Below are 71,597 nucleotides of genomic sequence, written 5' to 3'. Positions count from 1 at the left end.
CCAGCCCCCAGCTGGGGAAGCCTTTGTAAGGGAAGAGGATGGAGGATGTGGAGGAGGCATGGATTAGCTGAGTCTCCCAGAGAGCGGGAGAGCTTACGAAATGACAGTCTGGGGTCTTGGGAAAAGTGATACTGATGAGCACTTGAAGTTTTCCTAATAGAGTTCTTAGTGAAATGTGTAATCCACAGACCTAGCATGGAGTCTCTATTAAATTGCTTTCTCTGGCATCTGTATCGCTTGGAGGCCCAGAAGGAAACAGATGGAGCACTCACACTGGGGAACTCAGGGGAGCCCAATAAAGAGACTGCAAAGGCGTGGGCAGCGTGAGGAAACCGCAAGAGACAGTGCTCAGGGCTGGGAACAATGTGGGGAGAGCATTGTCACCCCACCATCTGGAGGGGACTGAAGGAAGCAGTGCTGAACCTGGGCAGTGGGGAGAGGACCACCATGGTAGAGAGGTGCAGCAGCTACCAGGAGAGAGCCATGGGAATAAATACCCCAACCCCTCTCTCTCTTCACCCTCCAATCACCTGCTGCTGAGACCCATTGGTTTATCCCAGTTTGAAGCCAGACATGACTATGTGGCTGGCAAGTCCAAAATTAAGGCAATTGGCAGGCTGAAAAATTGAGTAAGAGTTGAAGTTGCAGTCTTGAGTCCAAAGGCAGAAAACTCAGGCAGAGTTTCCATGCTACAATCTGGAGGCAGAATGTTTTTCTTTTCAGGAAACATCAATTTTTGCTCTGAAGATCTTCAACTGATTGGATGGGGCTCACCCAGATTATGGAGGGTAATCTGCTCTATTCAAAGTCAATTGACAGTGAATGTTAATCACATCTAAAAATTATGTTTACAGCAACATGTAGACAGGTGTTGGCCAAAATATCTGGACACTATAGTCTTGTCCAGCTGACACTTAAAATTAACCATCACTGAACTCCTTGTGGTGTAACAAGATGAAAGCAGAGTTAGGCTGAAGTTCAGTCAGGAACCTTACAGTTGAAAAATTACTCTCACAAATGTTCACTTCTCTAATCCTCAAAACCATACGGTGAAACAGGCATTATCATCCATAATTTTTGTTGTTGTTGTTTATTTACTGTTTTACCCAAACTGTATTTTATTTATTTTTTTTTCTTTAAATTCAATTAACATTATTATTGTATTATTAATATCAGAGGTAGAGGTCAGTGATTCATCAGTCTTATATAATACCCAGTACTCATTACATCATGTGCCCTCCTTAATGTCCATCACCCAGTTACCCCATTCCTCCAACCTCCTCCCCTCCACCAACCCTCAGTTTGTTTCCTATGATTAAGAGTCTCTTATGGTTTGTCTTCCTCTCTGATTTCATCTTGTTTTATTTTTCCCTCCCTTCCCCTATGCTCCTGTGTTTTGTTTCTTAAATGCCACATGAGTGAGATCATATGATAATTCTTTCTCTGATTGACTTATTTCACTTAGCATAATACCCTCTAGTTCCATCTGTGTCATTGCAAATGGCAAAATTTCATTTTTTTGATGGCTAAGTAGTATTCCATTGTATATATATACCACATCTTCTTTATCCATTCATCTGTCGATGGACATCTGGGCTCTTTCCATAGTTTAGCTATTGTGGACATTGCTGCTATAAACATTGGGGTGCAGGTGCCCCTTTGGATCATTGCATTTTTATCTTTGGGGTAAATACCCAGTAGTGCAATTGCTGGATCGTATGGTAGCTCTATTTTCAACTTTTTGAGGAACCTCCATACTGTTTTCCAGAGTGGCTGCACCAGTTTGCATTCCCACCAATGGTGTAAAAGGATTCTCCTTTCTCCTCATCCTCACCAACATCTGTTGTTTCCTGACTTGTTCATTTTAGCCATTCTGAGCAGTGTGATTTTGATTTGTATTTCCCTGATGCCGAGTGATGTAGGGCATTTTTTTCATGTGTCTGTTGGCCATTTGCATGTCTTCTTTGGAGAAATGTCTGTTCATGTCTTCTGCCCATTTCTTGATTGGATTATTTATTCTTTGGAGGTTGAGTTTGATAAGTTCTTTATAGATTTGAGATACTAGCCCTTTATCTGATAAGACATTTGCAAATATCTTCTCCCATCCTGTCGGTTGTCTTTTGGTTTTGTTGACTTTTCCTTTGCTGTGCAAAAGCTTTTTATCTTGATGAAGTCCCAATAGTTCATTTTTGCCTTTGTTTCCCTTATCATCCATAATTTACAGAAGTTGTAACTGAGGCTCAGAGAAGTTACTGCCAAAGGACAGCTGGAAAATTATAGAGGCAAGACTCAAACTCAGATTCCATGATTTCAATCCTAGACAGTTTCTAAGTGAGTAATACAGTATTTTAAAGTCCTATTATGAAATCATATATGAGGAGTTTACTTAAAAAGTATAAAATGGGGGAAAGAGTGAGAGTATGGATGAGACATGATTTGTCATGTACTGATCATTGTTGGGGCTGGGTGACAGGTAAATGGAAGCTCATTGTATTCTTCTCTACCCTTTTGAGTATGTTTGAGGATTTTCACAACGAAATCTCACACCTTTGTGAGCACTTTGCTGTCTTAAAAAGTAGAGCTATCCACTCAACTCTTATCATTTGTAGCTGTATGAATTCAATCCCTTTGGATCTAACTCTGCTTTTCCCTATTTCGCTTTTGAAGGGCATTCTCTGCCAAGTTACGAGGGAGGTTACAGCAGATGTCTTCGCTGTCAGGTTACACCGAGTATCTTCTGATGACACTGACCCTTTCATCATGTGGGCTGACATGCAGGTCATGCCATGGGATAATGGTCACAAGCACAGACTCTGCAGCCAGACTGTCTGGGTTTGATCCCTGCCTCTGCCACTCACCAGCTGTACCCACTTGGCAGACCACTTAACCTCTCTATCCCAGTTTCGCCATCCCCAAAATAGGACAGTGACAGTACCTTCCTCTTAGATTTATTACGAGGACTGAATGAGTTTACATCCCTAAAAGACTTAGACTCTATCTGCACACAGTTGGTGTCATGTAAGTGTATGTTGAATAGAATCTGTAAAATTCTCTTTTCGTGAAAGAATCAATTTTAGCTGCATGGGGTTTTCTAGTTGCTTTGTCTTCCAGGGCTGGAAGAGAAAGCAATAGGTAAATTACTGAGTCATTTAATAATTTTTGAGGCCCTGTTTCGTATCTATCACGATGATGATCCTAAAAATGAGAGTCTTTGAACAACAGAACACAGTTTAGTTGGGGAAGGCAGACCATTAACTAAATCAATAGTTCTTTTTTTTTTTAAGATTTTATTTATTTATTTATTAGAGAGCGAGCGAGAGAGAAACAGCATGAGACAGGAGAGGGTCAGAGGGAGAAGCAGGCTCCCCGCTGAGCCAGGAGCCCGATGTGGGACTTGATCCCAGGACCCCGGGATCATGACCTGAGCCGAAGGCAGTCGCTTAACCAACTGAGCCACCCAGGCGCCCTAAATCAATAGTTCTTAACATTCACTAAGATATAAACCTTTAGAGAATTGTAAGAAGGTTATGAATCATCTCCACAAAATGCTTATACACATAAGCTATTGAGTATAATTTAACCCTATACACCCGGTTAGGAACCCCTAAAATAAATAATTATAAATAGTATGATAAATACTATATAGAGATATGTTCCCTATTTACCTCCCTAGTCCAATTTCTCAACACGGTCCTCCCTTACTCTCCAGTTCTACTATACTGACATTCTATAATGAAACAGTTTCCAAAGTCTTGGTTGTACACCACAATTAGAACACAACAGATAAAAAAGCAAAAACCTTCCAGGTTCATACACACACACACACACACGCACACTCCACGATATGTATATTTATTTATAAATTGTATACATATATTATCACCATTAACTAATATATCAAGACAAGGAGAACCATAAATAGGGAAAGATTTGAGACTGACAACAGAGGATGCAAATACATATTTCAAAAAGCCTTGGTGATAATTTTGTATTCTTTTGACAGACTTCTTGTCAGATCTGATTAAATCATCGTTTTTATCTCATAACGTGGCTGACAAAGAACTTGTATGAGGCAGTGTCAGTTCAGAAGTAAATTCTTTTTTTTTTTTTTATTTGACAGAGAGAGACACAGCGAGAGAGGGAACACAAGCAGGGGGAGTGGGAGAGGGAGAAGCAGGCTTCCCTCCGAGCAGGGAGCCCGACGTGGGGCTCGATCCCAGGACCCTGGGATCATGACCTGAGCCGAAGGCAGACGCTTAAAGACTGAGCCACCCAGGCGCCCAGTAAATTCTTTTTAAAAAAAAAAATTTAATTCATGTATAGGGGCACCTGGGTGGCGCTGTTGGTTAAGCATCAGACTCTTGGTTTCAGCTCAGGTTGTGATCTCAGGGTCGTGGAACTGAGCCCTACATCAGGCTCTGCGCTCAGTGCAGAGTCTGCTTGAGATTCTCTCTCCCTCTCCCCCTGCCCCTCCCACTTGTCCTCTCTCTTTATCTCTCTCTCTCTCAAATAAATAAGTAAATCTTCAAAAAAATTTTAATTGAGGTATAATTGACAGATAACATTATATCAGTTTCAGGTGTACAACATAATGATCTGATATTTGTATACCTTGTAAAATGATCACCATAAGTCTAGTTATCATTTGTCATCATACAAAGTTAGCTTTTAGGACTTACTCTCTTCATAGGTTCCAAGTATCCTCAAGATTATTAACTGTAGTCACCATGCTGTACCTTACATCCCCATGACTTATTTTATAACTGGTAATTTGTGCCTCTTGACCTTCTTCATTGGTTTTATCCACTTTCCAACATGCCTCCCCTCTGGCAACCACCATTCTGTTCTTTGTATCTGTGATTTTGTTCTGTTTTATTTTGTTTGTTCATTTGTTTTGTTTTTTAGATTCCACATATAAGTGAAATCATATGGTATCTGTCTTTGACTTATTTCACTTAGCAGAATTCCTTTAAGATCCATCCACATTGTCACAAATGGCAAGATTTCACTCTTTTTTTTTTAGTATTTTATTTATTTATTCATGAGAGTCAGAGAGAGAGAGGCAGAGGCAGAGGCAGAGGCAGAGGGAGAAGCAGGCTCCCCACCTAGCAGGAAGCCCGATGTGGGACTCGATCCCGGGACCCTGGGATCATGACCTGAGTGGAAGGCAGACGTTTAACCATCTGAGCCACCCAGGTGCCCCAGATTTCATTCTTTTTTATGGCTGAGTAGTATTTCATTATATATAAACACCAGATCTTCTTTATGCATTCATCCACTGATGGACACTTAGGTTGTTTTTGTATTTTGGCTATTATAAGTAATGCTATGATGAACATAGGGGTACATATATCTTTGTAAATTATGTTTTTGTTTTCTTTGGATAAATACCCAGAAAATGAATTGCTGGATTATACAGTGTTCTATTTTTAATATTTTGAGGAACCCTCATACAGTTTTCCAAGTGGTTGTAGCAACTTACATTCCCACTAATGATGTACAAGGGTCCCCTTTTTTTTCACATCTTTATTGCTATTTCTTAGGGGTTTTTTGATAATAGCCTTTCTAACCAGTGACATCTCATTGTGGTTTTAATGTGCATTTCTCTGATGATGAGTAATTTTGAACATCACATATTTTCTTGTGCCTGTTGGCCATCTGTATGTTTTCTTTGGAAAAATATCTATTCAGATCCCCTGCCCATTTTTTAATTGGATTGTTTGTTTTTTGCTATTGTTTTATGAGTTGTATATTTTGGATATTGAATATATCATCAATATATCATTATTGTCTCCTGTCCAGTAAGTTGTCTTTTCATTTTGTTGATCGTTTCCTTTGCCATGCAGAAGCTTTTTAGTTTGACATAGTCCCACTTGTTTATTTTTGTTTTTGAAGTCAGATCCAAAAATTCATTGCCAAGATCAATGTCAAATAGCTTACTATTCATGTTTTCTTCTAGGAGATTTATGCCTTTAGGTCTTACATTCAAGTCTTTAATCTATTTTGAGTTAATTTTTGTGTATGGTATAAGAAAGTTAGTGGTCAGAAGAAAATTCTTGCTCACTTCTACTTACATACCTTCAATCTGTGGCTTCTTTGCAGAAACCTCTTTAAACCACACTTTATATTGCGTAGGTTTAGACTACGCATAAATCCATGAGAGCTGCACATTAGGGCATGGCCATTCTGCTTCCAGAATACACCATGTACTTCCCATAGCATGTGACCCTCTGACTCTAAGGGAGTTGCTGGTTTCAGCCTGTTTATTAGATAACAATAGAGCTTAATTTCTTATTCTGTTAAAAATCCAGCATAAGTAGGTGACCATTCTTTCTTCCTGCATCATCATGGATTATTTATGCACCCCTTTGGGAATAAGCACCCTACTTTGAAAACCTGTGCTTGAAAACATCAGGCCATCTAGCTACAGTCTTCCCAGAGCTGTGTTTGCTGCCTGGAACACTTTTGCTGCCCACTTACTCAGGGCCTAATTTCTATATGCCCTTCCAGGTTTCCAATTTATCACATCTTCTGGACACCTTCGTCTAACCCCCACTTAAATCAGGTTTGGTAATTCTATTTATTTCCCTAGCACTTCTTTTTTTTTTTTTTTAAGATCTTATTTATTTATTTATTTGACAGAGACACAACGAGAGAGGGAACACAAGCAGGGGGAGTGTGAGAGGGAGAAGCAGGCTTCCCGCTGAGCAGGGAGCCCGATGCGGGGCTCCATCCCAGGACCCTGGGATCACGACCTGAGCCGAAGGCAGACGCTTAACGACTGAGCCACCCAGGCGCCCCTCCCTAGCACTTCTTCATACTACAAATACCTATTGAGTTTCTGTTATTCTAGGTTTATTCAGGTGAGCAAAATGGACATGGCCTTGCATTTATGAAGCTTACAGTCTAGAGGATGTAGTAGTCATTAATTGGCTAATGATACAAATAAATATGAAATTATAATTGTGTTAAATGCTTTGAGAGAGAAGTACAAAATGTGAAAAAAGGATAAAGGAGGAGGATTTGATTTAGCCTGGGGAACTAATTGAGTTTAAATCTGAAGGAGTACTAGACAAAGGGGAGAGAGAGTTCTGCGGAGGGGAGTGGGCGAACAGCATATGCAAAGGCCCCATGGCAGAAAGGAGCATTTATTTTAATACTTACTATATATTTCACAGTTCCTTGTAAAATTATCTGTGTCCCTCCTTAGATGCTGAGCTCTGTGAGAATGGAGACTATGTCTGTCTTGTTCACTATTGTATCACCCTTGCATAACACAACACCCACCACGTAGTAGCTGCTCAAGAAATTTTTGTGGAATAAATAAACGCTCACATAGGAAAAGCCATACATCCAGACTGAGGATTCAGAAAAATTTCCTCAGAGGAGACAGCACTTGAGTTGAGATATAAAGGACAAGCAGGATTTCACTACAGGAAGAAACTGGAGGAAGTGAGGGAAAGAGCGGGAGATAATAGGAGTATTAGCAATAGCTATCACGCACTTGCAGAGACCCCCATCTGGCAGTGGCTCTAGCTTGGGGCAGGCAGGACAAAGGGTGGCCCAAAGGATGAGGCTGGAGGGGAAAGCAGGAGGGGACGGGAGGAGCCCTCCCCCTGGCCCCGGGACCTTTGAAGGATTTGGCCTGTTGGGAGGTGTTGTAATACAGTGTGGCATGAGGGCCTAAGCTAAGGCAGGTGCGGTGGGGATGAAGTGAAGTCGCACTTCCATGTGGGTGGGGAGTGGTGCCATAACTGGGAGCGGGGCACGGGGAGAGCAGCTGGGTGTGACGGGCGTGGGGGATGACAGCTGCAGAAGCAGTGAGGCCAAATTGGAGATACTTGTGCAGTATTCCCAGGAGTAAACTGTAGTGGTTAAGATTCCTGGGTCTGAAGTCACCTGTGTTCTCCGACTTAGGGTCAGAGTACTGTATAGGATATAACAATGGCTAAGACACCATCCCTGTCCTGGGTGGGTTCCAGTCTATTAGGGAATGTGCTATGCACATAATATTACACACACGGTAAGAAGTCTTAGGTAAGAGAGGAACAAGCTGGGAATTCAGAAGGGAGAGAGCGGGAGGTCACTTCTTGAAGGGCGAGAGGTGGTGGGAACCTGCTTAGAAACCACTACACTGGGTAAAAGTCACACGTTATCCATATTTTATGGTGGTGGCAGCAGGAAAATGTGGGTGTCTTTGTTGGCATTAATCTCTAAAAGCTAGTCCTTTAAAACCCAGATTGCACGGTGACTTTTAAAAATAGCTGTTAGTGTGCAGCCTTTTGGAAAGTCTAAATAAATTACATTCATTGGTTTCCCCTTGTCCACACATTAATCTTCTCAAAGGCTGCAGTGCATTAATCAGGCCTGCCTTCTCCTTCTAGAATTGCCTTTCCCAGGGAAGTTCTGCGTATCTGAGAGTGCCCCATCGATTCCGCACGCCTGCCTAGGTGCTGCTGGAAGTGAGCTCTGCTCCTGGTTCTCAGAAGCCCCTGTGGAGTCTTCCCCTTGCTCAGGGTCAAACCGGTATTTTCTGCCCCCAGACGTCAGAGGTCTCTGTGCTGACACATGACACACGGGCTGAGAGTTGCACAATGTCACCGCCCCTCCCCCAGCCCCTCAAAAAGTCCTGGGGGAGCCCCATCCCTACCCAGGGATTTATCTTGTTAAACAACTAAGTAATTCGTGGATATTTGGTTAGCTACCTCCAAACTACCTCCTTCTATAAATAATCTAGAAGTGGCCCAGCCAAAGCATCTGAGTCCCTGGGCTTCCATGTTTTTCTCCCTCTGCCCAGCCATTGGCCATCACCTTAGGAAGTGTGCCCTTGACTTTCAGGAGTTTGGGTAAAGTCAAGGAGCCTTCTATTAGAAGCTCTGGGGAAAAAGAAGGAGGAGGAGGAGGAGGAGGAAGAAGAAGGGAAGGGGAAGAGGAAGCAGAAGGAGAAGAAGAAAGAAGAAGAAGAAGAAGAAGAAGAAGAAGAAGAAGAAGAAGAAGAAGGAGAAGGAGAAGGAGAAGGAGAAGGAGAAGGAGAAGGAGAAGGAGAAGGAGAAGGAGAAGGAGAAGGAGAAGAAGAAGAAAAGAAGAAGAAGAAACTTTGGAGCTCCTAGCAGGGCTTTTGAATTATTTGTGTCCCTGTTGATTCCATCTTGCCCAGAATCTGCCACATTTCGTGGGCTTCCCAGATTTAGTTGATTGGCCTTCTCCATGTCTACAAAAGCATCGTGCACACACCCTCAGCCTCCCCTAATGTGTTTGGCCATCCGGCCTGTCAGGGTGTCTTGTGCATTAGCTGGTCTGTAAGAGTGCAATTTCAGGCACATAGGGACCAGGACTGGGTCAAGGACCGGTGTGCAGCTATATGACGGGACAGGGCTAAACCTACAAGGAGTAGTGTTGGGGAGTAGTTGCTTTGCAAAAAAGCTCGAAAGCTCTGGGTGGAGATGGGAGTGTGTTTCCATGGCCTGTCCATAGCTTCTTAGCTGGCCATGAGTCCAGGAAGTTTCCTCTTTATTTTATTTTTTTTTTTAAGATTTTACTTATTTATTTGACAGAGAGAGAGAGTGAGAGTGGGAACACAAGCAAGGGGAGTTGGAGAGGGAAAAGCAGGCTTCCTGCTGAGCAGGGAGCCCGATGCGGGGCTTGATCCCAGGACCCTGGGATCATGACCTGAGCTGAAGGTAGAGGCTTAACGACTGAGCCACACAGGCTCCCCAGGATCCTCTTTATTTTAAAGGGCCACCTGGAACAGTTTAGATCCACAGGCTCCTAGATCATCAATAATCTGCAAAACTGAAACCCATAAGGTTGGTCCTCTTGTTCAGGCAAAAGCCTCATCTACAGCATTTGAGATGGTCATGTCTTGGAACTGAATTAGGAGCCAACCAAGGTGTCCACATCCAGCCTCAGAGAGAACAAGCTGGCTATGGCTCTAAGTCAGAAGTACTAGGGGGTGCCTCCTTCTCATTCTCTACCCCCTCTTTGCTGTATGAAACTTGGCTCTGTGTCTGACAATCATGGCCAGGCTTCCTCTACCCATTAGCCAGTCTTTAAAACAATCTGAAAAATAGCATCTCTAGACCTCCAAAGCAACTCTGACCCTTAGCACTAGAGAGAAACTTTAGAATGTTTGACTTTAGACCATTCTTATTTAGCATTGATAAGGGGAGAGCTCTGAATCTGGGGGAGTGTGTGAATGATTCCCTGAGTTTACTGTCAGGAAAGGTGTGTTGGAAATGTTGGACTAAATGATGTTTGAAGTCCCTTCCAGTCATGAATGCCGTATTTTCATAGGTGGTCTGACAAGTGAAAGGCATAGTGGAAAGGCCACCAATCTTGACCTGAGAATAGTTTGGATTCTAGCAAACACAAGTTTCAGGAAGAAGGATCTGTCTGGAACAAGAAGGGACCAAGGGAGACTCTCATCAGGTAGAAGGAAACATCCATCTCTAGGAATTTGGGTTCAAAATAAGACATCAATCCTTAGAGGATGCGAAATAAGGTGCTATTCTGTTCTTGGATGTGCTGGAGTTCTTGGAACCAAGGCTAGGATTTAGTTGGAATTGGGGCTCAGGACAAAGACTTGGCCAAATGGAAAAAGGCAGGGGGAATTATTGGAACCAAGAGACCAAGATCAGATAGGGACTAACAGCCAAGGTGGTTTATGCTCTTAAACTTCTACTTGGGTGCAGGATGAAAAGGATTAAACCTCAAATTCTGGTTTGGTGGCTTCAGTTGGAAAAAAAAAAGTGAGTTTCAGTTGGTTATTAACGTTAATTTTATAGAATGAACTTTAAATGCAGAAAGTGATTGAATCTCTGGGAACATCTGCATAGACAGCAAAGCTGGTAGAGTGGTTTTCAGGACTGGCTTTTCTATCTGTATCTGGAATCATCCTCCCAGAACCCTCAAGTGTGACTCTTCACACATAAAGCACAATGGAGAAAGTGCTTAGCTAGCCAAACCTGAGATGGTTATCAGAAATGAGGACAAAGACCAAAGATGGGCCATCAACTAGATAGGAATGAGGGACCTCAGCTCACAGTTAAGCAATTCAGCAACTGAAGATATTCTCACCAGGAGAGGGGGGTTCTGTGCCCCTCGTTTTGCAGAACACTGAGTGTTTCACTTGGCAATGTAAAACATCAAAGCAATGCCTCCTCGGAATGATGAAGTGAGACAGGCACACTGCCCTATACATTTCTCTATTATTCCTTTCCTGTTCCCAGCTCTACTGCCCTTGTCCTAACTTTGCCACGCATCTCCTGCCCCAGCCCACTCTCGTTTCATCACTGCTTTCTGTGGGGAGCTTCAGGGACGGTTGAAGAAGCCTTTGGATCCTCAGTTGGCATCTGCTGAATCAGCCACATGTGAGCAGCATTTCTGATCACATTGCTGTTCTCATCGTAAAAATATTAGCTTTGGTATTTCTGCTTGAGTGCTGTCTTCTTTGTCTTGCCTACATACATGGTTAGATCACCGCTTCTCACAGAGTGCTTTGGAGAAAGGGTGCATGTGTGTATGTCCAGGTTCATACAGGCACATTTTAGTTTAGTGTGCAGTGGGTCAAAATAACAGCCAAATTACTCTTCTTCCTGAGACATTCACACAAGTCATGAAACGAAAATGTCATGCTATAGAGACCACATGAATTGGGTGGGGGGGAGACTGTCTTGGAGGAGCTTCTGGGAACTACACCCGAGGGACCTTGTCCACATCTGGATCTGACTTAGGTGACATGGTTCTGAATCATATGTTGGTGCTGGAATGGGATGAGACTTCTGCAGGTGGGAGCAGAGAGTGAGAATCGTTTGCACATGGGATGGATGTGTACCACTGGGGCCCAAGGATGGATGGTGGTAGGCAGCCTCTAAGAAGCTCCCATGATCCCTGCCTCTTGCTATTTATTTACATCCTTGTGTAGATCCCTCCCATATTATACCACATTTGGGCCGTGTTACCAAGAGAATACATCATAGTGAACCCTTCCCCAAAATTTCTCACCCATAGGAACCGTGAGATAATAAATGTTTGTTCAAAGCTTCCAAGTGTGGGGGTAGTTTTTTTATGCGGCAATAGATGATGAATTCACTCAACACACGGGCTTCCTCTTGGTCACCACTCCCATTCCTGTTCCCGACAGGAAGACAGTGAAAGGGGAGAGATGCCTTTGTTAAGGAAGTAACAAATTTCTGATTCTCTCCACAGAGCAAGAACTAAGAACATGGCTCTCCCTGGCTGCAGAGCAGCCTGGGAAATGTGTTTTTTGTTTTATTTTGTTTTTCAGCTGAGAAAATTACTGCCTGGAATTAAAATCAGGGTTCCATTATTAAGGAAGAGAGGGAATGGATATTGGAAAGGCAACCATACTGTGTCAAAATAGATTTATTTCCGAGTGTTCCACATATTACATTAGTGCTTCCCAGCCTTTTATCATGGGACCTGGAAAATAATGCTTGTATGGCCACCCAGAGTGAGTGGAGGATGCTGCTTATGGCCAAGGCAACTCACCTGTGGACACAGATTGACATGGGACCGACCTCGCTTCTCCAAGGGCTGAGAGGATCAATATCCCTGCAGACCAGAAGCCCAGTCACTGTTTGAGAGGTGTCATGGGTAAAGTTTCTTGGAGATTGGCACACAGGAGCTTTATCCAATAGTGCTTTCAAGAACAACACCTGTGAGGGATGAGGGGTACAGAATTGGGCAACAGGATAAGTTAAGTGGCCCCAACTCAGAGACTTCAGAGGATCCCATTAGAAGCTCTGGAGCCAGGATGGCCCTTCAGGGTTGTCCACTTAGAGACAAATGAGCTAGGCCAAGGAAACCATCCTTCCCCATCACTGGCCAGTCACTGGATATGGGAGGGATTGGCTTTGAATAAGGGGCTCTCATAGGCTGAGGGCAATGCCCCAGTTGGGACTCAACTGAGAGCCATCAGCTGCCATGACTCCCATCAGCTGGGGGAATAGGTCCCTCAATCCTAAAGGGTGGGAGGGTCTGGGCAGAGCTCCCAGAATTTACTTCCAGAGGCTCTGCGTTCTGTGATCACAGGGCACAGCCACGCTCTCCTGCAGAATGACCCTTGGTGGCATGGTAAGAGCAGGAAATTGAAAGGCATGAAATAAAGGTCTTACTCAGAATGGCATCTGTAGTCTTATGCAAATTGGCATCTCAGCCAGCGGGGGAGTCCCAGAAGCCTGAAGGAGAGTTTTGCCAGTCTGCAGCAGCGCTGGAGGGTTGACATATGTATTTCACATCGCTGTTTATTTGAATTCAGCCAGACTCTTCCGCAGCATTTAATTGTCATGGACCTCATGTAGCGGGAGGCAGCTGAGAGCCTGAAATGAACTCCCAATTTGTCTTTGGAAATTTTTCTCCATTATGAGACTAGAAAGATTAAAGAGATAATAATACCTTACACCCATATCATGCTTTCCCACTAGCAAAAAGCTTTTGGATGCACATTATCTTATTTGAGCCTCATGATAGTCTTGTGAGGTGGCTACAAGAGGAATTATTATCTTAGAGGAGAAAAAATTACTGCTTAGGGAAGTTATACCTCCACCTTATATTCCAAAAATGGGTTGCATTTCTCAATTTTTACAAAAATTGACCAAAATCCAAGAAAGCTAAAGCATGAAGGCAGGTGAGAAAGAGAATTTCCCTTCTCTTTTGCACGTCTGCTTTGTAGCCTCTTCCTCCCATCTCTGAAGCTACCCTACAAGAGCTAGGAAGCAAACACACAAAAACATATGGCAACTGTCAACTTCGTGATTGTATCATTTATTCATTGTGCCTCTACTGGATGGGGTGGGGAGGGTTTTAAAAAAGTGAATAAAAATCACAGTTCTTGTGGAGCAAGCCATCCAATAAGGGACATAAAATAGTCAGAGGGCACCTGGGTGGCTCAGTTGGTTAGGCGACTGCCTTCGGCTCAGGTCATGATCCTGGAGTCCCGGGATCGAGTCCCGCATCAGGCTCCCTGCTCAGCAGGGAGTCTGCTTCTCCCTCTGACCCTCCCCCCTCTCATGTGCTCTCTCTCTCTCATTCTCTCTCTCAAATAAATAAATAAAATCTTTAAAAAAAATAGTCAGAGGACTACCACATTATGGAAAAGAAGAGGATTCCAATTTGTCAGGAGTTTAGGGCAGGCACAGATGCTGGAATGCTTTGACAAAAGAGGCAGCACGAGAGCTAATCCCTCACGCGGATCCTTGGCAGATGAGACAGCAGTGACAACCCCAGGAGCTAGCAACTCATGATCCTGAGCTTACTGAGTGCTGAGCCCTGGGCTAAAATGAGGGCGACCACATTCACCATACTGCTAATGCGATCAGGTCAGTATTTAGCCATTGCACGCGTGACCACCAGCCAGCCAACCAAACCCCCCACACCTGCTTGCTCTACCGCTGGGCTCTTTTCTAAACTGTATTTTGTTTTCAACATTTTTTTCAACACTTCTTGTAGCATTCGATAGGGCTCTCACCAGAATTTTAAAGAAATGTTTGGCTGCAGTGTTCCTTGAAAAATAGACTCTTTAGGCTGGGATCTCCTGGCGTCTTTGGGGGGATTCAGGAGACACTTTGAGCAGCAGATGGTCTAGTATCTGCACCAAGTCAGGTGTCCTTTTTGCACACAGGTGATAGATATGCCAGTGCCCAAGAGAAACGGCAAGCCTTTGAATGGGATGTTTTTTTCATAGTTGCTTGTTTGTCTTGTTTTTTTTGTTGTTGTTGTTCTACCTTTATTCTTTCCTGGAGGGAACATTCCTAATAGGATTAATAAATGAAAAATGTAAATAATACGACTACCGAAATATAGATTTTCCAGGGATGCAATTTATTACTGGCTTTGTAGAAGCTAAGTCACGTGATACCATCTGATAAATGGCTACTTCACAGGCTGCCAGGATTTCACAAATAAGAACCAGAGCTGTCAGTGGCTGGGGTCAGGTCTGCCATGCATGGCTACCAGGGGCAGCTGACCGTAGGCGGAGCAAGAGAGGAAGGTGTTGATTCAGAAAACAGAAATAACCTCCAACCATAAACTGGTTTCACGTGGACATGAGTCTTGGAACAGCAGGCTGAGGACTTTTATGCCTAAACTTGAAACAGTCATTTGAAAGCTGGGGGAGGTGGGTGGAGAGGGCTTGGATTTGAAAAGAATGGGAGTGAGGAATGAAGAAGAGACAAAGTGGATGATGACCGGAAGTCAAAGTGGCAGATCCTTATGCAACAACCAAGGCTAATGTTTGCAGCCATGACCATTTGGGGGAATTACCTGCAAGACCAGGCAAACCCATGTGCATTCTGGAAGCTAGACTTCCCAGTGAGGAGAATCTGCCTTTGCAGCATCTTGGTGGTCTCAACTGGTTAGGTTATCTGGTCTCTAGAGTTGCTGAATCTTGTATTAATGATTCCATTTCAGAATCAAAAGTTTTATAAAATACTTCTTTGCTAGATTCATTCAGTGTTACCTTTGACATCACTTGAAGGAGAAGGAAATGGAATCTGTGGTGACCTTGTCTTCATCACCAACCATCCTCTCAAAAGGGGAACATGGACACCCAAACAGGAAACCTAAAGAGCAAAGGAATGGCATCAGGAGCTACACCCCTGTCCCAGGGAAGGCAGTAGAGTGTGACTCTACCTTCATTGCTAGAGAAGGAAAAATCCTCAAAGAGGCTGATAGGGACTGCCAACCTGCATACAACTTTTCCCTGGTGTCTCCTTCCCTCTCTCTCACTTTTCCATCCAAGTGTCTTCCTCCTCATTATCAGTGATTTACATTTCAAACAAGACTGTCTAGGACAGAGGCATATTTCTGGGAGCTGCTCTTGACCTGAACCAAACAAAGAAGGAAGAGTGAAGGTGCCAAGCTCTGAGCAGAAGAGAGGAAACCAGCTCACCTTGCCAGGGTGGTGGGCAGGAGAAGGAGGGGGTTGAGAGCCGGGTGGAGATGGGAAGGTGTGAGATCCTAAGGCAGGCTGGCATTCAGGGACCAGGCTTCCCCTGTGGCTCCGAGAGGTAGATTTCTTAAGGAGGTCCTGAGGAGAGCGATAAGACCAAGAGTATGGATCTCCCACTGCAGCCAGAGAGCCAAAGAATGGCTGGAAAATTTCCCTGCAAAAAGACTTCAATTTCCTCAGAACCCACTGTATTTCATGGGGAGAATGAACTTGTGTTCCTCTTTCACTCATTCATTCATTCAACAAAGAGTTATTGAGTTTGCAATGTAGTAGGTGCTGCAGATCCCCATGGATTCCATAGTGGAGAAGATTATATATAAAATCCCTGCCCTCAGGGAGCTGATCCCTCCCTTGAGGTGCCAGCATCTGAGTGCACAACTTGCAGAAGCTGGGACAATGTGGGCTCAGAGCTTTGGTATATTGAGCGAAGATTACAGGTTAATTCCTTACTCTCATTTCTCATTCTCTTACTCTCATTTTCTCTTGGCATGCTGTAGTAGAAAAAAAGACAAGCTTTGGAGTCAAGGAGATCTGTGCTCAAATCTCGACTCTACTACTGAGTGTGCCACTTGGGCGAGTTACCTAAACTCCCCAAACCTCAGCTTCCTCGTGAGTGAACTCCCAACTGGGAGGGTGGATGTAAAGGTTTATGTACGATAAGTCATGCACGGTTCCCTGGCACAGTAGGTGTTCTGGAAGGGCGGCTATTGTGCCAACTCTGATCCTGCTAGACCCCCATTGCACAGCAACTGGTGACATCAGAATTAGTAGATCATGAAAGGACTTTAGAAATCCCCCTCAAGTTGATTCAAGTATTGCCATGTATGGCGGAACCAGGAATCTGGAAAATCAAAAGAACTTACTGTCAATTTTTCCATACTCTCCCTTCCTTTTCCAAAAAATAGGGGGACCCAGGGGAGGAATGGAAAATAAATATTAGGTGGGTAGTTGTGTGATGTCAGAGAAGCACTCCCCACCCCCACCCCCCCTGGCTAGCTTCAGTTCTTTCATCTGTAAGGGAAGCCTGGGTCTTTTTTAGCTGGAGCAGTCTATGCCCCAGGGAGACAACAGGCTACTCCAGATCTCCAGCTTCCTCTGCACACTGATCAGGGCCAGAGCGGCAATGCCTTCAGAAATTTCTTATCTTCTGTCCCATCGGTGGACTTGTAGCATCACTGAGAAGCCATGACATCACTGGTTTGCCATGATGCCTGTCCCTTGGTTGTCCTCCCACAGAAACCAGGGCTGAGTTAATCCCTGAAAGTGTGCTGTTGGGGAAAGTATGCATGGCTCCTGGGGACAGATCCCAACCACTCTAAACTAAGTGCTTGGTCATGCTTGGTCACTCCATGTTTCTTTACCTCCATCTTGGCTCTCATCACCACCTGACTTGTTTGTTTGCTGATTCTTTGTCTCCCTTCACTAGAACATAAGCTCCATAAGAGCAGAGGCCTCATCATGCCCACCCGTCTGGCCTCCGCTTCCTAGAAGGGCTGCTGGGCACAGAATGGGTGGCATTCAATGGCCATTAGCAGAGGAAGTACGTGAACCAACAAATGTGCATCAGTGATGCACAGCACACACAGACAGAGCCCACAAGATGCCAACACATCCAGATTTGGCCATCTACCAATACGTGAAGCAAATGCCCAGCTCGTGAGTGGCTATGGAGAGGCCAGACAGCACAATGCCTTTCCAGTCGCAACTGTGCTTTGCCACACAGTTTAGTATTGAGCAAATCAGATCCAATAGTCCCTCGGCTGCATGTCACCTCCACGGGTTGTCAGTTAGCTAGGTTTTCCCCCTTTTATCTTGTACAGGCAATTTGGAGTCCTAAGAGTAGAGTTGATCTCAGGAAAGTCCCGATGGGGTCTCAGATGCTGGGATTAGTTAGCCAGTTGGGTGTATGGGTGGCTAATGGAAGACCAGTGAGGCAAAAGAGCCCAAGAGGCATTTAAATTAAGAAAACAGGCTGCCCACCCAAATTGATGCGTTCTCCATCTCCTGCCTGGGTTCAACAGTCTCTGCATCTCACTTCTCATAGTTCTGCTCAGACATGGCTCCTTCCTACCAGATCTTATCTGCTTTTAATTGTTCCCCTAATGACATTATGTCCTTCCTAAATTTAGGTCTTTTAAAGTTCTATTTGTACCTTAACTAACCTGGAACACCACCCTGCCTGTATCCACATTATTCATATAGACAGGACATCATCAATTTATGTGACTCTAGCTGGACACTCCTCCAGTGGCTTTTGGAGCTGTAGCAGAGTCTGCAGATGCGAGAGGGACAGGAGATGTCCTTAGGAAACTGAGGGAGATGTGGGCTTCTGGGCCCAGAAGGCCTTCATCCCAACTTACTAAAATGCCATCCTATTGTTGCTTCATTGATTTTAGCTGCTGGTGGGACTGTTTGCCTGTTCATTAGAAAGGACTTCATTTCCTTTCCTCCCATTTATTTCTTTTTAAAGATTTTATTTATTTATTTGAGAGAAAGAGAGAAAGAACACGAGTGGGGTGGAGGGCAGAGGGAGAAGACTCCCCACTGAGCAGGGAGCCCGATGGATGCAGGACTCAATCACTGGATTCCAGGATCATGACCTGAGCCGAAGGCAGACACTCACTTAACCCACTGAGTCACCCAGGCGCCCCCTTCCATTTATTTTTTAATCTGCTCCACCCTTGGCGAAAGAAGTGAATCAGTCTGTGTCCACTGCTCCACAGCTGGGGGCTCAGTATTTTCCTTCCTGAGTGGAGGCAGAGGCCTGAGTGCCCATCGGTTTGTCTACAATAGAATCGCTTGCAAATCTGCTTTGTTATCAATGTTTGAGCAGTGAATGAGCAGAGACCATGTTGTGTACAGAAAGCATACGGGATTTAGAGAGATCTCTGTCTCATTTTCCTCAGGCCTGCCATTTTCCCTCCCGAGAGAGACACAAAATACAGGATCAGCGTGAGGATTAAATGAGGTGAACCGTAAAGAGCTTGGCACACAGGAGGTGATCGACAAATACTAGGTCCCTTCCTTACACCAGATATGCAATCTCTGCATTAGGGCCAAGGGGAGGGGGCCAGAAAAATGACTCCCCATGACTCTGAGCTATGGATCAGCCTCTCCCAACTTGATTGTCACCAATCCGGATCTTTGTCCATGCTTTGGAACCATCTTCCCTACATCAATCCAGAACGTATCCCCCAAATCCGGCGAGCGTGAGACAAAATGCAATCCCTTTCCAGGCTCGCCGTTGTGTCACTATGTATGTGAATCAGAGTTGTAACAAAGGATGAAAAACATCAAAACAACAACAACAATCCCCTCTAAACCGTCAGCAAAACAGTAGGAGCTCTTCAGGACGCCAAACTGACCGGAAAGGGGAAATGGAGCAATGGCGCCACCAAGTGGTGAAACTGCAAATGACAGTTTCGCCTGCCGGTTGCTCATGAACTTCGTTGTCCTCGGAGTTACCTGGCAAACCTTATCCAAGGCCTGGCTCATTAGAGCATAGGGTTGAATGCAGCTGGCTCACAGGCACTGGCCACAGTTCAAACAACTGCGAGGAAGGATAGCAAGCAAGTGGGAATGGAGCCGTGGAAATGAATCCTTTCAAGGCGGAAAAACAATAAATAATTGTATTATTTACAGCTTGTCAGTGACACAGGGAAGTATTCTGCAACATGCTGTTCTTCTGCCAGACCTGCCTCAGGATCACCTGGAGAGCCTGGTAAAGGTGCGGATTCCCGGACCCGCCCCAGACCTCCCGAGCCAGAACCTCTGGGGATGGCGACTAAGAGTCTGCATTTTTAACAGGTATCCTGGGCAGCCTGGGGAATGTTAAAACTGGGGACCAGAAAATGAACAGAAGACAATGAATGAGGAGCTGTGAAGGTTTCCTGAACTCATTCTATAAAAAAGAGAAAGTCAAGACAGTGAGCAGAGGAAACGATCACGTTTAAAAGAGAAACTTGAAGGGAAATGCAACCGCTGAACACTAGAGTTTTGTTTGCTGGACCCATGATTTTTAAGATCCTTACTTTTTTTGTTAAATCAGGACGAGGTAAGCTACTTAAGCTGAAGTACTTCCCCCACGTTTTAGTCCTGAGTAACCCAGTTACATTTGGGGACCTTTCAGCCCTTCCCTTGAAACTGAGATCTGTTTTCCCCACCCTTTGTAAGTTTTAAATTAGACAGACTCCTAGGGAGGGAGGGAAAGGAAGGAGGGAGGGAGGGAGGGAAAGGAGGGAGGGAGGGAGGGAGGGAAAGGAGGGAGCGAAGGAGGAAGAGAAGGAGGGAGAGGAGCAGATATGTGTGCCCTCTCCTTTCAACATTCTCTTCTTCTGTCTCCCCTCCAATCCATCCCTGTAACCTACCCCATGGCAACTCGGTTTGAATCCCGCTTGGTCCTTTTCCACAATGGCTGATGGGGAGGGAGCCGCTATACCATGGAGGTTCAGTAGTTACCTGCAAACAGTCTGCTAATCTGGGGATGTCATGGACCTTTTGGTGGTGGATACATGTAAAAACAAAACAAAACCTTCATTTGTAGCATTTGCCTGTTTCTGTGGTGTAAATACTCCCACTGTAGCCTATTTCAAGTCACGATGTTGACATCACTTAACACAGAAGAGATGCACAATCTCGTAGTATTTTACCAGATAGGTATAATTGTAGGTAACCCCAAGAGCACAGATCATAGTAAAATGTAATAAAATAATTAGGAGGTGATGAGTTTTGAGTATTTATTACCTTTGTATCTAATATAATTTAATTATGTTATCATTTTTTAAAAAATAAATTGTGTTTTTGCAAAATTCCTGAAACTGTGACAGTCGGATCTCATGAACTGGTAGGAGCCAGTTCCAACATATCATCAGTCTGCCCCAAGAAATGTTTTGTCACCACCATAAAGCCGGAGGTGGAGGGCCGGAGCCAAGCCTGGGGGGAGCTGCTGACAAGAGCTGATGAGAGTTAGCTCTCAGGAGAGGGCTTTCTGAGGCAGCTCCTGGGTCAAGCTAGGGGTTTTCTCTCTGGATCTTTCCTCTCGAGGTTAGCCCTCCACTGGGCATGGAGTGGCTGCCTCAGAGTCCTCCCTGGTCCACTGCCTAGAGCTGGGGAGGGGGATGTGGCCTTCTGTGGACTTCCAGGTCACCCCTGTCCAGCACCCAGTGGAGTCCCCAGCTCAGAGGAGGGAGGTTCAATGAACATTTACTGTTGAATGAATTAGCTGACACAGAAGGCACCAGCCCAGGGTCAGAAGAGTTGGGTTCTGGTCTTGGGTCTTGGGTCTGCCATTGCTGGGTTGTTCAACTTTTTGGTTTCTGGGTCTCAGTTTCCTCAATCGGTTGGAGGAAGGAGTTAAGCTACATGACTCTGAGGACTCTACCAGTATCCCCAGGACTCTCTTCTCCAGAATGATTGGCTCTGAGACCCTGTCATCTCCCCCAGCCTGAGGCCCTGACCTGCTCATCTCACCCTCAGGGCTTGACTTCATGGTGGCGTCAGGGTTCTCCAACCCCTTATGGGTTGATCTGGTGCCTCTGATGTTAGAGGCTCTGATACATGGAAAACTTTGCTTAAGAACCCACCGGTTCCATTAGTGGCAGGGTTCCAGCTCCAGGGACAGGATTTCCCCAGAAATTCCAGAGAGGGGTGTGGCTGTCACTAGGCTGCAACAGGCCTTTACCATCTGAGCTGCCAGGGGTGCCTTGCTAACTCGTCAGGGAAACTTCCAGCCCCAGCTCTCTTCCTCTCTGTCCCGGGGAAGATGTCAATGGGGTAAGAAGTCACAGGGAATTGTGAATATAGTAAAAGCCACTGAACTGTATACTTTAAAATGGAGAATTTTATGTTGGGGAATTATCTCAATTTTAAAAAAGATTCAGATACTTGGCACGGCAGAAGTAGAAGCAGAAGAGGAGGAGGAGGAGAAAGAAGTCACAGAGTGGCTCTTAGAGGTAAAGAGAAGGGAAAGAATATTCCAAGATTCCCTGGACCAACTCCTGGCAGAGGGTTTTCCTTTTGGAAGAGGATTGCAAACTGAGGCATTCATCCACTAACTTGATTTACTATGTTGGACAATTTGTGTTCCGATGGAACCCAAATGCTGAGTCCTAGAAGAAGAACAAGTCAGCATGTGAGAACCCCACCCTGTCCGGGGTGAGAGGGTGGTGGGAGAGCAGAGCAGGGTGTTGCCCAGGCCCACCTCAACTCCAGTCCTCCTGGGATGTCCCTTACTATGGATCTCAGCTCCTGGTTCTTTACAGCTTCTAGACAAGTGTCAGCTGGGGGCTCTGGGTCCCCCTATCTGCCACAGCCTCTTGTGGAAAAACCCTTTCCTTTGTGTTCAGCTGAGACTGAGTTGGAATTTTCCAAGAGGAACCTTTTCTCAAAAACTTAGGGAACCAAAAAAGCACAAAGGTATTAGGGGAAAAAACCACAACTACCCATGCCACCAGAGGGTAGATTTCCACTGTGGTCCGAATGCAGGCCGAAGTTGGGGGAAGAGAGTTGGTGGGAATCTCTTCTCTTATCTCAAACCTGAACAGGGGCCCTGCTCGTGAAGATCCCTCTTTGGGGCCTCTAGTGTCTTTCCTTCCTGGTCTCCTCTGCCCCCTGGACCTCCCATGAAGCCATGTGTGAGGCTGGGCCTTGGAGAAGGAGTCTTCAGCAGCCACATCTCCAAGGGTTTAGGCAGGACCTTTTTCGGTGCTCCTTTCCAAATTAATGCCAGAATTACAGAGTGACAGATCTGGTAGAAACCGTGTTGACCACCTGGTCCAACTCATCCTCCTGGTAGAAGTGTTTTGCCCAGGATGACCCAGGGTATCAGGCTGGAAGGTACTCATATGGGGCCACAGAGCTGGCCACCTGGCATGGGGCACCTCCGAAGCCAGCCCAGGCCCTTCTGTGGCTCTAGAGAAGAGAGTAGAAGACCCCTGAAAGATGGCATGGGGATAGTGGCAAGAGAAGAAAGTAGCGCCACACCAAAAATTCTGTTCTCTAGAGGCTAGGGGGTACTTTGCTGTAGGCAGGGCTGGGATGGATGGCGTAGGACCAAGGAGCCTGAGGGCGGGCCACTCCCACAATCAGAAATACAGAGGGACAGCAACTCCAGGCTTGAGAATCCAGGCCAGAGGACATTTACCTTACAGCTCCGCTTCCCAGGGCTGGGCCTGCTCAGTCTGCAGGCCCCCTGGTCCCCCTGCAGATTGCCTCACCCCACATATCTCTGAGTCTCGCTAAAAGTGCTCACAAATGTTTTTGAGTCCATCCTGGTGGCCCCCTGCTATCTGCCCTTCTCATGCCCCTGGCAGCTCTAGGCCCACGGAGGTACTGAATTCACTCTGGCCTGTGCCTACTGACCTTGGACAATCCCGTGCAGACTCGCCAGACAACGAAAGTCCTGTAAGGTGAGAGACTGCTTGTCCCCTCTTTGTCACCCTCCCTCGGGGCACCCCATAACGAGATACCACAAGCCCAGGCCCCAGATACTGCAGTTCTGATGGTACAGCTTTTTCAGGTCTCACCATACACACACACACACACACACACACACACACACACACAGCCATTTCTCTCAAGGTAGGTGTCCCAGGGTGACTTCAGCACTCCCCTGTATCCCTGGGTTGTGCCAGGGTCTGGCTGCCTCTCTCCGAATGTGCCCTGTGGTCCCTTCTAGGGGCTTTTCAATTTGGCCTTGTCTGGGGTTACCCAATACTTAGGACATGTTATTTCATTCTAGAAACACAAGGGAGGTTAGAATTTGGATCACTTTTTTGCTCAGGGAACTTTTTTTCAGCCCATCTGGATTCAAATAGATATATGGGACAGGAGTTCAGCAGGAGTCCACATCCAGGAGCAGGCCAATCCTCACCTGGAATGCTGAAGGAAGGTGCTGAATACACCAGCAGGGCAGCCCCAGGCTTGGCTCCCCAAGGTGTTTCAAAGGCGGGGGGGGGGGGGGGGATGCTGGGGGAGGGAGATCTATTCTCTCTTCACCAGCATCAGACTCCATTCCCACCATCCCCTTGTACTTTAAGAAAATCGTTCACTAGCCATTTTGCTCTAAATTCTTTCATTATCAAAATGTCCCCCGAAGGACCGTGAGGTCACAGGAGTGTCTGTCTATGGAATCCTTTCTAACAACGGGCTTGAGGCAGGCTTGGTGGAGCCAGCAGAGCAGAGGCAAGGGCGGAAGGAAAAGAAGGAAACCCATGGGAGATGGTCCCTGGCAAGCCGCTCCAGAAACTGAGCCCTCAGGGGGAGACCGACCTGCTAGTGCTCACGGCTCTCCGTGGCCAGGAGCTGCTGGTGTTCGTGAGCCCATCCTGCTTTCAGTACTGACTTCCTAGGACACAGATCAGGATGGTGGGGCAGAAATGTGCTTCCTCTGGATCAAAGGTCCCCAGGCGGTGAGGTCTGGCCCACAAATAGAACCATCTAGCTCTCCTCAGAGCTACTCTGAAGCCTGCCTCAGAACTTGGTTTGCAAGATATCTGCGTGTGAAGCCTCACCAAATCTAGATCTTACTCCATCCCCGGGGTGATCCGTGGCTTCAGCCCTCGACCAGGATCTGGGTACTTTTCTACATAGAGTTGCTCTGTGAGTCATAAGTAAGACTCGAGCATCCTGGACTGGGAGGAAGGGGCTCCTGTGGGCTGGCCAGAGAGGGTAGCCACAACTTGGTCATATGAAGAGGAGGGAGGCTATTCCATGAGGAGGGACCATGAGTCAGTCGCCAAGATGGGGCTTGTGGGGCAGGGTAAGGCCCCTGTCTGTCTAGTCAACCGCCTGTCTGCAGGAAATCTTGGTGCTGGAGTGACCATGTGGCCGACAACGTGTCCTTATCATGGAAGGGCATGAGAGGGGCAGAGGAGGGCCTGGAGCCCGTCTACGGACTGACAGTGCAGCAACTCAGAAGAGGGGGCCACATTCCAGCGGAGAGCCATCTCGCCCCAGGACGCAGAGCGCTTCGCAGCTGGGCAGCGCAGTTCACACCCGGTTTCTCATCTGATCTTCGTAACAATTCTGAGCCCCGGGTGTTATGATCGCTTCCATTTTGTAGATGGCGAAACTGGGGGAACAGGGAGGCTACGCAACGTGCCCAAGGGTCTGGCAGCAAACGGGGGACCGGATCCCACCCCGGAGTCCGGATCTGGAGTCCACGCCACACCTAACCATGGTCAGGACCTGAGGAAGATGCACGGTCGGGGACAAAACGTGGCTTCGCTCTTGGGGCGCTGGAGCGGACGCTTTCTCCATGGATGTTCGATTCGCTTCAGCCGCTGAGCCTGGGGATGCAAAGGTGATGCAAAGGTGATGCAAAGGTGAGCAGACTTTCCTTGGGGGGACTCCTAAACTAGAGGGAGTGGCCCGCCCAGAGCGGGAGCCCCGGGCTCTCGAGCACAAACACGGGCGGGGCAGCCGGAGGCACTGGGGCGAGGGGCGCCCCCGGAGCCAAGGCCCGGGGGACTAAGAGAGCCCGGCCTAGCGCAGAGATGGCAAGTTCGGGTTTGGCTGGAGGGCGGGATCTGAACGGGAGGGAGTCAGGCGCTTCTGGAAGCGTGGCGTCAGCTCTTGAGGGGTTGGGTCTGAGGAAATGGCAGCCACTGTGGGCCTTACGGTGGAAGGCGTGTGATCAGAGTTTCATTTTATAAGAGCGCTCAGTCATCCGCTGAACGTGGCACGGGTCTCCGCCAGGTGCTGGGAGGGGGAATCCAGGGAAGGTTATGGATGCTAGAACTGCTTGGAGGACAATGGTCAGCCGATCGTCAAGGGGCGGCAGAGAGAATGAAGGAGGAGGCCAGAGGATTCGCAGGCTTCTCAACCGCGCAAATGGCGCTGAGGTTAAGCAAGGCGGTAGGAGGGGCGGGGTCTCCACAGGGGCCGTGGCTCCACCCCCTCCCCGGTTTGGTTCCCGGGTGGCCGGGCTGGAGGCGTGGTGTCTAAATGTGGTTCCCACACCGTCACTGCCATCAGAATCAGAATCATCTGGCTTGTTTGGGGAAAGATGCAGATGCCCAAGCCATACGCAGAATCTCTGGGAATGAAAGGTAGAGCCCCGGCTTTGGAAAAACACCTGGTCCTAAATATTCACGATTCCTTCCCCCCGCCCCCACTTGTTCTCAGTCCCCTTAAACTGTGATGCTGGGAACATAATAAGAAGAGCAACTTTTAGAGGGAAGAGAATGAGTTTGGCTTTAGGGGTGTTTGCAGATGTCCAGTAGGCAGTTAGCTGTTATAAGCTTGGCTCAGGAAAGCCACTGGGGTCGAGATGGATATAGATATTCAAGAACATAACTGGAGGAATAATTTGAAATTGTGTGCGATTTTTCTCTTTTGTCTTCACGAGTCTATGACCTTTACACATAGTCTGCCTCAGGCAACTAGATGTCTGGGAAGAGATTAGAATTTGTTATAGAAGGATTGCCTAGGAAAAAACTAAGTTGATAATTCAACTTTTGACATTCAAAATAGGATCACCGCAGGACAATAATCTTTAAGCCAGGATGCTATCTTGAGGGAGGATTCACCAAATTCCTTTACTTCCCACTTTCCCTGTTGGTTCCTTAAGAGCTCAGCCCCTGCCCGGAATTTTAGGCTCAGGTAGAAATCTGGAAGAGGGTAATGTGACATAAGGAGATCAAAATAAAAAGCCGGCTGGTTGGGGTGATTTAAGGGAGAAGAAGGAGAAGATGGTGGCCGTAGGAGGGGTGGGAGGCTAAGGTTCTGCAGGCAGCGACAGGTAAGACTGGGCCCTGTCATCTAACAACCTGACCGGGACCCAGGTAGGCAGACCCCACAGCAGCTGGTTCAAGATCAGAGGCCCATAAGGGCACGCAAGAGGCCGGCCAAGGTCATCATCCTGGAGAGCCGGTGACCCCACTGGAGGACTGGACGAGTGCCCCCACGGCCAGGGGCCTCTTCTAGCAGAGATGGGCCATGGCAGCTGAAAGACCGAGCATCCTAATCTAAGGAAGGCTGAACAGACACCTAAGGGACTTGACAGTTACCCAGCCTGATTAAGCTTTATTCGTCATCTGAAAATTGCAGTTTCAATCCTGTACACCCAAGATGTGACGTGGGTTAAATATTCCGCTCGGTGGAGGAATCCGTAGGTGGGAGTAGGAGCTCTGAGAATCACCAGAGGTGCCTGAGGAATGTGGGCGGAATGAGAGCAGAAGCCTGGGGGAGCGGACGGGGTGGGCAGACTGGTGCCGAGAGGCTGGGGCCCGTGGTGTCTGAGAGGCTGGGGCCCGTGGTGTCTGAGAGCCTGGAAACATCCGTTCAGGAAGCCCGCGGTGAGCAGTGCCAGACCACTGCTAGAAGAAGGGAGGATGAAGGTGCAGGAAGGCTCATTTCATTTGACAGGAGACATTTCAGAAGCAGGTGGAAGTAGTGCCCCGAGAAAAAGCTGCCGGGTAAATCCTGGTGTTGAGTGAGTGGGTGAGTGATGGAAAGAGCTAGAGTCTTTCGAAGGGCTTGTCCGTGGGGCAGACGCAAGCAATACCCCGATGACAATCGGAGGCGCAGTGAGAACGGTACCATAGGGGGGGCCTGGGCAGAGTGAAGGGATGCAGCCGATGAGAGAAGATCAAGGTGCTAGGAAAATGAGAGGCTGTCAGTGTGTGGTGGTTGAGCTCCCGCCTAAACTTGGGGAAAACAGGAGAACAGGTGGAGGGACTGACTCTGTGAAGGAAGAAGGGGCCTCTCTCTCCAAGACCTGTCCCCATCTCCTTCTTCCTTTAGTGATCACAGAGTGAGGTCATCTGTAGATGAGGCTGCCCAAGCGGGGAGGCGTCAGGGGTTGGGGGACGGAGGATCGCAGTGCCGTGTGTGGGTGATGCGCGAGTGCCCTGGGTTCTTGGTGTCTGCTCCAGGCCCACCTCTCATCAGTGGCAGGGACATCGCCCGCGCCGGGGCTTGAGCATTGACAGCCGGAAGTGGGGACAGTGGAATCTTATAAATGGAGGAGCCCAGGGGAGCAGGGGTTCCCCTGGGAACAATTCCCAAGGTTTTGTCATCTTAATTCCTTGTGAATATACCTTTATGAATAATTTTCCCCGATTGCCCAAAGAACATTATCAAACCAATAACAGGAATATTTTTTTTAAACCGAGCTTTTTTTCCTCCCGAGTTTCTTCTCAGTCCCGATCCTAATGCTCTTGTGATTTTTATGTGGTTTTTAACCACAGCGCACAGATCTCAGCAGACTGTATTTTCTGAAAAAAATGGCCAGAGCAACATTGCCAGTCCTTCATGCTGGTCCCGAAACTTGTCACTCTCTCATAGAGTCTCTTTTCCTTCCCCTTTCAAACCGGCTGGGACTTTGTGACTGTCTCAATGAGTGGAGATGAAATGGCACATAATTTTTGAGACGAGGTCATATAAGGTGACTTGACTTCCCCCTGGTTCTCTCTCTGGGGACGCTCAGCTTTTGAACCCAGCCACTGCATTTCAAGGAAGCCCAAACCACACCCCGGTGTCCTGGCCAAAGGGTCCAACTGAGGTCTCAGCGGACAGCCAGCATTGATAACCAGACATGTGAGCAAATGAGCCTGGGAGGATCCGGGCTCAGCTGAGGCCCCAAGCATTGTGGCCTCAGAGAAGTCCTACGCTTGTGTCCTGTCTTAATTCCTGATCCATAAAAAAATGGTTGTTTCATGCCATTAAGTTTTAGGGCAATTTTTATGCAGCCATGGTAACTGAAACACATACAACGTTTTGTTTTGTAACTTTTGCGTTTGTTAGCAAGAGCATTTACTCATGTTGCTTCATAGCCATAATTATTTTATTGGCTGCAAAATATTTTGAATTAATGTAGCATCACTTATTTAAATATTGTGCTATTCTTGGCTATTTAGACTGCTTTTCTTTTCTTTCTTTTTTTTTTTTTAAAGATTTTATTTATTTATTTGAGAGAGAGAGAATGAGAGACAGAGAGCACGAGAGGGAAGAGGGCAGAGGGAGAAGCAGACCCCCTGCTGAGCAGGGAGCCGGATGCGGGACTCGATCCCGGGACTCCAGGATCATGACCTGAGCCAAAGGCAGTCACTTAACCAACTGAGCCACCCAGGCGCCCTAGACTGCTTTTCATTTGTCACTATTTAAGTAATGTTATAAAAAGTTGTGTATAGCTTTTTTTTTTTTCTTTGAACTGCTTCATTGGGACAAATTCCCAGAAGTGGAATTACTTTTGGGTATGAACATGTTTATGACTCCACAAATGTACTACCCAGTTCCTTCTCAAGCAAAATTGCATCAGTATATCCTGTCACCCATTGTGTTTGGCAATTTGGGTACATAAAGCCACCTCAAATGTGTTTTGAACTGAAGTGGGGTATAAATAAACAACTGCTTTGAAGAAAAACCTTTACTATAATGTCATCATCATTAGGCACCGTCACTGTTTTTCATTTTGGCTAATTTAATCAGTGCAATTGTATTTTATCCTTGTTATCATTTGTATCTCTTGGGTGAGTACTGAAGCTGAGATTCTGCTATATTTTAAAGGTGGTTTTTCCAGATTTTAAAAAGTGTAAAAAATTGTTTTATACATAGAAGTATCCATGTATATTCTTTATCCAATATGTATTTATAAGAGGTCTTGCTATCACTGTTTTTTTAAACTATAAGTCACAATTCATTAGTAGATTATGAAATCAATTAAGTGGCTCATAACAAGCATTAAAAATTAGAATAGAATAAAAGAAAAAACCTATTCTCTGATAATATTATCAGAATTAAATAAAAATATAATTTCACACATGGTGTGTTTTTTGTGTGTGAAACTTTTGTTTCAGTTTAGGTACATTTTGGGTCATGAGGCAAAATTTTAAAAGTTGGCCTTATAAGAACATATTTATTAGGCCCTTTCCGTATTGATGTAAACATTTCCCAAGCTGCATCTTACCTTTTTATATTGAATTATCTTTCTTTTATACCATTTTAATTTTTCATGTGGCCTGGCCCGGCAGTCCTTTGTAATTTCCTATTTCAGTTGAAAACAGAAATTCATCTTGTTTCTACAAAGGTGATAAATGATCCATCCCATTTTTTTGTCAACTCAATTCTTACTGAAGCGTTCTCTGGACACCCCTGAACTTATAAAAATTCACATCAGCTCAGCAAAATGCAAATGAGGAGCTCGGGCACAAATGTTGTTATGGAGCGGGCAGATCGAAAATACACCGTAATCAGGAGAGCACGGCCCCTGTTCTCACCCGCAGTTGTCAAAGCTTATGTTTCCTCAGCAAACTGAGGCTCAAACGCTGCATAAGCAAATGTTCTAATAGTCATCCAAAGGTGGCTACAGAAGGATCAACGAACTTGAAGAGAAAGCAGCGCGGAAAATTCCTGAACCCATGGAAATACTCAGAATAATAAGGAGCGCTGAGTTTGGGGATATAGATCGGTTGGAGGCTAAGAAAATAATAATCACGACTCTGTATTTTCCGGGCTCATTTACTCCTCACCATCACCTGTAAGGTTTATCATTATTTGCATTCTGCTGGTGAGCAAATGTCAGCCCCAGAAGGCTATGTGACATGCCCCAGGGTACTCGGCGTAGTAGGTGCCCGGGACTTGACCTTCAGGCCCCTGCTCCTAATCACGGCCCCATGCCGCGTCTCATGGGGAGCCGGGGGCTTGCAGTCAAAGGAAAAAGGGTGAATGCCTGGGGACAGTTACTTACAATTTAGGAGTCTTAAAGGAACCCTTCTATTGCTCTATGGGAACCGTCCAGGTTTCCCTTTCCAGTCTGGGGAATTTTTTCAAATCACTGGATCTAGTCACGGAGAATAAAAGTGGCTGCTAGCCTGTCCAGGTCTGGAGAGACACAGACCCATGTTTTGTGTTTCATCTCTTAGGTTGCTGGACTCCATTCCGAACATGACCTCTCCTAACGTTACAAGGGCTCCAAGAGGCAGTGGAGACCGTGGTTCGGGCCACCGATGTGGCAGCCCGTGTGTGTGGGTATGTGACTCCGCTCAGCCTCCTCACTGGTAAGATGGGAATAATAATAGTACCTTCCTGTTACTGCAGACAGCACCTGATCCAACAGAAGTGGTACATTAGTTACATTATTATTATTATTATTATTTTAAGATTTTATTTATTTTTCAACAGAGAGAGAGAGACAGCGAGAGAGGGAACACAAGCAAGGGGAGTGGGAGAGGGAGAAGCAGGCTTCCCGCGGAGCAGGGAGCCCGATGCGAGGCTCGATCCCGGGACTCCAGGATCATGACCTGAGCCGAAAGCAGTCGCTTAACCAACTGAGCCACCCAGGCGCCCCTAGTTACATTATTATTGTTGTATAACAGAGTTATTTCTTTCAAGCCAGTGTACAGGTATCCCCCACTTCTCAAAAGTCCTCATTACACCACTTTCCTTTTACAAAAGACCTACATTAGTCCTTGTTTTCAACTGAAAGAAATCCAAAGAGGAATTTCACTTTTACAAGAAAAGGCCGAGAGCGCCACCAACAGTGTTCAGCGAGCCCTTAGAGAGGCAATCTGCACAGTAAGGGCGCCCCACCCCAAGCCCCTACCCGGGAAGGACACCCAGCCTCTCAGCATCAAGCCGCCCGAGCTGCAAACTGTGTGAGCACCTGCTTTATCTCGGTTTATTTTGTCCATCCGCCAGCAAGGTGTGTCCTCAGGTACCAGAAAAGCTTGGCAGAGGTTATTTTTGGGGTCTGGAAACACTCAAAATTTTTTCCATATAAATTAATGGTAATCTTTTCTTTGATTTACCCCCTCTTGGCTTAGGAAGGTTTTTCATAGGAAGGACCACTCTACTTTTGGATAGCAGGGAAAGCCTGTACTTTATATTAGTTATACGTCGGTTTCTCTGGACTTTAGGAGATAATCTAGTTTTGTCAGCGGCATATTTACAGAGTTTTATGTTGATGTTTGTAAGTTACATTTAATCACCTGACATTTTCCTATCTAAGTCTTCAGATTCCAGGGTACATGCTCTTTGGGTGGGGTGACCGATATACGTCCTGGCTTAACACTTGTTGTCCCAGGAGAATTGCTCATAGTGTCCCCTTTCAGTTCAAAAGCCTCCTGGTTTGGAAGATAAACCAAAAGGTCATCATTTTTGGAGAACTGCAAACACTCCTATCCCTGATCTGGATCAGGAGGACCAAAGCCTGGCATAGAATCAAGGGTAGTGGCTCTTATTTTTCATGCCAGGACCCCTTCATCCAGCTGCAGAGGCCTCTGAACCGCTTTCTAAGCATAATTGTTTTGTTTTAATTTAAATTCAATTAATTAACATATAGTGTATTATTAGTTTCAGAGGTGGAATTCAGTGATTCATCAGTTGCATATGACACCCAGCGCTCATTACATCACGTGTTCTCCCCAATGCCCATCACCCCGTTACCCCATTCCCCCACACCCCTCCCCTCCAGCAACCTTCAATTTGTTCCCTATGATTAAGAGTCTCTTATGGTTTGCCTCCCTCTCTGATTTCATCTTGTTTTATTTTTCCCTCCCTTCCCCTATGATCCTCTGTTTTGTTTCTTAAATGCCACATGTGAGTGAGATTATATGATAATTGTCTTTCTCTGACTGACTTATTTCTAAGCATAGTTTTTTAATACAGAAAAAATGTACAGGATTACATAGGAATTCCATAATTTTCAGAGAATGCTATCAAAATATTGAAAAAAATGAATTTGTGATGTCATAGTATACATACTTTTTATTGGTGACTAAATAACAGATCTGTGACTGGTTTGATAAAGCAGTGATGAGCATAAATGATATTTTGAGATCTCTGTAACAATGGCAACATGATACAGAAACGCCTATGATTTCTATTAGTGACAAAATCACAGTATTTCCACTTGTTTTCTGTATTCTGTTATAGAATACAATTCTTTCCCTGTCCAAGTTCACAGACCTCATGATTCTGCTCAGGCCTCTTGTGGATCCCACTTTCAAAACCCCTGCACTAGGGTGAATGTTTGCCACACCAAGAGGGAGGCAAATTGCACAAAGATCCAAAGAAAAGAAAAAGACTGTAATGATCGTAGGTTTGGGCACAAGAGGTGGAGAAGAAAAGGAATGTGAGAGGTTGCCAAGATGTGGATGGATGGAGTAAAAAGGCACAGTGGGTCTGTCGCTGTCTCTATTGACAAGAGAGTATGGGTCAGCATAGCACATCCCGGATACAGCCTGCCAGGAACATGAATTTGCACAGTGGCTCGGAATGTGGACTCTGAAATCGCACACCCCTGGGTCTCAACCCTAGCCCTGCCATTTGCTAGCATGTACTTTGCACGATCTTATAACTGACTCAGTTTCTCCTGTTTAGTGGGAGTAATAATTACCTAACGCACAAAATTGCTTTGAGGATTAAACGAGATGACGTGTGTAAAAAGCTCAGTGCGGTGTCTGGTATATTTTTATAAGCCCTCCCCAAGAGTTCTAGCAAGAGTATTGTGGTTATTGTTGTCACTATGAAGACCCATTTCCCAGCAGTCAACTAGGGCTCCATGCAAGTCAGGAAAAGACTGGGGTTGACTCACATGTGGCCAGCAGGTGACAGCAAACACCATACTATAGGTTGAGGAGGAAAGGGCAGAGATGTGTGTGGATGGAAACTTCCTTCTGCTTCCACAGAATGAACTCCACGAGCTAGGTTCCTTCTGCCCCCTTTGCTTGGCCCCCAGTGCCAAAAAGGCTGTCCAGTCCCCATTCTAGACACTGAGGCAATGTCAGGAATGTTGTGGGGAGGCCAGAGCCAGGGCCAGAGACCAGTTCTTTGTATATACCCCATCCTAGCCAAGCAGTGACTAGAGAGAGCCATACATTCGGGTCCTGGGAATAATTCTGCATACAATTTGGGGCCTCTCAGTCTAGTCTCACTTACTCCCTCCTTAAACTTGTCTTGTTATCTACCTATTCACCTGCTCTCCGGGTAGTCCCAGGAGCCAACAGTGTTCATTCACACTGGCCGTGCCCCACTGAGGAACATCCAACCTAGGACATCCTGTTCTGTCCTCTCTTCTTCCACGATGAGCTAATAATTGCCTTATGCTGTCCTGTACTGAATAATCTGGAAGGCTTTTGAACTAGAGTTACCTGTGCACATATAGAGAGAAATCGTCCCTATTTTATAAAGGCAGAGAGTTAGCAAGTCGTTGGTGTCACGATCATATCGCCCTATCCCTCTGCAATCCTCCTCTGGGACAGCCCAGAAATAAGATGTAATACAGTAGGATGGCAGGAACACTGCACGAGACAGGCAAGTTGAACAAGTGTTCGTTAAACTGTTGCTAAGGGAAAGTGCTTCCCTCCTCCAAGTGACTGATTAACCTAGGAATTCTTCATGGATCTGTACCTCGAGGATGGAGTGATCTTCTTTTCTGTGCCCCTTAGCCACGGAACTGAACTTGGAAGTCAAGTCTCCAAGAGTACTTACTGGAAGGTACTAGAACTTGGGAAATGAGCAGAGAGAGAGAGCCCCAAGAGATCCAACTTGATTCGCCGTTGAATGATTTTCATTTTTCTGCAACTTGTCTTTTAAGGACCGGAACCTTTTCCACAAATGAAATCTTACACAGTTCCAAAACACAAAGCAGATAAAAAGGAATTTGCTCTGGTTGAGGCAGGAAGGGGAAGGAGAGAGGAGATCTATGTCACCCTTCTTGACCCTTGGCCCTGACCCACAAATCCAACCTTCCTAGAAAATGCAGTTTGAAACCCTTGGATGACAAACCAGTCTAGTCTCGAGTTCAGATGAGGCCACAAAGTGAGGGTTTGAGGTTTCCAAAATGATGTGTCCAGTCCAAGATGACACCAGTGTAGGTAACCTATAGGAAAAGAACGCTGGATAAACATCCAAAGACCTAAGTTCTGATCCTGGTTGTTCCGCCAATTGGCTGGCCTTGGGCTTGGGCCCTCCTACACGATGAAACTGAAACTATATGACCTCTGAGAGCTCTTCCCGAGCCAGTGTTCTTGTCCACATTGGTTGATTTATGGTGACTGGGAGGGAAGCCTACACAATTCTCTCAGTGCCCAGATCCAGGCTGGGAGCCTCGCTGCAGGGTCAGGTGGAAATGTACAGCAGGAATGTGTTTTTAGGGGAACCTGGGTGGCTCAGTCGGTTAAGCGTCTGCCTTCAGCTCAGGTCATGATCCCAGGGTCCTGGGATCGAGTCCCGTGTTGGGCTCCCTGCTTGGCAGGAAGCCTGCTTCTCCCTCTCCCTCTGCCTGCCACTTCCCCTGCCTGTGCTCTCTCCCTCTCTCAAATAAATAAATAAATAAATAAATAAATAAATAAATAAATAAATAAATAAATAAATAAATAAATAAATAAATAAAATCTTTTTAAAAAGACAATTCTGTTTTTAAACAAATAAACAAGCAAACAACCCTGTCTTTTATTTTGCTCAATAACATGCAGTTGGGCACTCAGAGTTTTCTGTGTCCAGAGTTAAGATAGTCATAAAGAGGTGCCCGGCTGGCTCAGTTGGTAGAGTGCGTGACTCTTGGTCTTGGGGTTGTGAGTTCGAGCCCCATGTTGGGTGTAGAGATGACTTAAATAAATAAAACTTTAAAAAAAAATAGTCATAAAAATTAGTTTCAGTGTGATTGAGTAGGAATCCTGGCCCCAGAATGAGAAGAGGGAACCATGCACTAGCTGTGAGATATTTGGCATAGCAATGAACTTTTCTTGATTTAAGTTCATCATCTATAAAATGAGAATCATGACACATGGGTCTCATGGGGGTGTTGCAAGGATCCAAAGAGATCATTCGTATTTTTCAGCATTTATGTTTTCTTATGAAATATATATACAAAAAATGTGTAGAATCTCTGCATCCCATTTAAATTAAGGACTAAAATAAAACAAACATGCATATTCACAGAACCCAGGGTAAGAAAAATAAGTAGTAACTTAGAAATCTTTTCATGTCCCTTGCTGATGTCAAACTTCACCCGACCTCCTTTTTTTTTTTTTTTTTTTTTTTTGTGGTAACTTCTGTCTGCGTCTTCAGGGTCTGTCTTTGTTTCTCCAGCTTACTGAGATATCATGGACAGGTCACATTGTATAAAATTAAGTTGTACAGTGTGATGATTTGATGCAGGTATATATTGGGAAATGTTTACCACAATAAGGTTAGTTAACACATAATTACTATTTTGCAGTTTTTACAGTGAGAACAATAAAGTCCTATTTTCATAGCAACATTCAACAACACGATACAATATTGTTAACTAAAGTCACCATGCTGAACATGAGATGCCCGGAACTTATTCATCTTATAACTGGAAGTTTGTGTCCTTTGACCAACATCTCCCTATTTCCCCCACCACCCCCACCCTAGCTCCTGACAACCACCACTCTGATCTGTTTCTATGAGTTCAATGTGCTTAGTGGCCACGCATAGGTGAGATTATATAGTATTTTATTTCTCTGACTTATCTCACTTAGTGTAATGTATCAAGGTCCATCCAAATTGTTGCAAATGGCAGGATTTTCTTCTTTCTCATGGCTGAATAATTCCATTATGTATATACCACATCTTCTTTATCCATTTATGCATTAATGGACACCTAAGTTGTTCCATGTCTCAGCTATTGTGAATAACGCTGCAACGAACCTGGGGATGCAGGTGTCTCTTCGAGATAGTGATTTCGTCTCCTTTAGATATATACCCCAAAGTAGGATTGCTAGACCATATAGTAGTTCTACTTTTAATTTTTTGAGGAACATTTATACTGTTTTCCATAATGGCTGCACCAATTTGCATTCTCATCAACACCACACGAGGGTTCCCCTTTCTCCACACCCTCACCAACATATCATTTCTTGTCTTTTTTATGATAACCATTCCAATAGGTATGAGGTGATATCTCATTGCGATTTTTAAAAATTAATTAATTAATTTCATAGAGAGAGATTGAGTGTGTGTGTGAGCAGAAGGGCAGAGGGACAGAGAGAATCCTTGAGCAGGCTCCCCGCTGAGTGCAGAGCCCTACACAGGGCTTGATCCTGAGATCATGACCTGAGTCAAAACGAAGAGTCGGACACTTAACTGACTGAGCCACCCAGGAGCCCCTTATTAGTAGACTCTTACTGTATGCATTTCTCTGTGACTAACTTTTCTTGCCTCGGTATTCTGTTGTTGAGATTTATTCATGTGAAAGCATATAGTGGTAGATCGTAAACCATAAGGATACGCCATAGTGGGTATATGAGATGGCTGTGGAGATGCCCTTTACCAAGTTAAAGAAGTTTTCTTCTATTGTGAGTCTGCCAAAAGATTTTATCATTAACCGATTTTAATGTATCAAACATTTTTTATTTGAATACATATGCCTTTAATTTATTAATATGGTAGAGGACGTTAATGATTTTCTAATATAAAATCAACAGGGCATTCCTGTGATAAAATTGCATTGATCATTTATACATTATTGAATGTGACTAAAAGTCTATTTTGTTTAGGATTTGTACATATCTGTTCTTTGGTGAGATTAGTCTGTAATTTTCCTTTCTTGAACTGTCCTAGTAATTTGAGTATCAAATATGTGCTGGCTGCATAAAATGATTTTGAAAGTCTTCCCTCTTGTTCTGCTTTCTGGAGCAACTTGTGCTGGATTGGCATTGTCTGTACCTAGGATGTTATGACACATCACAACACCTCTATAAAGCCATCTCTATCTGGCATTTTCTTTGTGGAAATACTTTTAATAGTTATTCTACTTCTTCAGTGGTTTTAAGACTCCATAAATTGTAAGACTCCTAAGTATTGCTTTAGTTGCATCCCAAAATTTTGATATGTCTTATTTTTGCCATTCCACATGTGTTTTCTACTTTATATTAAGAGGCAGCCTAACAGAACCAGAATACAGAGTCTGGAGCCAGACTGCCCACATGCAGACCCAGTGCCACCATTTTCCAGTTGCCCAACCTTGAGCATGTTGTCCATCCTCTACGTGTCCCTTGTTTCTTCGTCTGCAAATGAAATGATAATAGGACCAGCCTCAAAGGGTTGATTGGGGATTAAAAAATATATAAAACTCATAAAATATTACATGGCACATAATTCATTAGTAAATGCCATAGGGAGGGCGCCTAGGTGGCTCAGATAGTTAAGTGTCTGCCTTCGGCTCAGGTCATGATCCCAGAGTCCTGGGATCGAGTCCCACATCGGGCTTCTTGCTCCTTGGGAGCCTGCTTCTCCCTCTGCCTCTCTCTCTCTGTCTCTCATGAATAAATAAAATCTTTAAAAAATAAAATAAATGCCATATAGAGTGTTCCCTGTTATTTTTTCTTCTTTAACCCTTGAGTTGTTTGTGTCTGTTTTCAAATTTCCAACTGTGAATATGGGGATGGGCAGCTCCTAACGTTCATGTTTTTTGCTAATGTTTTATATTTTTATTAAATTGTGGTCAGACAGTATGATCCATATGGTATCATTTTGTTGAAATTCGTTGAGGCCAGCACTTGGGCCTAGCATATTACTGATTTTCATAAATGTCCCACATGTGCTTGGAAATATGTGTTCTCCAAGAGCAAGGTTAGTAATCATGTCATTCAAATCTGTACCCTTACTAGTTATTTTGTTTGCTTGATCTAAGAGAGATGTGAGCATTTTTTAAAGCAAGTGAGTAAACAAGCCTTGTTATATTTTGTTCAGAAAAGCAGCTCTGAGCATTCTATAAAGTTTTTTCTTAATAGACATTTTATTTTTGAATAGTTTTACAGAAAAATTTTGAAGATAGTACAGACTTCCCATATACTCCACACCTACTTTCCCATTATTAACAGATTACATTAGTATATTTAGTATAACAGATTACATTTGGCATAATTAGTGAACCAATATTGATAATTTTTTCTTAGCTGACGTCCAGACTTCATTCTGATTTCCTTAGTTTTCACCTAAATGTCCTTTTTCCTGTCCCAGGATCCCATACAATTTGTCGTCGTGTCTCTTTAGGCTCCTCTTGGTTGTGATAGCTTCTCAGACTTTTCATGGTTTTTATGACCTTAACAGTTTTGGGGGGTATTGGTATTGGTCAGATATTTTGTAAAACATCCCTCAAAAACAATTTGTCTCATGTTTTCTCCTGATTAGACTGGGGTTATGGGTTTGGGGGAGGAAGATCGTGGAGGTAAAGGGCCATTCTCATCACATCATGTCAAGAGCACATATTATGAATATGACCTACGACTGCTGATGTTAACCCTGATCCCCTGGATAAGGCTGTACACGTGTGCAAGTTACTATAATTTTTATTAAATGGAATATCATGATGTAATGCAATAGACTAGATCTAGACACTTGGATTCTAGGTCCATTTCTGTTACTAAATTGCTCTGTGAGTTTTGGCTGGTCACTTGACCTCTCTGATCCCCAGGGTTTTCTGTTGTAAAACCAAAATGTTGCCCTGGCTGGGCATGACAATCAGAACATATATTCTTTTGAAATATTGGTTGCATGTTTATAATTACTTCTGAAATGCTTTCTAAACATATGCAGTTCTAGATTTGCAAATTGTGGTCGCCAGCCTCCAAGATGTACCCAGTGGATAGGGCTGATCTTTTGTGGAAATGATGGTGGTGTATGGCTTCTGAGGTTAAATAATGAAAGACAGTATGGCTTCCACTTTGTGATCGCTCGGATCACTCATCGGGGAGAGTCAGCCACCATGTCACGAATACCCCAGCCGCCTTGTGGAAAGATACGTGGGGTGAGAACTGGGGCCTCCTGCCAATAGCAAGTACTGTCTTCCCAGTGATGGAATGCACCACCTTGGAATCAGATCCTCTAGGTCCAGTCAAGCCTCCAGATGATGCAATCCCAGCCACCATATTTACTGCCACCTCATGAGAGACTCCCATCCACAACCTGCTAAGCCACTCTGGAATTCTTGAATTCCAACAACTATGTGAAAAAAATCTTTATCGCTCTTAAAAACAAACAACAAAGGGTTGGATCCCAAGGCTTTGCAATGGTGTTCAGGCCCTCATGGTTATGGGGTTGTGTGTGAGGGTGTTGACTGGCTTGGTTCTCAGACTCCTCCCCCACTTAAACCACAGCAGCTTGGCCTTCTGATTTATATATTGAGGATCCATGTAGGATTCTTTCAAAGAAAGAAGTAGATTTAGATGACCTCCAACACTCAATGATTTCATCTATCAGTACAAAAAAAATACTTCTTACAAACACATACGCGTTTTCTTTCTTTCTTTTTTGTGGGGGTAGGGGAGCAGAAGGAGAGAGAGAATCTCAAGCAGGCCCCACTCCCAGCACAAGCTGAATGCAGGGCTCAATCTCACAGTCCTGAGATCATGACCTGAGCCAAAATCAAGAGTCAGACGCCTAACCGACTGAGCCACCCCGGCGCTCCGACAGCGTTTTCTTCAGGGCCTGCTCTTCTTGAAGGACGCACCGTCCTTGAGATGGGAAACAGGAGCCCACAGTGTGCGGCTCACTGAGAAGAGTATCAAGCGCTGCCCTTTCTGGGTGTGAGGTGGCCAGAGTCAAGGCTGTGGAGAAAGCACTGCTGGGCAGAGCTCCATCCCCCGGGCACCAGCTGCAGGCTGTGAGGGAGAGGATGGGTTTTCCCCTGTTGCCAACATTCCGTTGTAAGACTAAGGGCAAGCAGGTACTGAGGGCTGTGGGCAAGGCCCAGGATAGGGGTTTTACATTCCATATACCTTATTTAACCCCCATGACCGTTAGGAGGTAGGCATCTTGTAGATTGGGGTAATAGAGGCTGGAAGGCTAACCAGTTTGCCGGAGTCGAGGATTAGGAAGAGAGCTGCAAGGAAGTCTCAGTCCGTCTGCATCTGTAGGACCCTTTGCCTCTTTCATGTATTCCTGGCCACAATTCAAAACTGAGCAGCTCCTCTTTGGGTCAGAAATGCACTGATTTTACACTAGGAGGTTGTCATAATTTGTCGCTATAAGAAAAGCTCGTCATTCATTTGCTCACTCGTTCATGCAAACAGCATTACTGAAAGCCTGCTCTGTGCCCCAGGGCTGTTCTAGGCACGACGGATAGAAAGGAAAGCAAGCAGAGACTGGTGCTCCCTCTGGCCGAGCTTGGGCATTGAGCTGGAGGAGGACCTGAGGAGCCATCAGTTGCTTTGACTACTTGTAGCCAAATTCTGGGGAGGGAAGGGGAGGCTCCTTCAGGATCCTGAAGACCGGGGTCTTCTTGGAACACAGCTAGAAAATGCCTTCAAGGGACAGAAAGACTAGGTGTGACCTGGAGCTGGGTCCCAGGGAGACATGAACCCCCAAAGGTAGTCCCTGTTGCCCCCCTAGGGAGCCTTCCGGGGTTGGACCCAACACGGATGGTTCCGCTCCTGGCTGGGCAGTTCCCGGGGTCCTGCCAGGGAGCACCGCAGACATTGCACTAAAAAGCTCGTTCGGCAATTGTACCGACGTGAAGCAGGACAGTGTTGAGAAACCGTGCTCTGCGAAACCGGCCCTTGAGAAATTGCACTGTTTGAAATCAAGTCTGCATTGTTCGGAGAGATTTTCAAGTGCAGGTCTTAATCGCCTATGTGATTCAATTAAATTTAGTTCCGTCTTTCAGTGGGTCTCATTATCTTATTAACAATTCTGCTCTTTGGCTGGAACTTTGTTTTGGTAAAAGTCCAACTATTTTGTGAATGTGTTCAGAGGCCCCAGCAAAGGTCCTCAGAGATGGGACTGGCACTATTGTTCTAGAACTCCCACCGCCTCGGCCCCCTGGAGAGTCACTTCATTCACGACAAGGAGTCCACCTGAGTGCCGAGGCTGGATCAGAAACCTGCCCTCCCCGCCCCCCCCGGAATGTGCAAAGCTGTCAGGGTCTTAGTTGCACAACGGGAAGGGAGAAAGGGACTCTGCACTGGGAAGGCAGCGCCTGTTTCTAGGAGGACACCCCCTCCACCCCACCCCGTGTCTATCTGCTCCACCCTCGGATCAGTCCCCTGTGGAATGAAGCTGGCCCGCCAAGGCTGGCCGCACCTATGGTCCTTCACGCCACATTCCAGGGCCAGCGAGCCAGGGTGGCCACCCACACCCCTTTTTAATCTTCAAAATGCAGGAGTTCTTTAATCAAGAAGCTTTAATTCTCCCCTTCCCCACTCCAGGCAAGACTCCTTCTCAGGAACAGGTTCTTAGATGTGAACCAAGTCTTGCTACGAAGTAGGGACCAAGGCCAGAGCGGGGGCCTTTCTTTAACTTGTTTGTGCTTCTTGCTGACCCTCAAATTATCTTACTTTGATAGTGTTCTTCAAGCAGGGATCTAGCACCCTGGCACTGGCTTGGAACGCTTTACTAGTGATCACCCCAAAGTTTTTCCAAAGCGTGTTAAAACCAACTCTGGGCTAACTGGAGATAGAGGGTGGGGACAAGGTCAGAGATTATTTGACTCAGTTTACAATAAAATGATGATCTAGAGGGTGACTGCAGAAGTTTGCTGCTTAACCTGGGATAAAGTGGGACTTGCCTATCTGGCAGGGGAAACTGGGCCGCTGTGAGGAACAGGTGCCAGGAAGAGGGGTCCAGGCTCAGGGTTGTATGGTGTGGGATGCCGCTAGGCAGGGGCCTGGTGCTCTCCTGCATCCCTGGGTGAGGCCCAGTTATCTGAAACCTTGGGGGTGCGCTTTACCTGTGGACAACCTGCACAACACTTAGTATCACCTAGAGGGGTTACGGTCATCCCGGAAGTAGTCCGCAACAAAGCCATTAATTGTATGAAACCCAAAGTCGACTCTCGTCTAGCTCATCCCTTTGTCAATTTAACTCCGGGAAAGAAAATGTTAATAAAAATAAGCAACAGCATTCATAAACGTTAAAAGCAGACCTTTACTTGTGTGATCCTATTTAAAGCATTCCTTTTTCTCAGTTATGTGAAGATACAGGGAGAAGGGGATAGTCTACAACCCAGGAAGAAGGCTCTCACCCGAACGAGACCCTGCTGGCCCCCGATCCGACTTCCGGCCTCCAGAACTGAGAGACATAAACGTCTGTTTCTCCCACTCGGGCGACGGCATTTTGTTACGGCGGCCGCAGCTCACCCAGATGCCGTTCACTGAGGCTTCTCTTCCCTCTCGTCTAGACCATGAGCTTCACGAAAGCAGTTCCTCGTGAACAGGGCTGCTTAGTAAACATAGGACTTGGGGCGTGCCAGGCAGCAGGGACAACAAAGAAACTCGAGAAGAGACAAATGGATTCCTGTCCCCTCCTGTCCCCGCCCTAAAGCGGTGGCTCTCAACCTTGGCTACACAGTAGGAACACCTGAGGGGCCTGGCGACACCCTGGGCCAATCAGATGGGTCCCCAGCGGTGAGGTCCAGACAGCACTAGGTTTGAAGGCTTCCCAGGTGACTCGAATGTGCCCAGATGAGATCAACCACCCTAAAGCTAAATAGGTGAAGTACTAGGACGACAGGTCCCCAACGAGAGGGAAAGAGGTCAGGTACTCGTTCTCGTTGCCCAGCTGAGTGTCTGCTTTATAAGTATAGAGGGGATGAAGGCTGAGACAGACAGCGGTGTATTGCTTCAATAAATCAAAATAAAACGAACAGCAACAAGTCACAAAACAACTTTTATTTGAGGCAAGAAATCTGGATGAAAGGGTTACAGTTCCCAGCAGCCAACATCCAGTGTTAGTGGCACTATTTCAACTTTGTAGACTCAACTTAGTCAGAAAAGAGTACTAAGGTCCTACTTTCCCCAGCTGGACAAGAAGGGCAAAGAGAACTGGAAGAAGCTTCTAACCTACTGATACTGCTCTTCACACCCAACACCTCATGGGCCCGTCCGCAGTCGCTGACCCACCACTGAGGGGCAGAGACCACACTGCACTCCACACAGGGAAAGGGGCGCGGGGAACACAGCGGCAGGTCACCTGGAGGGGAAGAGGCACCAAGAGCTTCAAAACTCAGCATTGAAGGGATAGTCCTTGTGGGAAGCACAGCTGTCGGGGAAAAAAAGAGGAACACATTAGCTTTTCCGGAAGAGATTTCAACCATAACAGATAACGACAAGCAATGGTGTCTCATTATCAGCAGAAATAGAGGCCTGAGCGATGAGCCAGTTTCCAGACTGCAGATCATAGGTCTGCACCTGGGGGCCGCCGCCCCCCTCCAGGCCTCTCTGCCTCAGGCTCTCATCAGTCTGCACAGGCGTGACGGACCCCGCCCGCCCCGGGAGCCCAGCACTGTGCCTGAGGTGGGCGGGGCGCCAAGACCCGTTCCTGCTTCCTGGTCACTCAGTCTAACTGGCCGGACCAGACAGTATCCCATAGGCTGCAACACAAGAGGGTGACCAGACAGAGGTCAGGAGTCTGTATGTGCGACAGAGCCAGAGGGGAGGAAGGACGCTGGGGGTGTGTGTGAACAGGGCCAATGGCTCATGCTGGAACAAGTTTTGGCACTCACACTGGAAAGACTGGCTGGGCAGAGTGTGAAAGGCCTAGCTAGGGTGAACCCATCACGGGGCCCGGAACTCTCAAAGATTCGGAGCCATTCAAACAGGCCCACAGTCTGCCCCTTTTTTCGCCTCCCAGCAAGCCTGAGTAATAGGCCCTGCCCTTAGCAACAGAGGCTCAGTAAAGCAGTAATTGCCAAAAAGAGGCAGCGTAGGTGTAGGTCTAGTGAGAAAGCTTCCTGGGTGACCCGGCCTTTCCCTCCCTACTCCAACCCCAGCCCATCCCCATTAACCATCGACAGCCCCCAGAATCACCCGACAGCTGTTTCTGGAGTGGCACCGGAGAGTGCAGGGAGTATAAGGGAAAAGGGACCCGCTGGAAAACCACGGTGGTCTGTCAGCCCCGAGAGCACCAACAGACGGTGTCAGCAGTGGGAAGGGCAAAGGGAAGTGAATGAACGATACAGAGACTCCCACAGGAGAACAGACGTCACCTGGCGAAGGATTCACCTCTCTCCCCCTCACCCACTTGGTCCAAAAAGGATTTTAATGCCTAAAAGTTAAGCACCACGGACACAAACAGGGGCATCGGAAAGGGCCTGGCGTGCGGTGCCTGCGGTCCCCCGTGAGCGGTGGGAGTGGCCCATCTGGGACAGCCACACGCTCATAGGCGCGCTCACGACCGAAGCGCAGCAGAGTTCTTGGCAGACACGGCGGGGGGCAGGGGGTGCGGGCGGCCCCCCAGCGCTGCCAGCGGCACTGCAGAGGGAGCAGGGCAGGAGAGAGAAGGCGAGCACCCTACCCCACCTCAGGGGAAGTCCAAGCCTTGCTCAGGAGACACACCACCGGGAGATGGGGATGAAACAGAGGCCATACGCATAGTGAAAGAGGAAGCTCTCAGTCCCCACTGTAAAACGAAGGCTTCTTAGAAAGCAGAGAATGAGTTTTAAACTTTAGTTACTGTACTGTAGGACAAGCGGGGGGGGGGGGGGGGGACGACGACAACAACAACAAAACCCAAAAACCAACCTTCCTTGTCATCTCCCTCAAATTCCAAACTACAAATCGCAGGGAATACAAGAAGCCAGCGAATATGCAGCTCGAGGGGCCCTGGGTGACCGTCGGTCAGGGAGGGGTCGAGAGGTTTCCCCAGCCCCAAGCCCCAGTCTTCCCACTGAACCCCTCCGATTAAGTCAGTGTAAGAGTCACATGTGAATTCTTCCAGAAGGGGGCACAGCAGCCACACGGATCACCTGGTTTCAGACGAGCCACCGAGATTGGAAAATTAATGCTGAAGTATGTGGCTGCTGCAGGTTAGACCAACAATGCCGCTGGGGAGGGAGAAGGTATCTAGAACTGATCTCTTGGCATTTTGCCCTGGGCTGTGTCAGGTCAGCTGACTCGGGTTCAAGCGTTTCCCACTGCGCACGGACCAGAAAGCAAGACGACGAGCGGCAGTGGGCGGCCCGGCCGGGCTGACAGGACGCGGCCGTTCGGGCCTCAGACCCCCTCCCGGCACGCACTCACCTCACCAAGGCACACACCCGCCAGTTCCGGTTGTAGCTGAGTAAGGTGGTCATATCCACGCTGCTCAGTTCAAAGTCAAAGACCTCAAAAGAAAAAAAAACAAAAACAAAAAACCCAGTTATAAGAATAACTTCAAATAAAGGCCAAACCCAGAATACGAAGCGCCCACACAGCTGTGCGCAGGGCCGCTGAGGGGCCGCTGCCCTGCGTGGCCTGCGTGGCTCGGCGTGGGGAGCGCAGGAGGAAGACGATGGTCAGAGAAACGGAACTGCAGGATGCTCCGGAGAACGCCCACGTGCTGGCGGGATACTACTACACAAAACGAGAAGACAGTCCCTCCCTTCGGAGCCTCTGAGCAAAACGGTACTTTTGAGTCCACTTAGTGACTGTCAAAACCACAGAGGTGATGGGCGCCTGGGTGGCTCAGTCGGTTAAGCGACCGCCTTCGGCTCAGGTCGTGATCCCAGGGTCCTGGGATCGAGCCCCGCATCGGGATCCCTGCTCCGCGGGGAGCCTGCTTCTCCCTCTCCCACTCCCCCCGTTTGTGTTCCCGCTCTAGCTGTGTCTCTCTGTCCAATAAATAATAAAAATAAAATCTTAAAAAAAAAAAAAACCACAGAGGTGCTGAGCATTTCTGTGACAAGCAGCAGGGTCAAGAAAATGATGGATCACAAGTGTCTCCGCCTCAGTTTACAGTGACGCGAAGGGAAGAGGTAATTCAACAAGCGCAACACAAGGAACACGCGATGGCACACTGTAGGGAGACGCTGTACAAAGCACTCAGAGGGTCCAGAGGAATTAGGAATGAAGTCCAGCCGGGCAGCTGAAGGATGCGGTCAAAGGAGGTATCGGAGATGGGCCTAAACAGCCAAACAACAGCTAGACAGAGAGGACAAGAAAGGTCCGTCGGGAGGGGCACCATGCCCGGGAGGCCCACAGCCTGCCGGGGAAGAACTCAGCCATCAGGGAGGCCAGCAGGCGGGCCCAAAGCAGCCGCCGGTGAGCGTGGGAGGGGCGGCGCGCCTGGGGATGAGGAAGGCCCTCATGCCACGATGTCCAGAAAGCACACTGCTGCACACTGGCCAGCTACATCTGTGGGCAAGTGTGCAAACACTGCACAGTTGTCTACACAGGCTGGCTGGCTCCCTGTGAGGGGACAGGACGGTGGGGTCCCACACATGACAATCCAAGCATGAGAGGACAGGCCCTGTCTCCTACTCTGCTGAAAAAACCCTGGCCAACCAGCCAGGGTCTTACCTGAAAGTTCTCAGCAATGTGTTCGGGTGTCATGGACTTGGGGATCACGACCAAATTCCTCTGCATGGGGAACCGGATCAGAATCTGTGAACAGAGGGGCCGAGGGTGTACGTACACCAATAATCTACATTATTATGTGACTTAGTCTTACATACATCCATTCCCCGAAGACGGAAATTCCAGAACGTCACAGGCAAGAAAACGGGAGGCTCAGAGAGGTCAGGGCCACCCCCAGCCATGCCATGCGCTTCCGCGTCTCCCAGGTGTACTGGGCATGAGGAGGAAGCCATCCTACCACTTGGGAGAAGAAGAACATTTCCCAGGCAGCGGAGGATGAGTGCTCTCCTGCGAGCACAGATGAGCTTCCCACCTGCGTCAGCAAACACGGCCCCTCGGGGCGGCTTGTAGAGGTGGGGGGGTGGGCGCTACCATCCCCACCACATGGCCATCTTCTGGCTTCCTAGTCTGTGTACCTGTCTACCACCCACTCCAGGACCTCTAGCTGCACTTCCAGGGAGGGCTTGGCTGGGCTTGCTCGCCTCTCCCTCCCCGCTAAAGGGGACCACTAAGAATGCAGGGACTTCTGGGAACAGTCACGGGCGCGTGGAGAAGACGATACCTGCGCTGTGGTCTTCTTGTGCTTGGCTGCGATAGCTTTGATCCTGGGATCCTCCAACAGGGAAGGGTCCTCAGGCTTGGCCCTGGAGACAGAAAGATGGCCTGTGTGAGCACCCATCATCACTTCCACTCAAGGCAGCTCTAACTCCCCTCGACCTTAGAGGGCAGCCCACCAGTCTCCTCCTGATTTGAAGCTCGGGTACAAACTCCCAACCCTCTAGAAAAAGAGTGGCCATCTTGCTACTAGAAATGACAACCAGGAAACCCAGCAAGAGGCTCCTGGGTAAGTCTGCAAGTTGGCGCCAGAAGCATTTTTCTTGACGCTGAGTATTTCTTTCTAGCCATTTCTAACCTTCACCGATGGACAAGAGAACACGCTCCAGTGGGAACCTCACCAGGGCCTGTCGGGAGAGCCGAGCGGGCTGTAGGCAGTCACCACGATGCCTTTGGACTGGCAGTACTGGATTAACTTCTCCTGAGTGAGGTATGGGTGGCACTCGATCTGCAGATGCAAACGGGGGGCTGGTGGTGGCATGTGGGCACAGGTATGGGGACATACAGGAAGTGCCCCCCCTTCCCAGACAGAAAACGATGTAGAACCAACGTCTGAGCTCCCCAATAAGCTGTAACAACGGTCTCCATTTCCCAGCTAGTGTCCTCAACACAAACAACAATAATGTTGTTATCCGTGTACTGTGGCCATGGGCCCTAAGGGTTTGTTCTGGCTTTGGCCATTTATCAACTGTGACGAGTCTGAGGATCTCAACGTCTGCACGCTGATAATCCGGGAGAGCCTGAGTCATCACAAGTCAGGCTCCAACCCCGTCTCTCCTGCAAGCTCAGCTCCCAGATGGGTCACCATCATTCTCAATCCCGAATCGGGATCTGCCTACTGGCTGCTCCCCGGGGGACGCAGATCAGAAGTAACTGCCAGCCTCAGAAAGTAACCAAACAGTCTCCCATGCACACCCCTCCCCCGCCGATGTTTACCTGGTTAACAGCCGGCTTATACTTTAAGCCAGGTTTGTTTAAGATCTTCTCGACTTGGAGATGGTTGAAGTTGGAGACTCCAATAGCTTTCACCAGCCCTTCATCCATCAGCTCTTCCATGGCCTACCAACAAAAGAGGGGCTGCTTGCTCCTGACATGTGTCCCAGAGGACAAGGACAAGAAAAGCATCTCTGGCTCCAGTCAGTTCAACAGGTCCTGCCCTTACTAATCGGTGCCAGCAAATTAGACCTTTGAGAAGCCAAGAGACACCAAGACAAAAGCCAGGCTGGCTTTAATAAGACAGGAAGAGCAAAAATGGTGATCAAACACCAAAATGCAGGGAAAGACACAGCAGAGCACATCACTCACAGGAGAAAGGGAAAACAGCAAGGAGGGAGAAGACCGGGTCAAGGACCGTCTTACCTCCCACGTGTCCACAAAATTGGTGTCGCTGGGAATCACATTGCCTTCCCCATCCAGTGGGAAATATTCCTTCCCGTGCTGTTGTTACAAGAGCAAACAATCAATGACAGCCCTTCACAGACCTGCATCTTTAAACACAAAGTTCTAAAAAAAAATTACTCTTAACTTCCATAGCTAAGTTTTCAGAAGATAATCAAGGGCAAACGCACAGGCCAATGGGAAAAGGAAATAGGCAGACAAGTCCTGAAGCCCCCAGACACTTCTCCTTTCAAATGGTTGCAGCTGACTGTCCGATGGAACCAGCACAATACAACAGGGCTAGAGAATAAAAGCCACATGCCTTCAATCCAGCGGACAAAGCAGAAAACGGACCCTGTGGCTAGGAAGAAGGCAAAGTAGGTAATAACCCGAGTTTGTTTAGTGCAGAGACTCAGGCTGCCAAGGAATACTGATCAGGCTTCCACAGGATAGGGCCTATGTGCAGAAGGCAGGACTACACCCCCGCACACGGAGGCAGAGGGTGACAGCCAATGAGGTCTTCCGGCCACGTGCAGAATGTCACCTGAGCCACGTTCGTGGTCACAGTTTGAAACGGTACCACCAGCAGCAAATGACAAAGCACGGCGCTCCTCAAATTCTGTAACGTGCAACCGAGTCGCCTACGGCTCAGATTCAGTAGGCCTGGGGGGCCAGAGGCTGATTTCTGACAGCTCCCAGGTGACCACACTGGCAGCTACTTCGGAGACGGGGCCTGGGCCAGTCTGGACACACACGCAGCGTGTGCCCACCTCTACCCACCTACTGCAGGAGGGCCTGGCACACCCAGGCTACACGGAGGGACAGGGGCCTGGCCTGAGCCCTGTGTCGCCTACCTTGAAGCCAGTTGGCCAGTGAATAAGGTAGAGGTCCAGGTAGTCCAGCTTCAGATCACTGAGCGTCTTCTGGCAGGCTCCCTTCACCATGCTCTTCTCGTGGAACGTGCACCAGAGCTGAAGCAGGGAGAAAGCACATCTTAGCCCATGTGTAGGACATGTGTCCCCAGCCGGGAGCCAGACAGCTCGAAGACAAAACCCACCCCTCTCCCTGTGGCACTGTAAATGGTGGTGAGGGAGTTTCCACTGCACACCGTGGACCCTAACTTTCCAAAGGCAGGCAGGATAATCAGGTCAGGGAAAACCGGCAGAGGGACCAAACTGAAGGCATAATGTAGAATGGACAGGTTGGGAAGGCACAGGCCCTAAACATGAGCTCTCAAGGCCATTTTCCTACAAGGCTTGGTCTCTGTGGAGCCAGCCTCACCCTCCCACCCAGTGTCCCTTTGGGCACCCAAAGCCTCCAGGTGAAAGACCATGGCCTGCAGTGGAGATCCAGTCTCCAGATGGAAACCAAGTTCTGTCCTCAAAGGTAACTCCCTGGAAAGGGAGCACCAACCCACAACCTAAGCCTCATTCACAAGGGGCTCTAACCAATGGCTCTACACCGCATGACCATCTAACACACAGGGGACAGGCGAGCTTCGGAGCCCGCTATGGCCTGCAGTCAACCCGTTTCCCTGGCAGAACGGCCTCGGCTCCCAAGCTGGCTCTGCCATTGTACAAACATGAAGGAGAAGCCAATCGCCTGGGCCCCCCTGCCGAGCAGCACCTTGCTGACAACGAAGAGGTCCTCACGCTTCACCACCTGCTCCTTGAGCTTCTCCTGGATGGCCAACCCCACCTCATTCTCGTTCTGGTACACGTGAGCACAATCGATGTGGCGGTACCCAAGGTCAATCGCCATCTTCACAGCCTCGGTCACTTTGCCTGGAGGGGACTGAAAGGAAAAGACCGGAAGGCATGGAGTTAAAATCAACAATGAAGCAACCCAGGAAGAAAGAAGGGCAGTGTGAGCCCCCCGCTCCTCGCTGAAGCTCCTGCCCCTCTCCGACGGCTGCGGATGGCCAGCAGCTTCCCAAACCATCTGCTCTCAGATGGGGGCGTGGAGCCCAGGTGAAATGCCGCATGGCTTCACATTAACATACTCTGACAACCACTTAACGGCAGCCTAGCCCACCCTAAAAAGATGTGCCAGAGCCGTCTCCCTTGCTTCTTTACATGTTGATTTACAAACCACCATATAAAAAAAAACCACCCTATCTGAATCTTTTAGGTTCCCAAGACAGTAAGAGACACCTTGTCCTTCAAATAGCTCAGAATATTTTAATAACTGCTGTAAATATTTACCCAATGCCCGTTTGGTTTCTGAGCTGTCACTAAACGCCCATGCTTTACTTTCTCTTCTTTTCGGTGTGGATTCTGACATTGGCAATCATTCGCTTTCCAGCAGCTCTGGGAGCTCATCATAAAGTCAAGGACATTACGGATACAGATTCAAAGGCTGGTGCTTTCTTTGTGACCACGTAAGAACCTGCTCTAAGAGGCAGGGGTGGCAGACGGCCCCTCTGAGATACCAGCAGACAGAAAGGAGTTGGAAGGAGAGGGGAAACGGGCATCACTAATGTGCGGGCAGAGCTGCAAGGAGACTGAACAGCCATCTGACCACCTCTGTGCCCAGGACAGGGCAGAGCCTGGCTGTCAGGGAAGAGGAGGCTCCTCCAGGGCTTCGAGCTTCGCCAGCACCCAGACTGACCTCATGGACATTTACTCCATTGCCTCACTGATCCTACTCAGACCAGAGAGGTGAAAAATACACACATGTGCAACAGACTGTGGCATGAATATAGTGCATTCCTCCAGAGAGCTGGGGGAGAAGAGAATGAAGAGGAAAATCCCCAGGGCTATGAGCAGCTGCAGACATTTGCTGTTTTGACATCAGCTGTTGTGAACAGGCCCGGGCAGGGGGGGAGATTGTGAACCAGTGGGAACAAGGGTATGGCCAGAGCCTGTTAGTACACTAGGCTTGCTCACCCCCAAGGAGGGAGCAGGGGGCGGGATGCTAACCTCAGGTCTAAGAGAGGGTACACCTCCAGATGACCTGATTCTCTCTTTTTTTCCCTGGAGGAACAAAGACGCGACAGGTACAGCCTTCCCCACCACTGGAGATCCAAGGGAGCAGGCCGAGAGAAGGCCAGGCCCGGACAGAGGGGCGGGCGTACTCCCCAGGCCCGGCATGGCCACACAGCGCATCGGGCACAGCCACTAGGTCAAAGACAGAGGCATGACCCAAACCTGGCCCGCGGGACTCGGTCTCTGCAACTACTACCAGGACAGGCTCCCGTCCTGCTGGGGTCGCCGAGCTGGGGGAATGGAGCCAGGGGCTGCTGGAAGAGAGTGGGGCTGAGAGACAGGAGGGTCGAGAGAGACTGCTCGGAGCAACATCACGTACAGCCTTGACTCTGGTGCGCCCGAGGGCATCCTGTGGGCCCAGGAGTCCCCACCTCAAATGTACTTTTTATTCTGCCCAACAGAATTATTCAGCTACTTGGAGCCAGAAAAGTGCAAACGAGGATAATCAAGGTTGCCACAACAGTGGCACAAAACTGAAAAAAGGTTCACGTTATGTTTTCAGAGAAAAGCCAAGGGCAGAAATGACCAAGAGATGCGCCAGGGACACAGGCACTGGGAAGTGGGCCACGCTGCTTTCTAAAGGTAAAAACAGAAGCAAGGACTGTCGGGCATTTTATAAATTCAGTCTGCAGAAATTGTAGCAATCGGTGACAAGACTCCCAAGAATGGGGGCTGTGTGCCAGCCTCTTTTTTTTTTTTTTTTTTAAAGATTTTATGTATTTATTTGAGAGAGAGACAGCAAGAGAGGGAACACAAGCAGGGGGAGCGGGAGAGGGAGAAGCAGGCCTCCCGCCGAGCAGGGAGCCCGATGCGGGGCTCGATCCCAGGACCCTGGGATCATGACCTGAGCCAAAGGCAGAGGCCCAACGGCTGAGCCACCCAGGCGCCCCCAGCCTCCCCTTTTTGGGGACACCTTTTGCAGCCACAGGGAGGCCACACGGGGCCACATGCTCTGCTGCGGGACTGATGGCTGTCCCCTGGGCTGACTCTGGAACAGGCATCCTGGTTCCCAGAAAGCTTGCGCCAGGGCAGATCATGTCACTGAATGGAAACTGACCGGTGGGGTATTCGGCACACACTGGCTCAAACTGAAAATATGGACCCATTTTTACCAGTTTTAAATACATTAATACACTGAATCTTTACCACAACCCTGGCAGATACAGTTATCTCTATAGCGAGGGAAAGAAAGGCACAGAGAGGTGATGCAACAGGCCCATGATCACAGTCGGTCAAAGATGTCAGGACTCAAACGTTGGCAGAAGGACCTTAGAGCCATGTTCTGCCTACAGGTCTGTCCTCCTGTGTGGATCCTAAGAGGCACGAGACATTGGTCAGTGAAAGGATTAAGTCTCCTGGGCTTGGAAAAATCATTCTCTGGAATGAAAATGTACCAGAGTCCACAAACTACATTCACTATTCATCATCTCAACCTAACCCTTCACAGAAAGAGACTAAATGAACTTTTCTTACCACTAACGAATCAGCCAATTTAAGATAACGGTGAAAAATCACACAATAAACTTGGCAATGCTAGTATGCGATTATACCATCTCTCCATTTCATGCCACATTTACAAATGCAAACAGAAGGAGTGGTCCAAACTGAAACTTTGAAAAAAAAATAAATCATGAAAGCGTATTTCCATACATCTCACAGCAAATGTGCAGAAAATCGTTATAGGAAACATTCAAATTACAGATGACCAAATTGTACAAATCCCACCAACTTAAATCATGTTTTAACTCGATTCTGCCAATAATCTGCCCTGTGACTTAGACAAACCCACGGATGCCCAAGTCTCTCGAACTTTAGAGGTCCAGAGCACTAGCTCAGGCAGCAACCTGACAATGGTCTGAGCTGATGGCATCAGCAGATGGCAGAGAATTCTCGGCCCCGGGGCCTCCCACCATCTCCACAAGATAGGCCTCCCTATCTCCTCGCTTTGTAACATTTGCAGCCAGCTAATACCAACTCAGACCCTATTAGTGCCCCGCCCTTTACACACACACACACACACACACTTTTAAAAACCTAATCATCTTCCCCTTTGCATGTAGCTCTTACCTGTTACTTTAAAATAATAACCCTCCCTCTATTCCCTCTGCAAGGCTCAACCAGAAAGGTTAGAAAATGGCATCAATGGTGAAAAAAAAAAAAAAAAAAAGTATTTCAGAGACTGAATCCCTTGCAATATTAACCATGGGGATTCTGGAAGAGGGGATTATGTTCTTTCCGATGTATTTTTTAAAAATTTTCTCTAGTTAGCAGGTATTACTTTTGCAATGAAAGGAGGGATGGGAATGAAGGAAACTTAACTTTGGGGGAAAATCCTAGGTAAGATGTAGGAGAACAGTGTGCCAATGATAATCCTAGGGTAAGGAATAGGAAACCTAACTTATTATGTGAACTTAGACTTAATAAAGAAACAGGGCCATCAACCTCTAAAGCCTTTAAAAATACCATGATCACAGAAAAGCCGTCCCCACAAACATTATTTAACTTCTTCCGATTAAACCAGCTTTTCTTTAGAGAAACTCAACCTGCGTCTAAGAGAAACTCATTTTTTTTTATTAGGTTTGTTTAAATACTAGTGGTCTTACAATATAATTTTCTATTTTAAGTGTTCGTTTTAAGTGTAAGTCATTTCAACCAGATGCAAGTGTAACAGGCATTTGTTACTTCTCAAAATGTATTCCATTCACTTAGAATCTTCTGGAAGAGGAGTCGGCAAACTTCTATAAGATTCCAGACAGAAAATATCTTAGGCTTTGTGGGCCTGACGGTCGGATGCAGGTGCCCCGCTCTGCAGCACAAAAGCAGTCATAAATAATATGTACACAGGAGGTGTGTTCTAATAAAACTTTATTTACAAAAACAGTCTGTGGCTTATAGTTTACCAGCCCATTTCTATGCCAGAAGAGCATACAAAGAAATGGGGATTAGGCAAGAGGCCCAGCCTTGATTTGTCCTAATTCCTAATCACAAATAAAATGTCTGGTGTCCAATTCAGTATTATGATAACGAGAAGTTTAGGTATTCTGAAACTGAACATGGGTATTTTGGTGACCAAAAGGGTTTAATCCCAGTTCTAATTTAGCCAATTGACAATACAATCTCAATCAACTTCGGGTAAATCTGAGCAAGCTGGCTTCCTCACTCCGTAGGGCACACAATGCTCCACTCTGCACAAATGGGAGACTGGGGACCTGGTGGTTTGTATAAACAAGGCTTAAAATCTGCCGTACTCCTAAGATTCCAACAGACCAAGCATGGGGGAGAATCCAGAGAGTAAAAACAACATGCTACCTCTCGTGTCCAATCTACGGTCAATACAAAGTGTGCTTTTCAATGTTTGGTGCAGATAAGCCAACCTCACTGGGCTCATGATCAGTACGTCCACATCATTTTGCAGTTCTGTACAAATGATAAGGGGTTGACCACCCTTTTCACTTGCCTTATCACATGAAAACAGTCAATCTGGCTACTCTTTGGCATCAAAGCTCATAATCAGACTTGGCAACGAACACAAACCAACTAATAAAATTGAAATTGGCTTCCTCCCACCCAACCTGAATCAATCTCTGCTCAATTCTAAGACACTGATATCTCCACTTGGTTGAGATGGGACTGGACCAGGGCTGGCCCTGCTTGGGGAAGACTTACTTAACTATCTTTGATCTTGAAGAAGGCCAGGTTGAGGCCCGCAGGGAGATGAGGCAGGTGAACAGTAAAACCAAGTTACGGTCTCAGCTCCAAAGCCAGCACCTCTTCCCCCCTCCCCAACCCAGGATCTTGGGGCCAATACAAGCTTGTCCCACTTTGGGCACGTGACAGAAAGTCTTTCTCAGCATTTTTTCTACCTCATGTGTTCTTAAAGGGGGAGATATCACCCCCAAAGAGACAAAAACTGGTTCAGTGGGGGCAAAAAATAAATCTTAGCTTACACAAAGGTTTGTGGCCCTCTGAAGGGCCACAGAACATAAACAGATACACAGTCTCTCTCTGATGTTAAAATTGTATGTGGGGGGCAATTAGGGAAAAATGTTTCAAAGATTCCTGCATGGGGCAGGGGTGGAGATAATGGAAAAGAGGTTAAGAAACACAGTTGTACCCCCCTCCTCAGTTTGGAGTATGTGGGTGTGTTATAATAACCAACCACCAACAATTTTTCCGCTAGGTCAGAACACTTACTAGCAACAGGACCGCAAGAGGGCATCAAAAGAAATCTGTTCTAACGGATTCCTGGCAAAACAAGGTTGGTGGGTTTACTTCCTGTCTAATGGGGAAGGCAAGCTTGCCGGGAAGAGATGCTCGCTATGGCACACGGGGTCTGAGGCAGAGATGCTCTCCCATCTGCCTGAAAGCCTCACCCCCAAGGACAGAAGGGCAGTTTTGAGGACCTTTGATGCAAAAAGCAGATCAGAGACCACTAGAGCCCCGCGAAGGGTCTGGATGGTACAACACAGATGCCATGATAGGAAAGATCCAGGAGAACAAGGAACTGTACCCGCTTGCGGAGCCTCCCCCACTTCTCACAAAGGTAAGCAAATGCTTCTCACGTCACCCCTTCTTTTGTCCAGCATCTGTGAAGAAATATGTACACACATATGGGGGAAAGGGGACTATCTGCTATCCTTAAGAAAAAAAAAAAAAAAAGGAATCCATTCTAAGCCTATACTTGCGCTATTTCAGTTACCTCCCTTCTCACACCTCAACACGATTCTGCACAAACCTCATCTCCTCACCCTCCCCACCATTCAAAATTATCTTACTTCTTTGTATTAATTCAATACCTATCTAACGTATTTTTTGGGTACCTACTGTTTACCAGGCATTGTAAGACGTGCTGGAAATACTTGTGAACAGGACAGATGCTACCCTCGCCCTCAAAGAACATACTCTGCCAGAATGAATGACCTAACTATAGATTTTATAATGTTAAATAAATATACAGCTTTTCAGGGCATTAAGTGCACAAGTGCAGGACTTCAAACTCTCTTTAAGGGACGCCTGGGTGGCTCCGTCGGTTAAGTGTCCCAACTCTTGATTTGGGGTCAGGTCATGATTTCATGTCATGAGATCAGGCTCTGTGCTGTAAGATGCCAGCCCCCTCTCTCCCTCTGCCCCCGCCCCCCCAGTCATGCCTGCAGGCACACTCACTCTCTAAAAAATAAAAAATAGGGGTCCCTATTTTTTATTCTAGAAATCCTTTTAACAACTTTTATTCCTTATTTACCCTAGAGCAGTAATTTTCAAACGATGGACCAAGGTCAGGAACGTAATTTCTGAAAACACAAAACAGAATAAAAATATTGGAATTCATCCCACTTAGTAGTGTTTTGTGGATCTTTTGTTCCAGTTATATGCGTATGTCTCTGCGTGCCTGCATCATTATACAAACTGTAATAATTTACTATTGCCAAAAAAGTGTCTTTTCACATCCATTCCAAGAGAATAACCCTCAACAGCTGAAATTTAACTCTGTATCACGGTCATAATTCAATTACACCCTTAGAGCCCTCACTGGACTTCTTGAAGGAAACACAAATTACACATACTCTGATTACTTTGGCCAAGAAACACTTTGTGTAAAGCAACTCTTTTGACCCTTTTCTTATTTCTTGTATTTACTAATCTTCAATTGCAACAGCTGGCAACAGCTAAGAGTTTTCTCTGGGCGGTAACCACAGGTGCCCAGATTCTCTGCGAAGGTCTGCCCCGCATACGACAACCGCCCCCACCCCACCCCCGACCCCGAGAGGCAAGCTCGGTCGGCTACAAGGGGTCAGCGTCGCGTGTTTGGGGACACGGAGATAGATGCATCCTGGGCAAACTCGTGGCAGCTAATTTAATTACCTGCAGTCTCCGGGCTTAAGCGGAGTGCTTATTCCTGAGAGAGTAAAAACGGAAACCATTAAGAATAAACTATTTAGAAGAGAGACAGGCGCAGGTGCGACAGGTGCGGTTCAGACGCGATTCGCCGGCGCGCGACGGCCCCCCATTCCGGCCCCATCGCCCCGGCTCCTCCCGGTTCCCGCCCCCTGGGCAGAGCGGCGGGGCGCGGGAAACCTCCCTCCGTGATTTTCCAACCGGGATTGGATTCCAGGTGCGGCCTGGGGATCCCACCCGCCGAGCGTCTACAGCAGCAGCCCCCCACCCAAGCCCCCGGGACGGCAGGCCAGCGCCCGCCGCCCCGGCCCCCCGGTCCCCGCGGGGACCCCCCCGTCCCGCCCGGGCCCGGCCAGCCCAACTATGGCTCCTTGGAGACCAGGCATCCCGGCCGGGGGGCCGCTCTGGGTCCCTGTAGGTCCCTACCGCCCCACGCCGCGCTGAGCCCGAGACGAGCCGTGGGACGCGCGCGCTCCCGAGAGCACTCACCTTCCAGGTGCCCAGCCCCATGATGGGCATCTTGGCGCCGGTGTAGAGCACGAGGTGGCTGGCCATGACTGCTGCGCTCCTCCGACCCGCTCCCGAGGACCACGCCGCGCCAGCTGCGGCGCAGGCCTTTAAGTAGCGCGTGAGGCCCGCAGGAAGGGCGGGTCCGACGGACGCGCGGCTACGCGAAGGCGGCTTCTGATTGGCCGGCCCGCGCCGAGGCTGGGGCGCCGCAGCCCGGGGGGCTCGGCGAGGACGCGCCTTCCGCTAGGTCCCCGAGGGCCCGGATTCTTGCGGCTCGGCTCGCTCGCCCACGCCCCACCTGGCGGCGGCGGTGGAGAGCGCACCAGGCAGGGCGGCACGTTGAAACCAGAGTGCTTCAGCGAAAAGTACCAGACATCCATAAATAAGTAGACTGGGAAGGAGTTCGGGTTTTATTTTTTTTAAAGGAGCCCCGAAGGATACATTTGTCTGTTGTCCAAGCCAGAGTCGCGCTCTTTGAGAACTGGACCAATGTCTTATCATCTGTAGGAATCATACTGACGACAGGTACAGTTTAGCAGCGCACTTTGCTTTTAGAAAGGTGCATATCAGAGAAATGGCTTGCAGTCTTGTTGCAGAACACCTACTGGAGACTGGAGTTTACACAGCTTGTATGTAGGCCCTTAGGGCTATCTTGGCATCCCACCCTAGGTGCGAGTTTTGTCTGTACCACTGAGTGTGGTTGAGCAAGCCTTCCTCAAAAGCCAGCTTCTCTTGAGGTTAGGAATCCCTGATGAGCTTGGTCCAGAACCCATGGATGGCATCAGGTCTTCAGAAAATAAGACTATCAAACCAAGTTTCAATAACGAAACTTCTAGAGTGAAAAGGCAGAAACCCACCGAAGAAAAGTTAACTTTAATATTGTAGCTTCAAGTATTTCAAATTAGGAGGTGCTAAATAATAAATTGATCAGCCCTGTCAGCCAAGAAGACATTACTTTCCAAGACACCCAAAAGTTGCTGTAAAGAGCTTTGAAGACAATTTTGGTTTCTTTTCAACAACCTCTCTCTCTGATTCTCTGTCCTACCCCAAACCTGCTCTTTTTGCTCCATCACCCTCTAATCTTTCCTAATTATGCACGATTGGGAATTACGTCTGCAGGGCAATGACTCAAGAACCAGACCTCACTAAACTCCATTCTGGTGATTTTCCACTTGGTGACTTCTAAAAAGTGCCCCCTAGGAAAAATTTATACACAACAGACTAGCCCAGATACTTTTCCATTTGACCTTTATAAAAACCTGCTAATTGGCAAACTCTGATGCTATTTGTCCTCACATAATGGAATTTTAATTAGAACTTTCAGCTGGGAACTTGGTTTGTAATAAAACAGCAGTAGCCTAACATTCTTCATTCATAAGATTTCTGCTGACAGATTATATCCAAAGGTTGCTGTCCAAGGGGCTAGACCCTTGGGAAAACGATAACACCTTAAATGACCAGTTTGGTATACACAGAGGGCTCATCTGTTAGGGACATGGACTCAGTATGAAGGTCTTGCTGTTTCTATGACGACTGAGGATGGAAGCTGACTGCATGAGGGTATAGCTAAAGTTTTGACTTGGGAGTATTCTGTGTGGGTTATGCAAATGTGAAAAGTCATACCTGGGGATCTTCTATAGCAAAAATAGTACTATCACCAGGACATATTGTGATAGTCTCCTAACTGCCCCACGGCCAGTGTCAGCTTTGTAAGAGGCCATCGTGCACGTGTCAAAATTATGCTTCAAGAAACATTCTAGCATTTCGTATCAAGAGCAGTAAGAATCTTCATGTTCTGAACCAGTAATCTTATCTTGAAGAAATCGCGTAAAAGCAATACGTTTGCGCATGCGCACAGGCAGGCTAGCCCTGGGGCTGGGGATATGGGAGGTGAGCTGTCATTCAGATACAGCCTGGATGCAAGCACCTCCTTAAACTTGACACCCAAGGGCACTTCACTTGCCGTGTTGTGTGTGTGTGTGTGTGTGTGTGTGTGTGTGTGTGTGAAACAGTTCTAGCCACATAAAGTAAAACTGTAAGTGTCCAACTATGACAATAAATGCAATGTAGCCATCAAAGACAATATATAGAGAAAAGTGTACCTGAAATAATACGAAGGTGAAAGTAGAGAACAAAATTGTAAATACGGCCTCATTATAAGCATAAAAGAAAGCATGTCCCATATAGATAAATTTAGGAAGAAGCCAAAGGAAATGGGAATGTTGTTTGTCAGACTATCATTAATTATTTTTTTTTAAAGATTTTATTTATTTATTTGAGAGAGAGAATGAGAGAGAGAGAGCACATGAGAGGGGGGAGGGTCAGAGGGAGAAGCAGGCTCCCTGCCGAGCAGGGAGCCCGATGCGGGACTCGATCCCGGGACTCCAGGATCACGACCTGAGCCGAAGGCAGTCGCTTAATCAACTGAGCCACCCAGGCGCCCCCAGACTATCATTAATTAAATGCGTTTTGCAACTACAAGACACTTTCCTATTAACTCTCTGATTCCCATAGGATACAACTTAAACTCCTTAGGCTGGCATTCAGGGTCCTGTGACATCTGGTATAACTGTGAATATATGAAAAACCACCAAATTGTATACTTTAATGGGGTGAATATTATGGCATTTGAATTATATCTCCATAAAGATGTTACAAACAAACAAATGTATAAAGGTTATGTGAGATCTGTCCAACCCAGGCCGGTGGGGTAAGGGGGGGCAGTAGGCTCAAGGACCCAGGCTACAGGTTCTAACGACATTGTTTCACTGCTGTCCCAATCCAAATCTTCAGGCTCTGCCTCAGGGGAGCCAAAGAGCACTGGAGAGTCTCAAATGAGCGCTTAATTGTTCGGGCCTGGAAGTGGGACACCTCACTTCTCTCTACAGCCTACTGGCCGGACCTATTCAGGGGGTCCCGTTTAGCTTCACTGGGATGGGGAAATGTCGCCTTCTTATGTGCCAGAAAGCAGAGGAGAACAGAATGTAGTAGAATACAGTAAGTACCGGAAGTCTCTTCCACAATGACAAACAGCTATTGAGCCTTTATTATATTTCGGGCACAGTCTTAGGCCCTTTACATACATTATAGGAAGGTGTTGCTGTTGGTACTGCAGCTGGTAATAATATAATAGCTCACATCTGTTGAGCTTGCTATTCTATAAGCATGGTATGCATCAAATCACTTAATTTTCATAGCCACCTTTGCAGTGGGTACTATTATTAATTCATTTTACATATAAGGAAACTGGGCACAGAGAAGAGAGGTAAATTGCTAAGGTCTCATAGCAAGTAAGTGGCATAGTCAAGATTTAAACCTGAGGAGTTGGACAATAGTACCCACACTCTTAGCCACCGCACTGGTGGCTTTCAGATGATTTTACTGGGACTCATAGTTACACATACTGTACACATGTATGTAGATAGAACAGAAACAAAATATTGACAAAGTAATTCTCATCCTTATGATGTATGGCATACTCTGCTATTGCACATTCTGGATTTTTTTTTAAAGATTTTATTTATTCATTTGACAGAGAGAGCAAAACAAGGGGAAGGGAGAGGGAGAAGCAGGCTCCCCGTTGAGCAGGGAACTGGATACGGGCTCGATCCCAGGACCTGGAGATCATGACCTGAGCTGAAGGCAGACGTTTAACAGGCTGAGCCACCCAAGTGCCCCATATTCTGGATTATTTTAGTGCTGCTTTCAATCATGATTCACTCCTGGTTCCACAGTACATGATTTCATGACCCACTAGCAGATCATGGCTTGAGGATTGGAAAACCTCTGCCTTCCATCCACTCTGTGGTCTTGCCACTACTCCTCATCTCAGGTGGCAGGAAAACTATGACAGCCACATGCAAGGGACATGATGCTAGCTCCAGGAGAAATCCACAGCGGGAGCCTTTCTACCATGCCCGCAAACTGTCTTTCTCCCCATCCCTGCCCACTCCATCCTTCTGTACCCTCGGCCAAGCAGTCCTAACTATAGGATGAGAGCTAAGACTGGTCCTTTGGTAGGTAGAAGCAGGGAGAGGTAATGAGGCAAAAGAGAAAGTGTGGAAGCCGTAAGAACAGGACAGAGGGCTCAGCCCCTGCCGGGGAGAGGGGGTTGGCCTTAAAACCTCAGGGACTGGTCAACTGAGAAGCTGGCTCCAGGGTGTCAATATTTATTCGTATTTGTTTGCGAGCTGAAGTTTAGATGGCAAACATCATTGAGAGAATTATCAATATTAACCTTCCTCATAGATACTGGAGAATGATAGCAACACCAAAAAAAAGGTGGGGGGGGAATAAGGAGAAGCAGGAGAAGGAGAAGAAGGAGAAAAGAAAGAAAAACCTTTTGTCACTTTTAGCACAGCTATCCAACACGTTCTTGTAAATAATAACATCCACTATTTTCTGGGTACCTTCCATGCTTAGGCACTTCAAACACATTGCTTGACTTTATCCTTACGAACTCCTGGAAAAGACATGACCCCATAGCTTTCCCATTTTTCAGATTGAAGAAACTGAGGTTTGGTAATATTAATTTGCCCAAGCCCAAGAAGTTAGTAGGTAGCCATTCTTTAAAAGTTTCATATTTTGTTCTTCATGGATTCTTCTTGCATTAATTTAGATTTTTAAAATCCTGCATTAAAATATAATTTATTTGGGGTTTTTCTGTTTCTTTCTTTTTTTTTTTTTTAAGATTTTATTTATTTATTTGACAGAGAGAGAGACAGCGAGAGCAGGAACACAAGCAGGGGGAGTGGGAGAGGGAGAAGCAGGCTTCCTGTGGGGCAGGGAGCCCGATGTGGGGACTCGATCCCAGGACCCTGGGATCATGACCTGAGCCGAAGGCAGACGCTTAACGACTGAGCCACCCAGGCGCCCTCCTCTGTTTCTTTTTCTTTTAGAGAGAGCATGAGTGGGGGAGGGGCATACAGAGGGAGAGAGAGAATCCCAAGCAGGCTCCATGTGGGGCGCAATCTCACACCCCTGAGATCATGACTGGAGCTGAAATCAAGAGTCAGATGTTTAACCGACTGAGCCCCTGAGGCGCCCCGAATTTATTTTGATTACTGATATTTGGGGTGCCATCCCTCCCTTCAATTCTGCATTGAGGCAAGTGCCTCATTTGCTTCACAGTACCTAAGAGCATCAAAATGAAAAAGAGAACCCCAGAGAGGTGGAGTTATTCACCCAGAGCAATCGCTTTCCACACTGCAGTGATTTGACTGCCGCGCTGCGCTGTGAGGACATGTGTGAGCGTCCCGTGTGGCAGTGACTCCACCCCCTTTTCTCCCAGTGGCTGAGGATCTCCTGTACCTGTGGCTTCTCCTTCCTAAGTGAGCGGACTTGGGGTACTAGGTGGCAAGAGGGGAGACGTACCTATACATCATTGCGGGGCAATAGGCCTCGCAGTGCAAATAAGTCTCCTGTACTCCAGTCTAGGAATAGGTCACTGGTGAGATGGAGCGGTCTCCTTATTGATCTGGGGTCCTGGCTTGGGTGGCAGTGCGGGTGGGTGGAGGACAATGAAACTACGGAATTGCTAACGCAGGCTCTGATTGTTAAGCAGTTAACGGAGCCCGCTGGTCATTCCCATCAGCATGGATTTGCATGAGGCCATAGACAACTTCTTGGTTGCCGGCTCTTATTTCATCCGTAATGGCCAGATCCACAGCTTTGCTGGGCAAATCTACTGGAAGAAAAGATCTCTGTGCACAGGCAAAGTGCATGGGGTATTATTAAGTTTGGCACCTGTATTCATTCAACAGATTCATTCATTTATCCAACAAATAACTTAGAGTATTTGATATGACCAGGTACTGTTTGAAGGCCTGGGATTACAGAGATAAAGAGAATAAAGTCTCTGACCACATAAAGCTTCCTTTCTAGAGGGAGAGATCACTAGTAAACATATCTATAAACAAGCCAATGTAATTTCTGGCCTGATAATGATAAGGTTCCTAGGAAATGAAGTTGGAGATGAAATGGGAGAGGTAGGCACAAGTCACATCTAGAGCCTTAAAGGGCCATCACATAATAATTTAGTTTTATTCTGAATGTGATGAGAAGCCATTGGAAGGTTTTTAACAGGGGAATGTCATGACCTGATGTATACTTTAGAAGGCACAAGCTGCCCCCCAAAACCTAGGCAATAGTCAGAGCTTATAATTTAATGGGACTCTTGCTGTGTCTGCTGGCAAAAGTGACTTCATTATGGTAGTTGCAAGATGCAATAATTTGTCCTTTCCTTTATCTGGTTGGAGTGTCCCAGAATACCCCAACCATCGGATACCCAAAATTTTACTGGTGTGGTATGCAACCTGAGTTATGGCAGGGTTCATCTCCCACCCTCTGGGAGGCATGTTTCTTTCCGAAGTCTCTAATGTGTTAGCCCTTTCTTGCTCAGACAAGCCGATTAGCATGATGCCATTGATATAGTGGATCAATGCGGGATCTCCATAAAGTCCAGATATTTTTCAGCTATGACAAAGGGCAAGACAGTTAACTTAGCCCTGGGGCACAACTGTAAACACATACTATTGTCTGTCTGAAGGCAAATGCTCTCTGATCCTCTTTATTGATGAAAACAGAAAACATTTATTTGCCAGTGAAACGTAAATGCAAGGAGTAATTGTTGGGATAGACCACAGAATCTAAGCTGGATAAAGAGGGAATTGAGGATGGGAAGACGGTGACTGTCTACGAAGGTGGTGATAAGACGGTGAAATGAGATAAGGTTAGTGGATTAGGGGTCTTTATGGTGTCAAAGAATTGATGGAAGTATGAGTTTTAGAGGAAATACGATGGGGTAAGAGGTAGTAGGCAGGATGCTAAAATTTGAGATTTAATGGTAGTAGATCTATTGGTAATGGCAGAAGAGAGAAGAAAAGTTCATAACCACTGAGAGAGTCGATAAACAGATATCAGAGGCACCAAGAATTAGAAGGATGTTGTAAGTCACCAAGAATGATTACGGAGGGGGTAGTGGTACGTAGTTAAATCTCGGACAACGGAGGAAGAATGACCTGACGCCAGTGGAAGAGATATTGGGGCATATAATGAGATGCCGTGCACTTGCAAGTATCCGGATCTTGAGACAAGATATGGACTGAGAGCTGCAGTATCCAAGGAAGATATTTACCTCATTTTTAGGCTCACTGGCAGGAGGACTGACAGAAAAACAAACCAGCTGCCTCTTAAGAGAGCTGGGGGGTAAGTGAAATGAACATTCAGAGAAGAGAGACAGGATAATAGTCCAAGGGATCTGGGCGAGGAGGTTTGTTGGCAGGGTGTGTGGATAAATGTGTAACATTTATGTGTTCTGGGAAGGGGCGGGGGTACAGGAAGAGCTGGGATTTGCAGTGCTGGTTAGTTTCTGTGCAGTAAGTAGATACTCCTCCTCTCCCAAACCTATTTTAAGCTACCCAAGCCGGGTGGGGGGCAAGATCAGGGTGAGTCAAGTGAGGCAACTTCCTCAGGTTCAAAATTGAACGCAGCGCCAGAAAACCCTCAGGTATCATGATAAGTGAGACTTTAATACGATATTTTAAGAAGGAATGAAGTCATTAAATGAATGGAGACCCTGATTCCACATAGTGGTAACAATATGGAAACAGTTAAAACAGGGTAACTGAGTGGGGAGTGCTTGGGGGGGGGGGCTCCTTTGGTCATTTCCTTCGAGATTTTAAAGACTCTGCGAAAATCCTGAAAGAAGTCTTGTTTGCTGCTGCAGTCCTCATCAGTTTCATCAGAATCTGGGCTTTGAATCCCCACTGGAATCACAAGATTTTAGCAAGAAATGGGAGCACACTCCAACTCACTGCCTTTGCAGAAGCCTTCTGGAAGCACATGATCAAACTTCTGGCAGTTTTTTTTTTTCTTTTGTTAAGAAGAAAGGAAAGCCCATTGTCAAAATAATTTGCCAAGCTTGAACATTTATGAGAATGGAGGAGTCATTAATTATTGTATGGGTTTTTACATATTAGTTCTGTGAAGGAAATACCTTTTCAATGCAATAAAAATCCACGAAGGCACAATTCGGAGGATGTTTTTATGTGCATTTTTCCAGGAAGGAGTTCAGAGCTTTCTTTCAGACCCTCATATGGATTTCTGAGCCCCCAAAAGTTAGGATGATCAGAGAGCAGCTTCCATAAAATGTAAATGATAAAAATACACACTATAAATCCACAGATTGCAAATGGTTAAGTGACCGTCCAAACTGAATTGTAAGACTGTCAACAAATCTTTAATACTGCTTGGAGGAACATGTGTTTTGAGACGATATGATCAGTTCCGATTATTAATGCAGAAAAATCCTTCTCAAATGTTATAGGAAGTAAAATTATAGTTGAGAAAGTATTCTAATTCCATGCTAACCAAGCAAAGGGAATTGCGTTTTCTAAGAGAACATTTCTTGCTAAACCTAGTAGCTAGTAAAGGGTTATAGCAGCCCTTCTTTGTCTTGTCTTTCTTTTCTGCTGCCTGGAATGTGGATATAATGGCTGGAGCTCAAGCAGCCTTTTGGAATTGTGAGACAGCCTGGGTAAAGCAGCAGGATAAAAAGAACCTGGATTCTTTAAGTGGTGCAGCTGCCATACCAGACCTGGATTGCCTTCTTCCTCTTCATGATAGAAAAAAAAGAAAGAAAGAAAGAAAACTTCCATCTTATTTATGCTACTGCTTACCACAAACTGCATACCTGACCTCACTTACACATCATAATCACCTAAAAAGGTACAAGCTGTTAGACCAGTTTTAAAGATGAGGAAGCCAAGACCCACAGAGGTTGAGGAGGTGGCAGTTTGCATTAGACAGTCTGGCTTTAGAACCAGTATTCTTACTCTATACCAGGCATTTTCCAAAGCACTTAAGAAGTACTGACTCAAATAACCCCACCGGAAACTTTGAAGATAGTTACTGTTATCCCCCCCCGCCCCCAACTTGTAAAAGAGGAAATCGAGGCATGTACCATATGAAAAATCACACATCACAGAGAGTAAGGTGGAGCCCGGGTGTAAGATGCGGCTCCGAGTCTGGGTGGGGTTCCCTGTCTGGCCCTCCGTGATATGGCCTTTCTCAGAGGCAGAGATGAACTCTGTGCCCTTAAGGACCATTATCTGGTAAAGGTTTATGAGCTGCTTTTGTCCAATGAACAGATACCTACCATTTGTGTAAACCCAGTTAAGTGCCTTGATTTAAATATGGCATTGAAGAGTCATCAACCTTATATATAGCATTGCCAAAGTCAAGACGATATATGGATATTGATTTTAGAGGCAAAACCAAAAGCAAATATTTGCAAAAGCTCTCTTCAGTGTCCATTATAACAAATGCCAGAGAGCTAGCCTTTGCAGCAAAACTTAGAAAATATCTACCCAAATCATATATGGATCTAATGCACTCACACACTGAAGTTAAATTTCCCTATTTTAAGAGTATCAGAGCTTACTTGACCAAAAAAAAAAAAACCACAAAACAAAAAACACATTTATGTGATGCTCAGAAAAATTCCATCATGTATGTTCCTAGCATGGAAATCTCTGGGCAACTGAAAGTCAAAATAATAGTCAACACATATTAGTCATGTTCTGTTGGAGTTTGAGAGCAACTGCTCTCCTTTGAGAACATGCTGAGTAATAGACACAAGAATTGGGCATATGGAAATCAAATCTCAGCTTTGTTTCTGACAAGGCTGAATTGGAAAATATGGGTTGAACTTTGTAGACATGTTCCAGAACATGCCCCCCAGGACTGGATGTGCCCACCAGTGTCAGGCAAAGCCACACCACTGCATCTTCCTCTTGGGAGGAAGGTCATTCATCTGGTGGAAAATGTATGTAACCCGAAGACAGGGAGAGAATGAGCAAATCCAGAAAAGCTGTGCCAATCATGCACAATTCAGAGTCAGGAAAAGACGAGGATTCACCAAATAAGTCATTCCACCATCCTTAAAGAAGACTAAGCGAGGGGATGGGCAAAAGGGAATCAATGTTACCCTCTAAGGAGTTCTCCGAGAGCAGAATGTCCTAGAATCTACAGAAATAGAACAAAGAGGTCCTGCTAAGATGACTCGTGTGAAAGGCAATGTGCTAAGTGTTTTATACAGCAAGGTGACGGGTCATGAAGACCCCAGACAGAACCCCCACACTGCCTGGGCATTCCCAGTGCATGATGAGCAGTCAAAAAGCCAGCTTGGATGAGGGAGCCCATCTCATTAAAGGATTATATCTCATCACATGTAATTCACTCTTCAGTCAGAAGTGGAAGCCCGTGCAGCTGATTTACGTCCAGGTTTTATTACACCACCTTGTAGGTGGACATTATCTTACAGGTGAGTTTTTATGGTTCAGAGGGGTTACGTAGCTTGCCCAAGACCATAGAGAACCAGAAGGAAGATGGAGAATAAATACCTTTAGAAAGCCCCTTTATTTTTCTCCTTATTTCACTGCCAAAGAGAAAATTAGCTCCCAAGAGTATGAACGAGGTTGAGAAGGATGACGGTCACTAATCTACACCGTAAGATTTCCTGGTAGGAGGAGTTAGAAGATCTGTAAATAGAGAAGGGCCACAGTGATGGAGCTATGCATGTAGGAGGACTTTAGTATTTCTTTTCCTGGCTCCTCTAATTGTCCTGAGCAGAAATCTGTTTCTTCTTCTTCCTGTGAGATCTTCAGAAACTTCATAACTATGCGATACTCTTGAGTACTATGTAGCAGAGATAATATGCTGTCAGTTATAAATCTCAACAATTTGTTTTTTTGAGATACAAGTTGGAGGCTTTGTGTTTCACAGCTACAGGTTTCTTTTTTAAAAGATTTTATTTCTTTTATTTGAGACAGCACACACACAAGAAGGGGGTTGGGAGAAGCAGGGAGCCAGACGCAGGGCTCGATCCCAGGACCCCAAGATCACAATCATGACCCGAGCCGAAGGCAGATGCTTAACCGACTGAGCCATCCAGGTCCCCCCCCCCCCCCCCAGTTACAGGGTAACTGATGGGTAAAGAAGGACTGAGAAGGAGAAGCTCTGTCTAGCTGGAAGAGACAATGAGAGGGCTCTCAACGGAAGATGAACATGGACGTCACTTGGTAGGACATTGGAGTGGGCGGTTCCTTAATTTCTTTCTTTCTTTAAAAATAAGCACTTAGAGTAACACACTAAAGTCACTAATGGCTTATTAATTTCATCAAAGGTTGTGCTTTTACAGGAAGAAGGAAACACGTGCATTGCCTGGTTTGCTAGAGACTGTTCATATACTATCCCCTTTAATCCTCACAGAACCCTGCAAAGGTAGGCTGTAATTGCTGTCAATCTTTAGCACATGAAGATCCTTGGGCTCAAAAAGATTAACCTAAGCACACAGGTCCAAAACCAATGCTCCTTTCAACATACAATAATCCATTCCAGCAACCAATATGCTTAAACTATGGAGTTACAAAGAGCAGATCACATACATTGTCTAAAGTCTTTCCCAGATCCCTTGAATTAGTCTTTATTATGCTCACTTTGTAGGTGAGAAAGCCAAAGCTCAAAAAGTTACTTCTTGGAGCCAATAAAGAGCAGAGCTGAAATTCAAATACACGTCTTCTGACATCCAATCTCAAGCCCTGTCCAGTACACTGCCCCACTGAAATCTGAGACGCATTCCTTTTTACTCATAGGAAGCCTTTGGATTTGAGTCATGACTTCACAGACAGAACAAAGCTGGCTGCCAAATGACAGATCTGGGGTTCATGTGCTCAGATTTAAAAAAAATCTACAAAGTAATTACCATTATCTTTTTTTTAAAAGATTTATTGATGGGGGGCAGGGAGGGGCAGAGGGAGATGGAGAGAGAGAATCCCAAGCCAACTCCCCACCGAGCACAGAGCCCTACATGGGGCTCAATCTCACCATGCTGAGATCATGACCTGAGCCGAAATCAAGAGTTGGACGCTTAACCAACTGAACCACCCAGGCGCCCCCCAGTATCATTATCTTTGAAGAATCCTGTAGGTACAATTATGGATGGCAGCTTCAGAGTGCATTATTAAAGATAACTTACTAACTTAACAGAACCTTTGGTATCCATCCTTGCATTAGTCAGGGTTCTCCAGACACTGGAACCAATGCATACAAAACATAAATAGATATATAATAGACATGTAATATATAGATTATAGATATATAATAATATATAGATATTACAATCTTTCTCTCTCTTTCTCTCGAGATAATATTATTAGGAATTGGCTCATATGGTTATGGATTGCACAAGATCTGTAGTCAGCTTGTCTGCAAGATGGAGACCCATGAGAGACATAAGTTCTGCTTAGAGAGCAGAGGAAGACTGATGTCTCAGCTCCAGTAGTCAGGGAGGCAAAGTTCCTTCTTGCTCAGCCTTTTTTTTAATTTATTTTTTTATTCAGGTCTTTAATTGATTGGATGAGTTCCCCCCTCCCCAACACCAGGAAGGGCAATCAACTTAGTCTAGTGAGACAAATGTAATCACCCTTATTGACAGCCCCAAAATAATGTTTGATCAAATGTCTAGGCACCCCATGGCCCAGACAAGTGAATGCATGAAATTAACTGTCACAATCCCTAACGAATGACATTGATGAGATTTCCATAATCTTCCACCACATATACCTCATTGCTTTTATGAAAGGCAGGATCACTAGACAGCCATTATAATTGTAATGTCTAGAAGTTTGCACCAGTTCTGTAACTTCTCTTTCTCTCCCACTCTCACTGGTTGTTCTCGTCACACATCTCCTGTATTAAGCTATTTCATAATTCCGCTATCAGCACTTTTCCTTCTAAAAATAAGTTTCACCAACAATGAAAGTTAGCATGGTATGGAAGTGCGGAGAGCAGGGACCCAGAAGATTGGAGTTTCGATTCCACTTTTGCTTCTTACTTGCTAACATAAGATAGAATCATAAAAAAAAATTATGAAATTCAGCTTTTTAAAATACAAAAATGAGGGGCGCCTGGGTGGCTCAGTTGTTAAAATACAAAAATGTCAGT

General features: G+C 46.5%; 1 protein-coding gene and 1 long non-coding RNA gene across 2 annotated transcripts; both read right to left on the bottom strand.

The window, feature by feature from the left end:
* Positions 1–43,527: 43,527 nt before the first annotated feature.
* On the bottom strand, positions 43,528–58,730 carry AKR1B1 (aldo-keto reductase family 1 member B). Its single transcript, XM_045864241.3, has 10 exons — positions 58,572–58,730; positions 50,830–50,997; positions 50,058–50,174; positions 49,186–49,263; positions 48,763–48,885; positions 48,168–48,274; positions 47,774–47,855; positions 47,155–47,238; positions 45,898–45,980; positions 43,528–43,918 (listed from the first exon to the last, which is right to left on the bottom strand). The coding sequence occupies exons 1-10, from the start codon at positions 58,635–58,637 to the stop codon at positions 43,876–43,878; spliced, it is 951 nt and encodes a 316-aa protein (XP_045720197.1). The 5' UTR covers positions 58,638–58,730; the 3' UTR covers positions 43,528–43,875.
* Positions 56,645–58,085, bottom strand: LOC123835286 (uncharacterized). Its single transcript, XR_006788697.3, has 3 exons — positions 58,050–58,085; positions 57,430–57,478; positions 56,645–56,776 (listed from the first exon to the last, which is right to left on the bottom strand). It is a non-coding gene; the product is annotated as an uncharacterized LOC123835286 (long non-coding RNA).
* Positions 58,731–71,597: the final 12,867 nt, after the last annotated feature.

The sequence above is a fragment of the Mirounga angustirostris genome, unplaced genomic scaffold (assembly GCF_029215605.1).
Source record: "Mirounga angustirostris isolate CCGP_5_RB_7025 unplaced genomic scaffold, mMirAng1.0.hap1 SCAF_12, whole genome shotgun sequence".
Classification (NCBI taxonomy): domain Eukaryota; kingdom Metazoa; phylum Chordata; class Mammalia; order Carnivora; family Phocidae; genus Mirounga; species Mirounga angustirostris.
Note: the sequence above shows the minus strand (reverse complement) of the source record. Positions and strands in the feature narration are given on the sequence as shown.

What these genes read in the sequence shown, in the direction of transcription:
- AKR1B1 (XM_045864241.3), bottom strand. Translation starts at nt 58,637, where the DNA reads ATGGCCAGCCACCTCGTGCTCTACACCGGCGCCAAGATGCCCATCATG. An exon ending in ACTGGCCAACTGGCTTCAAG is followed by an intron (nt 49,264 to 50,057) that starts GTAGGCGACACA and finishes TTGTAACAACAG; the next exon opens with CACGGGAAGGAATATTTCCC. An exon ending in ACAAGAAGACCACAGCGCAG is followed by an intron (nt 47,239 to 47,773) that starts GTATCGTCTTCT and finishes CTCTGTTCACAG; the next exon opens with ATTCTGATCCGGTTCCCCAT.